Source organism: Parambassis ranga, chromosome 5 (assembly GCF_900634625.1).
Source record: "Parambassis ranga chromosome 5, fParRan2.1, whole genome shotgun sequence".
In the NCBI taxonomy this organism is placed as follows: Eukaryota; Metazoa; Chordata; class Actinopteri; family Ambassidae; genus Parambassis; species Parambassis ranga.
In genome coordinates, this window is record NC_041026.1 from 25,619,140 (window position 1) to 25,690,424 (window position 71,285).

The window sequence follows — 71,285 nt, forward strand, 5'->3', positions numbered from 1 at the left end:
TTGATTCAACTGAGAAAATCTAGTTCTTTTCATATAATAATCTTGAAAACACAGCGTTTCCTTGAAACCACGATGATTTGTGTTTAAAATAAAATATTAGGTAATTGTAGCATTTACATGAGAACTTAAGTTAGTTAGGTTTAAGCTGAAGGTGACAAAGTGCGCCTGGCGTTGGAGTAGCAGGAGGCTCAGTTGGGCCCAACAACTTTCATTTATCCAGGGCTCCACCATATTTGACCTTGTCCTGAAGTCAGGTAAGTAATAATTTGATGACTGCTGATAATAATGAACACTTCATTATTATCCACTTTGCATCAGACACACAAAACATACATTTTCCATTCTCTGCTTTTGGCAACGGCATGTGCATCTTTGACAAAGGTTGATATTTAATTTAATTTCATATTTAATGTATAGAGATACATGCCTTTGAGAATCTCTGGGTTAGTCTGTAATGTGCTGTGATAAACTTTTCCCACAAGAGGTCAGTATGGTCTTTCCTCCTTTAGAAAAAGAGTCAACCACATCAATACAGACAAAATGCATTTCAAAATGACAAAACTCTCAATTGCTGTAGCAAAGGCACAAAGGCTTTTTCCTAAAAATTGCTGAATTAACAACAAGGGGATCAGAAGATTTATTATGCAGTTGCTTTGTTAAATATATGGCTTTACTGTTTTAGGCCATAGGACAGTCATACAAGTACTCTGTAGATTTAGACAGCTGTGAAACAAATTACATTTAATTTAGCATATATTTAAATTAAGCCATAAATGTGTATTGTCACTTACACTCACAGATTTTTCTGTATTTGCTTGCATTGTGACTTATTATGTGTGAGGCATAGGAATTTAGATTTGGTTGTGTTGTGTATTTGCACCACAATCCTTGTAAAATTGATAACGTGATGATGTTTAGTTTTTGTTCTTCCTCTTTTGTCTTCAAAGATTCATAGTAGAATTTTTTTATTACTGTGAGAAATATTTAAGAAAAATAAGTTCTGTTTTTAAGATAGTAACATTGTAATTGAACATGTGAAATTATGGCTCATGGTTGAATTTTATGAGAGAAACTAAAAGTAATTGTATATTAGTCTGTAACCACATACACAACAACAACAAAGGGCCCTCAAAATAAGTCTGTATTTGTGTATATGACAAGCAGAATAGGTGTCATTTACTGCCTCCTCGTCTTATTTATACAGTCGTGCATTTGTTCCTAATGATTAGTTTACCTTGAGGGTGGGAACTCTCTTTGTAGGAATTTAGAGGCCTGTTCTTTATGCATACAGCAGCTGAACTACTCTTTCCAGCTGCAGTAACTTGTGCTCTAGCAGGTTTATGAAACAACAATAGTTATATGCAGTCTTCTTGGTAGCTATTATGTATGCAGTGTCTGGTTGTTTTCATCTGGGCCTAGCTCTTCTTGCTCTGAGCACTGTGTTTCAGCTTGCCTGTGCAAAACAAAAGACAAGCAGCCAGGAAATGCACTAGCCAATCAGCATCTGCCTTAGATTTTTTCAGCACGCTTGGCCAGTCCCAGTGTGGCTTATATCAGAACAGTGGAGTCGGACAGCTAGGAGATTCGTGGCTGTGCTCTGGGGAGGGTGAGGGCTGACAGGGCTGTCCTCCATGTTTTAATAAGCATTGACATATCACACAGTTTTTAGCCATGCATCCACACAGGTAAGGCCTATTTTTATTTTTCCACATATACTACGTGGTTGATAAGGCACCTCACTGTGTTTAATCCATGCCATGGGTGTTTGTCACCCCTCAGCCTAGAGTGGAACTGGAAAGGAGAGCATAGTTTGGTGCAGTACAACAGACAGCCTCTGCTAACTGGATGGCTCTGTGTATCTCTGTAGTAGGGTTATGGGTCAAGTGCAAGGTCATTGTGTGTTCACAGTATAATGACTGAGACAACCTGCTTTCTTTTGTGAAGTTCAAAAGAGAACTGAGTTTCTGTAGCTGTTCCTGGCCTGTGATGATCAAGATCATTGGCCCAGTGTGGGAATAAGGCAGGATGGGAGAGACGGGGAGCAGTGCAGAGGGGAATCCCCAGAGGACTTGACAGATGGTAAACTGACAGCACTGCAAGTCTAATTTAGGCCTCAAACTGAATTGAGAACAAGGCAGCAGGATACTGTCATTAATTGTTCACTTTACAATGAGGAATTGACTATAAATGGTCTAACTGCTTAATTTTTCCACATTTCATGTAAAATTACCTTTATCCCAGAATGATGCCTTCTTTCAAACCAGGCAATAAAAACATGCATTTAAAGGGCCTAATCCTGTAACCTGTACAACAGTTTTCTGTTGTACAGGTTACAATGTCAGCCATCAGTGAAATACATTTGTTTTAGCAGTTTGTTTATCACAAGGTTAGAGGAATTGCCTGAGTCTAATGGTGTGCACTGCCTCCCAGTGTTGTTCTCTGCTGCCGTGTGTCAGCCATTTTAGAGAGCTTCCCCTTTCTGTCCCTCTGCTCTAAGCACACTGGGTATTTGTATGTAAGAGAGAAGGAAAGAAGAAGGGAAGGACTTCCTCTGAAAAGGCTCTGCACAGAACCCTCATCTCATCCAGAGAGGCTTAAAAGCAGTGATTGAAGCGGAGCAGGTTAGACTGAATTCTGTTTATATAATGATGATGTGGATGGTGATTATCTGTGTGCATGAGTCAGATAAAATGTAATATTTAGTTAGTGATTATATTTTTCTATAAGTTTATTCATTCCTCTCAAACATGCGAGGTAGAATATGTTCAATGTGCTTTTTCTTATATGTGGATAGCTGTTTTAAATATAATCAGGGTAACAATGGCCTAGGTATAATGGTACACATAATGTTGCTTGATCAGGGTTCAGGAGCAGTCTGAATTGGCTGAAAGAGCAAATCCACCACACAGTGCTTTGTGAATGGTGCTTGGTAATGCGTTTAATCCCCTCATTCCACTACGGTGTGAGGATTGGTGCAGACACACTTAAATCAGCATTACACCTACACACAGCCTGTTTAGTGTAGTGTGTCTTTTCACATCCCCCTAAGGCATGCTTACATACAAAAATACCTAAAATCTCAAAATATTCATATGCTATTTTATGTTATGTTTTACTGTATGCATCTTCAGCAAAAAGGTCATTCTCATTGTGAGTTCAGTGCAAGCTTGTAGTTTGAATTAGGTAGCAATAATCATGGCTGCCGATACATGCCATCAACACAAATTTTTTTTCCACTATTTTCCACTTTCAGCAGAATATGAAAATGATCATTCAGGGTCAAACTCTGTACCATCCTGTATGTATCATTCTGCACAGTAAAAACTGAAGAACTGAACATTTCTGAATGAAAGGGAGATTCAGTGTATCGTTATGGACCATTGCAGACAGTGGAGTTGGTCCTGATATCTCGGCCTGGATGTGTTTCTGTTTTGAAAACAGTCTGTTTTACCCTGCATCTGTACCACAGTGTTTTGACTGTGTTCATTGTTTATGCTCAGGTTTCCAGGCAGATGTTGAAATGGCAGTATGTGCTGAAGAAATATTAGGGAAAACGGTGGGAGCAGGTTATATCTACCAAAGGCCTGTGAGATTTTCAGCCCCATTGTGTCCACTGTTTGTGGCCATGCTTCCATATGAGCATGCTGAGGCACATAATAAGCTGCATGTGGTCTTGTACAGCAGATTTGACTGGTGTAGTGCATACGTGCTGTGTGTGCAGTGCGCACAGTGGACAGAGAGAAGGAGAGGGAGAGAGAGAGGGAGTGAGAGAGAGAGAGCGTGTGTCTTCAAAATGGATGCCATACACATACACAGGCTGAGAGCACAGCGAGGGAGGGAATCTGATCCTCTCCCTGTCAAGCTTGTTAGGCTACAACTTACACGTCTGGCAAAAGACACAGCCAGTGTATGTTTGTAATGGGTTTTAAGAACGTGAGGGACTTGGTTTTCAAGACATTTTCAGTGAAAACAAGGACCAGTGCTCTCTGCATTGCAGCACTGTGGTTGAGGAGAGCGGGGAGAAGAGAGCCTGTGTGGCACATCGAGCCGAGCACCCAATCAGGTACCTCCGTGTGGTGCCCAAGCCAATCGGCAGCTTGCAGCCGAGGTTAAAGATTGACAATTGCAGGAGAGAGCAGCAGGGAGAGAAGGCCTTCTGGGAAACCTGGACCCATCTTTTCCCTCATCCCCCCAACGTCCTCAATAATTGATAGAGATTAAAGAATAGACTGAAGATTCTGTATGTGAGTAAAGAGAAAGGTATGCTGTTAATTTCCTACATTGAAGCATGGTTGTTATGCCAGTGGTGGGTGTGAAAATAGATGCATCAGTAGATATCAGGCTGTGTTTGAAATGATGTGGTCTTTGATTTAAAAATGTGTTTGTCAGAACGGGCAGATTTGTTTTTCATCCTGGTCATGTTTCTATCTTTCCCTTTGTGTCTTGTTGCTCTATTTCCTGGTCCGAACAGGACAGGATGTCACTTGGGTAAACTGTCTAAGTCTGCCCAGACAGGTTAGATGAGGAGGCCAGTAATGCTAATTCACTGGGCTCTTGTCAGTGTCTGCAGATGTGCTGTGGTTCTGTATTTCATCTCATCCTTCTGTTGTCATGGAGGAGGATGAAAGATTGAAAGATGTGGGGGTTGGTAAACAAGATCATTGCAATAGAAAAGAATACATCCAAATAATGCTCTCCTCAAATGTGTAACATGAAAATGGTCTAGAGTGAAGTCACAGCAAGGCCATTATTTCTCTTGTGGCGTCAGAGAAAATGGTAACAACAGGATCAATGATAGGCACCTGGTGAATCATGTTGGACTGATTCTAAGAGAAACCTGCTGGGTATAGTTTGAATGAATGGTGGCTTACATTGCAAGATTTTCTTTCATATGGCTTGGGGTTATTAGTGACTTTTACTTTTTGTATACCGTAGTCGTATATGCCTTTCACTACTTGTTAGATGTCAGAAGATTAATTACACTACATTCTGTTGACATTGCATTGTGTTTACGTGCTTTAAAAGTAGAAAATGACACTACACACCCTCTTTGCTTTGTGTAAGATGTACAAAGTTGTATTTTGTTTTGAAACAAATGCCTGAGGAAACCACCATTTAGAGTGTGTAAACTGTTGGATTTATCATTCGTATAGGGTATAGGGTATTTCAACAGTGCTGTGTTATGGTTAACATTAACCAGACATGTAATACTTCTGTTCATAATGGTGCAGCTCTAACTAATCAATTTTTATGGTGAAAGAAAGAGCCTATTAGCAAAATGGAATTTTGTTTTGTAGAAAATAACCTCACTGTAGCAGTATGGGATAATGTATCCTAAAGCTGGTTACACCATATTGGTTCAAACTTGTGATTTATATCTTAAAGTATGCACATGTGTGTCTCCTGTTTGTCTGTTTTATGGGTGTCCCATAGCAGAAATGAATATAATGTTCATATTTACGTTTTCATTAGTGTATATAAATAATTGCATTGCAACTATGAATAGATTGTGTTCCTATTTTTAGCTTAAAATAAGCACTGTATACTAGTAGGTTGTTCCTCTGGCCTGTCATGTTGTGCCACTATGTTTATAAAGTTCTAAAGTTTATCAAGGTTTGTCTATTCTGGCACAGAATAGACAATAGGAATAGGTTGCACCCTACATTTTTACTGGAAGATACCATTAAATGATTCACTTTGCTCTTTTGAATGAGACGTTGGCACCACTGATGTAGATTCATTTTTTTCCACCTTTTGTTTAAATCAGTCATTTTTTTAATGTTCTAATTTTTTCTAGCTGAAGCTAAAGTCTGCTGGACAACTGAGTTGGTTGTATGATAGAGATAATCAGTATTATGGCTATGGCTATGTCGTTGGTATGTAAAATTCTTGACATTTTAAAAAACCCTGAAACAGCATTTATTTCTTCTGTCCATGCTAGCAATGCTGAGGAACGTGTGGAGTGATAGTATAATGATATTATAATTATAATAACATAAATTAGAAATGATACAAATATTTAGGTTACATCCTGCTAGAATATTTTTAAAAATGTTTTTTGTGCAACAGTGTGGTAGAAGAAAAGAGAGAAACAGAAAAACAGACTGAAGAAGAAATGGAGATCTCAACACGATCTAAAGGTAGGAACTGGTATACTTTAAGGCTTTTAGGTTGGTAGACCAGCATTTTTTTCTGTATTCTTTATTTTTGCAGTTTCAGACACAGGATCAGCAGAGCGGACGGTCCAAAAACGGAAGATGCCCAGTCCTTCACACTCGTCCAATGGCCACTCCTCTGCTGAAACCTCCCCCTCCCCAGTGAAAAAGAAAAAAAAACCAGGCGCTGTTAGTAGCAGCAAAGACCAGGTACCAACCACTCTCCCACTTTGTAAACCCTCTCCTCATATTCCTTTGCACAGGCCAAAAGTTGCATAGGCCAAAAGCCTATGCAGCCCCCAGACACCATGCTGATGTTTGAACTTTGTAGTCTTGTGTGTGTCTGTTTGTAAAAGCAATGAGTTATTAAGAGTTGCTATTTGCTAAGTGCTATGCAATGGTTACTAGCTTCGTCATTTATGCTTGAATGCCAGAGTGCTTATTCTAAGACAAGCAGTATTGACCAATCCCTTTTAAGTAAACTTTGGTTTTATGCAGTAGACCATCTTGTCCCCTGTTGCACACATGTTATTATTGTAAAAAGTGACATTTTGTGTATATAGGTGTATGTAGTTTTCATCAAAAAATAACAAAATAAATTCTATTTCATTTCAGTAATATCGTGCTTACAGTATTTTCATGCAGCTTAAAGGTAGGGTAGAAGATTTCATTCTGATGCACTTTTTGTTAAATTAGTGTAACTTCTCTTTACAATCCGATAGCAACCGATTAGTTCGGCAGTTTCGCATTACAACAAAGAATATTAAACATCTGTGGAAGCTATAAAACTCTAAAAACATCAGCCAATCCTGCGAGGCGCCAATGCGCGGAGAGTTGGCTGGTTGTCACTCTCTTCCTGCTCTGCACGCACCAGAGAGGTACGTGCATAATGGCTGAAGTCACAGACCGCAGCTCGTCTTCAGGTAATGCGCGTCCATGTGATTGGGAGGCGTGGCTTCGGGGTGAGCTCTGACACAAAGGGGCATGTGTTTACTTTCAAAATCTGGCTGACTCTCACTGAGTTTTCAAAATCTCCTACCCTACCTTTAAATGGTTACACTTTGATAATGAGCTGTCTAATATGGTGTGGATTCTAACATAGATGAAATATTGTTATAACAGTACAGTATATCACGTTATCTTGTGACTTTTACCTTTAATCCTGCACTGAAATCTGACTGTTGAGCTGTTTGACTATTGAACTATTGGATGTTAGTGTCATTGCTATATAAGAATTGTCTGTCCTACGAATGTGCAGGCACCTTTTGTAATTGTCAAAAGTAAAAGTGGAGACTCATAATTTAGTTTGCTTTTTCCAGGTGCACATTTAGCTTGCTTTGTGCCCAAAGCAGCTCATACATCCACAGTTGTTAAAAAATGACTTGTAGCATTCACTTGCATATTATGCACACCTACTGTATTAAAATAATTACCAGAAAGGATATGGATTGGGTTTTTTTAATGCTTGGCATGTCTGCTTGGCTTCTCTAATCTTTGCCTTGATTTTGACCTACCCAAATTTTGTGTTTCTTTTGCCTGCATTCCAGTCAGAACTAAGACATGGTCCCTTTTACTATGTGAAGCAGCCAGCACTCACCACAGACCCTGTTGATGTTGTACCGCAGGACGGCAGGAATGACTTCTACTGCTGGCTGTGCCACCGCGAGGGCCAGGTGCTCTGCTGTGAGCTCTGCCCCAGGGTGTACCACGCCAAGTGTCTCAAACTACCAGCTGAGCCAGAAGGAGACTGGTTCTGTCCAGAGTGTGAGGTACTCACCCAGAAATGTAAAAAAACAGTGTTGTAAAACCTATGTAAAGCTTGTAGTCCAAAGGTAAGATATGAATAATGACGAAGGACAGTACGTAGGGCCAGGTTAAGGCTTCCAATACACTTTGAAATAATGGGACACCATTGTGATGTCTTTTTTTTCTTAGAAAATAACTGTTGCTGAGTGTATAGAGACTCAGAGCAAAGCCATGATGATGCTAACAATAGACCAGCTGTCTTACCTTCTAAAGTTTGCCCTGCAGAAGATGAAACAACCAGGTGTAAGTATTCTGTATCCTCTGTTTTTTGTGCAACTACATTGATAACCTTTTGTTGAGGCAGACAGCCATTTTAAAGATTGATTACTCTTTTTATTCTCTATTTTAACATATATCACTTGATATTGGCATGCTTTCTTTGTTGGCCAGCTTTAATTTTTATACTGCTTATCCAACCAAAATGCTACTGTATTCCCATCAGTCGTGCCAGATGTAAAGATCTGCACCCTGAAATCTGTCTGTTCACATATCAGTGCAGCATGGTATACTATTGGTTTGGTTGGTTTGCATGTGCAAATAGTTTCCAATAACATAACTAACAATCAAGGTCATTATATTTTAGTGGGCCTGTCATGGCTGGAAACCTTGAACTTAAACATACTAGCTGGTGGTGAGGATACAGCTGCCCCTCTCACTCTCTTTCAGGATCATCCCCGCTTGTCATCTCGCTCCCCCCATGCAGCTTCCACGCAGAGAAAGACTTTTAATTGGGTAATCAATTACACCACTAACAAGACCCCATCATGATTTTTTTCCTCCACTGGTTTTTCCTCCTTTTGTTTGAAGCAGCATTTAGAGTTTTTCAATAATGGCATGGTGGTAGCATGTTGATGTGCGATGAAGAGCAAGGTTGTACTGTAAGTTCACCCTTAATTTGTGCTTACCTTGACTCTCTTTTCTGTCAACTGTAATTTTATAGACTGAACCCTTCCAGAAACCTGTGTCTCTTGAACAGCATCCTGATTATGCAGAGTACATTTTTCATCCCATGGACCTTTGCACACTTGAGAAGGTATAGTATTGAGCTGTATCCAATACATTTTATAAAGAATTTTAATAGTTTGATAGTTAGGCATCTTTTGTTTTTGCACTACAGAATATTAAAAAGAAAATGTATGGCTGCACAGAGGCCTTCTTGGCAGATGCAAAGTGGATTTTGCACAACTGCATTATATACAATGGAGGTATTTTGCATTATGTGACAAATGTGTATTAATGTTAATAAAATATGGAAACTCTTAATAGGAATTATGCTTTTATTGCAGGCAATCACAAACTCACAGCTACAGCTAAAGTGATTGTAAAAATCTGTGAACACGAGGTAAGTATATAGGTTTAGATAGAGGACATTTCATCAGAGTCCCAGTATGGCTGACACTTGGCCTGAAAGTTTAAAAGTCTTATGCTTCTTTGTTTGCAGATGAATGAGATTGAAGTTTGCCCTGAGTGTTATCTGTCTGCTTGCCAAAAGAGGGACAACTGGTTCTGTGAGCCTTGTGTAAGCTAGCTGAGTTTCCTGATTGTTTACCCATACAAATATAGACTACCAGAATACAGCACCTTAGTTCCACTGTTTTACTGTATGTCTGCAGAGTAACCCGCACCCTCTAGTGTGGGCCAAATTGAAAGGATTTCCATTCTGGCCTGCTAAAGCTCTGCGGGACAAAGATGGACAGGTGGACGCTCGCTTCTTTGGTCAGCATGATAGGTATTAGCCCTTTGTTCTTCAGTTACTTAGGTGTGTAGACATCTTAGGCTTTGGAGACAGTCTGTTGGTAAATTGTTTGTATTTTTCAGGGCTTGGGTTCCTTTAAATAACTGCTACCTCATGTCCAAGGAGATCCCTTTCTCTGTGAAGAAGACAAAAAGCATCTTCAATAGTGCCATGCAAGAGATGGAGGTCTATGTGGAGAACATGAGAAAGAAGTTTGGAGTGTTTAATTATGCTCCCTTCAGGACACCTTACACCCCTGACAACAATTTTCAGATGCTGTTGGATCCTTCCAATCCATCATCCACTTCTGTCTGTCCTGACAAACAGGAAAAGATTAAGCTGAACTTTGATATGACAGCTTCACCCAAGATCCCACTGACCAGGACAATGTTGTCTGGAGTTGTGGTGGGAGGGAGCGCCGTAGGGCGGCGACTCCCTCTTAGTGACATGCCTCGCTCCCCAATGAGCACAAACTCCTCTGTCCATACAGGTTCGGATGGGGAACAGGAACCATCAGATAAGTCCCAGACTAAAACAGCAAACAGTCAATTTAGTACAGGAGAAGAGTCCACGGATTGCACAGGTATTTAATGCTTCTAATGTATAATCTGCCACTCTTTAAGTGCCCTTTGGGCCCTTTTGTATTATGCACTATAGCTGTTTCTCAGTTCAGGAGCTGCATTCTCTAAAGACTGTTTGACAACTGACTCTCTGGCAGCAGTAGTTCAAATGTGAAGAAATTCTACATAATCCAAACTATTCCTTACATGGAAGCTGTTTACCCCCAAAACAATGTCCTCAATTCAGAACTTTTAAGGAATACAATTGAAAATGTAAGAATCATCCATAATAAGACTGTCTAATTACACAACATTTCATGGTGTACGAAAAACCAGGCCTTCTTCTGGAATTGAGACCTAGCTTTTAATTCAGCTGATGGAAGTGTGAATACATTTGTCATGTACAAGTGCACTAATAGTGTAGTGCATTAAATCCCTTTTATAAATTATTTTTATACTCTATACAGCCTCACCTGCCCATCCTCCTGCTGGACATCCTCAACTTCCTCCTGCTGGAAGTTCCTTGGATAGCCCTAAACCATTCCACTCTCAAGCCCCTGGCATCTCCAAGCAAGAGAAGACGCCACAGACAGGAAGCATTCTAAATCTAAATCTTGGTGAATATTGTATGCCTTTTTAATCATTTGACATCTGCAAATGTGTTTAACAGTGTTCATAATGTCTCTGATTTAAGGAAGACCACAGCTTGATCTTTCTCTTGTGCTGATAGACAGGTTTTTTTTTTCTTGTGTCTTTTCCAGATCGGGTTAAAGCAGAGATGGACCTAAAGGAGCTAAGCGAAACTGTTCAACAGAAACAAGGAGCAGCACCTATCCTCTCGTCTCCGAAAAGACAGATAAAGAGCCGTTTCCAGCTCAATTTGGACAGAACCATTGAGAGCTGCAAGGCACAGTTGGGTTAGTACAAATAATGTGGACAGCTGTTACACCCAAGTATTTCTGGGATCATTGAAAGTATATTTAAGGGTGTTTTCTAGTCTGTCATTTAGACACATTTAAACTACTTGATGGTAGGTAAATTCTGTAAAATGTTAATTTGTGGTGTGATTTTGTTTTTGCTTTACAGGTATTGATGAGATTTCTGTTGATGTGTATAAAGGTGTGGAACACAGTGACTCTGAGGACTCTGATAAATCTGACTCCAGTGACAGTGAGTATGCCAGTGATGAGGAGCAGAAGACCAAGGATGGTCAAAACCCATCACCCATAGAGGAGTCCCAGAAGGAGCCTATCAAAAGTAAAGTAAAAGACCAACCATCCCCAAGCCAAGAAGAGGAAAGTAAAGTTGATTTACTTGTAGCATCTGAATCTGTAGCAGATGATGCTGGTGGAGTAGTTTCTGATACTCTGGCTAATGAGAAGATAAGTGCTGATTTAACAACAAAAGAGTGCCCAGAGAAGACCAAAGCACCTCTGGATCAACCTGCTTCCATAGAGAAGTGTCAAGTGAAACAAGAGACACAGCAGAGTGTGCCAGTGGAGGACTCTGACTCAGAAAAGGAGCTGATTATTGACCTAGGAGAGGAACAGGGTGGCAAGGACAGGAAGAGGACCAGAAAAGACAGCACCAAAGAGTATTTTACTGGTAAACCTGAAGGTAAGTGTTATATTCTTTGTTCTGATCCTCTGGAGACTCAATAATATTGAAAATAAAACATCTGCACCTTTTCCAAACAATATATGCACTCTTCTTGCAGGTAAAGTTGTGACCACTTCAACACTCCCATCTCAAAACAGTGCAGCCCCTTCCACTCCCTCCAGTGTTTCCACGCAGTCCCCTGTTTCCATTCCTGTCACCATAGTCTCCTTCACTGCTCCCTCTCCCCAAACCATAAGCCTTGCATCTCTGTCCAGTGCCACAGCAACACCCCCTTCTTCCTCCTCAGCCTCCACCACGCCTGCCTTGAAGAAACAGCGACCTCTGCTGCCAAGAGAGACTGTGCCAGTGGTACAGGGAGCCGTGGTTTGGAATCCCACTGCTAAAGTTCAGTCCTCCTCTCAGAAGTGGCAAGTGCAGAAGGTGCAGCGGCAGCAGCAAAATCAGCCACCTGTGGCCACCACACACATACAGGCATCGTCTCAAGTGCTGACCCAGACACAAGCAGGTGGAAATGCCTCTATAGCTGTTTGCTCATCTTCAGCACAATCTCCACAAAGCACGCGCTATCAGACTAGACAGGCTGTTAAAGGTAAATGTTTTGGTCATAGGCAAATTATTTTAAAAAATTATTCCAAATAATTTATTTTTTATTATTTTAACGCTTACTCTTAGTATTATTTTTTTATTCTAGCTGTTCAACAAAAAGACACTCCACTCAGCACATCCACATCGGCTGTCACCCTGGTATCCAGTAGCCCAGGTTCTGTTACCATGACGGCAGCAACGGGTTTAGGCACAGCTGCTACATCTTCACCAGCAGCAACAGACCTGTATATCCCCACTGCCTCGGCAGACGTGGCTGCGGACATTGCCAAGTACACAAATAAAGTTAGTATAATGTTGCACCTTTGTAATAGGTAGAATCCTGCAGTGAAACAATTACTCAGTGTTGGCACCAAATGAGTACCGGCAAAACCTTTATGGTATCTTTGCCTTTGTTGAGACTGACAGTAAACCAGATTTATTGCTCATTTGTTCCTTTAGGTCAGACTATTTGCAAACACTGTTGCCTTACAGATTTAAACTGCATATTTTTGCATTAACAGATGCTGTAAGAAAAAGTAACCAGTCTCATACATCATAATAAAATGGTCACCTCTTTTTCAGATAATGGATGCAATCAAAGGTACGATGACTGAAATCTACAATGACCTTTCCAAGAGCACTTCGGGGAATACAATAGCAGAGGTATTTGTTACTTACAGACTGAATGCTATTAAGTATGTAATATTAGCTTTATATATGAGACTTTTTCTTACCACAGTATGGGTTTTCCTACAGATAAGACGACTTAGAATTGAAATAGAAAAATTACAATGGTTGCATCAACAAGAGCTGTCAGAAATGAAGCATAACCTTGGTGAGAACCTCGTCCATCAACAACTCACCATGTAGTCTCTTTTCCACAAACCTTAAGAGTTTGGTCAGCATGTTGTCTTCTTCAAACTAGAGCTAACGATGGCAGAGATGAGACAAAGTTTGGAGCAGGAGAGAGAGAGGATGGTGACAGAGGTGAAGAAACAGATGGAGATGGAAAAGCAGCAGGCTGTGGATGAGACAAAGAAAAAACAGTGGTGTGCTAACTGCAAGAAAGAGGCCATCTTCTACTGCTGTTGGAATACTAGCTACTGTGATTACCCCTGTCAGCAAGCCCATTGGCCAGAACACATGAAGTCCTGCACTCAGTCAGGTAAAAAACGTGATCTAGCATCAGCATTTACAAAACTAAAAAACTTGTGTCCAGTACGGAGCCTCCTATTGTTTTGTCTGAATAATCATATCCATTACCCGTAACATTTTTATGTAATCTTTTTTCACTTGTGCTCTATTTGTAGCCACAGCCCCACCGCAAGAACCTGAGGCTGAGCCAACAGCAGACCTCCCAAACAAAGCTTTAGTGCAAACTAACAGTGGCCCAACCTCTCTTAAAGAAACGCCAGTCTCTGCACCATCAGACAAAGACTGTGACACAGAGAAGAGCACTGACACTGTGGCTGTCACTTTGTCGTAACCAACATTATCGTACTTGACAGTGTAAATTTGTAGATTGTTTCTTTTTCACTATGAAAATATGTCTGTGTAAACGGTTCTGTTCAAGAGTTCCAAAATTACAGTGAATAACTCAATTCATTTATTTATATTTTTGTTTGTCTTTCAGGGCACATATTCCGCCCCAGTCCACATTGGTATACACCAACACTGACAGCAGATAATAGTAACTGACTAAAGAGGGTAGGTTAAAAAAGATACTGAACTGTTTTTTTCTGATCTATAAAGAAAACTTGCTGTCAGTAAAACAATGTTAAGAGCATGCTAAGTGTCAGAAAACATACACAGTGCAAAGGACAACAGTTACATAGTTTACAAGTACAGAAATGTAACCCGTGTTAGTGGACCACCTCATTTGTACAGTAGAGGACTACTGACAGAAATGTCTGTAAATTACTTTTTTTTTCTATGTTAATTTATTTGTTATTCTGATGTTGCCTGCTGTATACGTAAAAATACACACCTTTAAACATGCTGTTTCTATGGCTAGACCTGGGTCTAATTGGTTACCAAGCAGTCCACAATTAAACTAGTCCTAATTACAGCAGAAAAAAGATAACACATTGTTGGCCGCAAACAATACTTTGTTGAGTCTTATCTTGTCAACCTTATGGTATTTGACACACATGTCTTATTAGTTTGATTGCCATTGCTACGGCAATCAAACTATTGTTATTCACCCTCTTTCTTCTTCTTCTTTTTATTCTTCCGTAAGTTTTTTGGCGCAGCGTATCTTCAGCATACATTGACCGATTTTAGCCATTCAACTATCAAAATGTTCATCTCACAGAGGACATTCCGGGTCAACCTCAAGGTTTTTTCAAAAAATTATAGTTTTTTCAAATATTAAGCAATTTCAGTGTCATCTGCCAAATGTATCTCCTCCAACAAATTTCAAGCTACAGACTCCATTTTAGTCTTGAAACGCTCATTAGATGCTGCTCTATCAAACTTGTTCTTAAATGTGATTGCTATAGGGTAAATGTTTTAATTTACTGGTAATACATCTATTAAAAGTCTTGATAAAGAGTTAGGGGCCATTGTGAGCGATTACATCTCTACATTTGGCAAATGTCACAACTCTAAAATGTCTAATACTTTACGCAAATGCTGGCTGACCCATTAAGATCAAAGTTTTGTAAAAATCCTGCCTTGATTAATATTTTAAAAATAGTACACGCCAAACAAGCCAGCACTGTTTTCTGTACTGGCTCGGTTCACCTCCTGGCCAACGGGGGCGCTGTTAGTTTATAGCGCTTTTTGTAAACCGTCAGCCATCTGCCGCAGTTAGTTAGCTCCAGCGGGAATGGAAAATGGAGGACTGACCGAAGAAAGAACGAGGTTATATCATCGTCACTTCTAGCCTGTAAGTGGGTAGAATGCAACTGTGTATATATTATCTGCGTATCGATCATTTTTTATGCTTTGCGTCCGTGTCTCAGTGTTCATAGTCATGCAAGAGTTTGCGCTGGTACGAGTATCGGAAGCAAGGTTGAACATGATGGCTGGCATTAGCTGTAACGCTTTCTTGTAACTACGCTGGTAAATTCGACTACAGTCGTTTACGGTGGCAATGGCTGTTTTTACATTTTCTAGTTTGTTTTTGATAGTGGTGTGGTTTTATGTTATTGCTGACGGTTGCTTAATACTGCTGGCTACAGGTTGGGTTTGCGTTAGCTCATCCACGCTACGTTGCTAATAGCGTTAGCTTGGTAGCTACAATGCACGTTTTGCAGTAGTTCCTCCTAAAACGAAACGGCAGACGAGAATAAACCATGTATTGTAAAAGGCTGTTTCTCCTTATTCAAAGAATTGTTGAATATATTATGATAAATGGTCAGGCATAGCTTCTGCACTTGCATTATACAGTGATTACGGTAAACACTGTTGCTGTGTGACAGATTGTTGATTTGCGGCCATCATGGGCTGTGTTGGAGTACGGGAGTTATCGTCTTCTGTTGTTGTCTGTTGCTGTCTTTTCCTATATACTTCTGCTGTGTCGAACGTGTTAACGATTTATTTCTGAACATCGTACACGTGATAAGGCGGTCTCGTTGTGATGGAGAAGTTAACATTGTACATAGCGCACCAAGGCCATTTCAAGATTCTCTCTAGTGTCCTCTCGGACAGCGTCGAGTACAACTGTCGGCATGTCGCACCGCATATGTTCTGTGCATGTTTGAATGTGGATTTATGTGAAAACATACGCCGTATCATGCTCAATTTTTCTCTTCGTCTCGGGCCCCTCCTATATTTCTTGGCAGTAGTTGTCCTCCCGTTCACGTGGCACGGTGTCGTGACCGCAGGCTTACCATTGGAGGAGTGCGGTTCAATCACTTGGATTCTTTTTTCCCTGTGTTGTCTGTGCAGTGTGCAAACCTCACTCATTAGGGATACAATAATGGATTTCAAAATTGAATCCAAACAATTTATGGATAGATGTTTCGACAAGCATAACATTTGGATATTAAAATGACGTATATTAATCTGTTAATTTAAACTGCTTATATTTAATAAGTTAATATTTAATAACTTCTTTACTCTGTGTTGAGCATATGCATTAACACTGAAAATCAAAGTAAAGTTGCAAAGGAATAGATAAATATGCTAAATATATTACATCTTCAGCAGATGCATGGATCTGTACTGTTTTTTCATCTCATAAGTGTAGTACATTAAACCTAACTTACTTTCTCCTCTTTCTGGCAGACCCTTTAACCTTGTATGGAGGCTGATGATCACTGATGTAAAGCCTTTGTTGTCTTTGAAGAAGCACTTTGTTACCCATCATAGCTGAATTGCAGGTACAGACCAATTTCTTTATGTGCTTTTACAATAAAAAAATAGCAGGGTCATGTGTGGACTATAAATCTGTAATAATGAACAAACATTAATAATCTTTGGTATTTAAGTTTACAAAAAAATATATATTGACATGTTTTAGTACAAGAAATATATTTTACTATTATCACATTGTAAAACAGAAGCGCTAGCTGGAAAATTGAGGGTATGCAATTGATGCACCCAAGACATTATTTTTGCAAAGTGGAACCTGCTTTTGCCACTATCCCCTTCAGATGGAAAATAAGGCTTAACGTATAATTTGTTGTGCATGACACACAGCTGCTCAGATTTGACACAAAAACCCTAAAAATACCTTTGTAGACATGAACAGGAGAGGATAATTGTGGCTGCATCCTGTAAGGGACCATTATACATCTCAGCTTTGTGTATTTGATGTTTAAATATTTTTGTCTACTTGTCATTAGTCAACCAGGAAATCCATTGAAAGGCTGTTTTGGGACAAAAAATATGATGAACAGATATGACATGGCAGGGCAAGGCAACAAACATGCAAAGACACCACACCACACAGGCATCCTCAAGTTCTGCCAGTATTTCCATTCAAGTATACAATCCAGCACAGCACTGACTTTTACACTGATGGCTTTCCTATGTGTTTGATATTTGTCTTCCTCTCAGGATTGCATTTATCCCTGCCTATAACAGCTGCAGAGAGGTTATTGAGCTACTGTCTATTATCTTTGGTATTGCAAAAAAAATGATGTCATTGCATACCCTCAGAGGAACTGGAATTATAAAAACAGATTTGAGAAATACTAGTGGGTGAAACTATAATAGAATATACTAATATACTATATAATAATATACTAATCAAACTAACTAATACACTCATAATGCCCAGAGAAAAGAAAATCCTGGCATCCCTCACTTATTTTTATATTATGAACTGAAAAGAGTGACTCATAGTCTGTGTCTTGTGCTTTTCTTTTAACTGTAGACATTCATTTTGAAAGTAGTGACTCCATCATCTATGGAGGGGAATGTGAGCCCTGAGCTCTCTCTAGCTCCTGAGCCAGAGCAGAGCCAGGATCGTATGGATAGCTGCTCTCAAGGTACCTTGAATGAGCTTCTTTTCCCACATACTCTTGTAATAGTACTGGACACAGGTGGTGGCATTAGGTTCTGTAATCTTTATACTGTGATTTTTAAATCTGGGTAAAATGACTGGTAAGTAGGGGTCAAATCCAATTATGATTCCTATAAATCCCTCATGACACATGTTTAATGTAATATTATGCTGCTCTCTAGTTAATTGCATGCCATAATTTCTGTGCCTTTAATCTGTTTCTTCGTAGGGCTTGGAGAAGAGGATAGCAGGCAGAAGGAGCATTTTCAAACAGAATGTGAGAATGTGGCCAAGGAGTTGCTAGAGGAGCTTGATAAATCTCCGAGGGTCAATACTGAAGTAAAGAAGACTTGGGGTTTCCGTCGGTCCACTGTTGCAAAGAGAGAGATGCCTGTGGAGGCAGCTACCGACAGTCCTGAAAGCCGCTGCCCTGTGCGACGTAGTGGCAGACAGCCCAAGCGCACTGACAAACTAGAAGAATTCCTCTTGACTGCCAAAAGAGCAACAAGAAAGGGTGCCCCTCCCAGCCTGGACAGTGGAGATCCTCCTTCCCAAACCCCAACTGATGCAGAGACTGCTTCAGAGGCCAGCTTTGATGGTAATGCAGACTCCAAGACCCCAGAAGACAAGGTAGAGTCACCTGACAGGAAGACAAGAAGTAGCACACGGCGGCAAACTCAAAGGAGAATTCGAGGTGGTGGTAGACAGACTAGGTCAAGTGGCGGAGTATCTGTCAAAGATGAGGGAAGCTCTGAAAATGAGGAGGATAGTAGAGATGCTCTTACAAAGGAGCAGCTGCAGGCTAGCAATGAAGAGGACAATAAAGATGAGAAGACTGAGCCCACTTCAGGAGATGTAGGGGGCAGCGAGCAAGCACATACTCAGCCAGAGCAGGACTCTGAGAAGGAGGTTGCTGAACTGAAGAACAAGGATGAAAAAAATGACACAGGTGAAACACAGGAGGATGATGAAGACAGTGCAGACACGCCTGTAGCAATGTCACTAAAGCGTGGGCCAGTAAGAACATACGTCAACAAAAAAAGAGTAGCTAATAAAAACACTACACCTGCCACTGCTCCTGCCAACAAGAGCACACCTGCTGTGGTCACAAAAGACACAAGGCCGAAAACTTTCCAAACAACTGGAAAAGCACAAAAGCTCCAGGCACAGGAGGAGGAGGATGAGGAAGATGATGAGAGTGACTCTTCGTCATCTTCATCATCAATTGAATCCGATGATGGAGGCTACGATCCTAATGCGCTTTACTGCATCTGTCGCCAAAAACACAACAAAAGGTTTGATTCATTCAGTTTTTATATATATATATAGTGTGTGTGTGTGTGAATATATATATATATACACTCTCCAAATAATACATGGTGTATATAAGCTTTACATTAGTTTATATGAATACCTACATTTTCTTTATTATATATGCATTCATGAATTTGAAAAGCAGAATTTTCTGAGCATTATATGCTTTAATCTCTTTTGCACTGAAGGTTTATGATCTGCTGTGACCGCTGTGAGGAGTGGTTCCATGGTGACTGTGTAGGCATCACTGAGGCTCGTGGACGCCTAATGGAAAGAAACGGTGAGGACTACGTTTGCCCCAACTGCACAGCTAAGAAAAACCAGGTGGTCAGGCCAGCCACATCCAACCTCTCTACAAGTGCAGACACTGGGAAACCCAAAACTGATGCTTCTTCACTGAATGCTATTGCAATTGTTTTGAACTCATCTGCACCTCCTGAGAAAGCTAACGCTAGCCTGTCAGCTGTTCATGCTGCAACAGCAACTCCATGTTTCTTGTCTATTGGTACTGATGAGAGGGGAATGGAGGACCTGGGCATCAAAGGCAGGATAGAGAAAGCTACAAATCCAACTGGAAAAAAGAAGATAAAGATCTTTCAGCCGGTACGTCATCACGATTGGAAACTTAAACCGGTATGAATTGTTGTTTGAAGTCACATAGATATCGTTCTGTTATCCAGTACTGGTTTCATGCTAGAAACTATTGCATTTTGAATAAACGGCATACAATTGGATATTCTAAAATTTTCAAGAATGTGAATCAGTCCCTATCAATAACTGAAATGCATACAAATGCATCATATGAACCCCTTTGTGGACAAAAACTGTTGAAGGCATGGCTAAAGGCAGCAAACCTAATACATGTTTGATAGTGTCCACTCTGGCATCGTTGCACTGCTAAAGCAAAGTTGCAGCAGGTTTGTGATAAAATTGATTTGAATAACAATGATAAGCTTTAGACAATTTACTCTACCAGATAGTAGAAACATTAACAATACCTGGATTTATATATATATATATATATATATATATATATATATATATATATATATATATATATATATATATATATATATATATATATGTATGCATATATATACACACACCAGACAGAGAGAGATGGACAGACGCTGATATGAAAAAGTTATTTTACTAATACTGCCCACTTCTACTGTTGATTTTGTACTGATTTGCAGCAGGCAGCACAGCAGCCCCCTCAACCAAAAGCTGACCAGAAGGCCACACAAATAGGGGATAAGAATGCAGCATCAACAACAGAGCAGAAAGCAGTTGTTGCTGAACAGAAGATTGCAACAGATGTGGAGGTGAAAACGACACCAAGCGAAGTGATGGGGAATAAGACCGGGCCGGAGGCTGAGGATGAGTCTGCTCTTCCCAAATGTATTGGGCCTGGCTGTGACAACAATGCCCAGCCAGACTCTGTGTACTGTGGAAATGACTGCATCCTGAAACATGCTGCTGCGACCATGAAGTCCATCACAGATGTCAAAGAGCCCAAACAGAAGGACAAGGCTCCAAAAAACAAGTCCACACAAAAGGTAACTCAGACTGCCTGAAATGATGACCTCTTTTCTGTCCTTCATGCCTTTCACCTCATGACACAAGTTTTACGTTGGAGTCAACAGCTGTCTGGACATCACAAAGAGTATTTTATTTAGATTTGTGTCTCTGTCAGAGTTGTAGATTCTTGTCTTGTTGCATTTCATATAAGGTTTTAAAAAGTATTTGTTTGTGCCAAATATGTTTTCGTTCCAGGTTTTGCTTAGCACAGTTCACAAGGAATATCCTGAATAGTTGTGTTTTCTGTGACTATTGCAAGCACATACTCCACTACTCCTCTTCCATTGTGGGGAACATCTATTGCATTTTAATGCCACTTTTGCCATTTTTACCTACTGTAATTGAAAGTATTTTGAAGCAGTCTCTGCTAATTGGTAGGGGAATTTCTTCACAAATGGTAAATGTTAGCTGCTGTACTCCTATTTCAGAATATCAAGTGATCATCTGAATAACCAAATCCAGCAATTGAAGTTTTGTGGGCAGTTCCACACCTTCACATAGCTGACCAGGGAGGATGTCAGATTATCAATTTTGGAAACGGGTCAACAGAGACACCTCCTGTCCAATGTCAGAAATGAGCAGTGGGAGAGGGTTCCATGTGCTATATGACCCTTTGAAATGAAGTTTGGTGGGAGCATATATTCTGCTGAAACATCCTTGCAGGATCATGACACAAACATACACAACATTGATTAAACTGGCAAGTGTTTATGACCTTTACAAGACCACTGTTGTTTCCGTATGTGATGACCTAAAGCATGAAAGATGAATGAGAAAGACGGCTGCTGATGCTTGAATATGACTTCCGTTACAGTCAAAATGCATTTGTGCAATGATTTGTAATGTTTGGCATCATATCTATTTCTGTCATTGGAGACAGCAGTACAGGCAAAATTATGAAAGACATTTAATAGATGAATATGATTGCAGTTTTGCCTTGGTGAAAACATTTCTGGTAAGGGGTGTGGTGATGTTACAAACTGTAAAGTTATCTGATAATACTGGACAGGCCCCTGAAGGTAGTGTCTGTAATTAGCTTTTTTGGCTCACAAGCCCAAACCACTGAAATGTACCTGCCAAGAATAGTTTAGAAGAGTGTATGTTTTTTCATAGAAATGTGTCCAGGTTTACAGAAGGCTTGATGCACACAGATGTGAAAAGGCATCGAGTAAGCACAAATGTTTTGAAATATTAACTGCACACAGCTTCAGGCTTAAAAAGGCTGTAAAAGTCACCAAATGTACTTGAGGCAGAGTTTCCTGACATTATGTTTTTATGATTTATGACAGCTTCTTGAATTGCGTAGTTGCCTGACTGTGTTTTTCATCTCATCCACCCAGAGCAGTGATGCTGGTGGAAGGAAAACGCAAAGAAAGGCCCAGGATGATTTGGACAGCGATGAAGACTACACTCCTGATCCAGATGAGGACGATGAAGATGAGCATGCTGAGGAACATCCTCCCCCGCCAACTGCTGCATCCTGGTCCAGCGACCATAATTACATTGCAGTAACACCAGAAAAGACTACACCCATATCACCAACAGTGTTAAACAAAAAGTGTATGTATCTCTTTGAAGATTTTGGGCTGTTTTTAAAACCACATTGTTTTTCTTTCATTATAAATGTGGTTCATGTCCTGCTAACATCATTTAGAAGTGATCTGCGCATTTTGGGAAAGAACATGAACTCCTCTGTACTCTAGACTTTTCTAGTGATTTGCAAGGTATTGTGACGTTGATCATGCTCAAATTTTGTTACTCAATGAATTGCTGGCAGCTGTGATTCCGGTAAGTACCATTCACGGGTTAGGTAAGTATTCAGTGATCCAAATATACTCATTGTTGAAAGGGGCTCTCCACAGGTTGCACGCTTGAGATCATTGCATTAAGTTGCTTAATGTGTTGTGCAGCTCAGGAGGAGTTTTACAAAGCCTGACACATGAGGTCACTGTGCCTCTCAGGATTGAATTGGAGTTGAACTTACTGCTTTTTTGCAGCTTTGGTAATGGGCTGTTTTTATTGTTGGAGTGCCCCTTATTTACATTGCAGCACTCTAAATGAAAACGTTTAAATGAACGTGTACAGGCAAAAAGAAGGGCAGTGCTCTTAAATGCAAGCAGCAAGTCCAAGCAGCTGTGTGTGTGTGTGTGTGTGCTTGTGTGAGCGCGTCCTGTGTTTGAGATTTGAAATGACCTGCTTGTTTTGCCTGTACAAGTCTCCCTCCGCTCCCTGGGTTCATCACCTCAGCTGTTGGCCCCTTAAAGGTCCTTCCTTCCTTTCACCAGCAGGTAGGTCCCTGTGATATTGTGAATCTATGATGAAGGGCCACATTGATATTATCAGCTGTTGAACACAACCCAGTGTTACTCCTGACCTTCAGTTTGTGGGTACGTGGCTGTTTTTGATTCATAATGAATTTCATGCATCTCTTCTCCTGGGAAAGTGGCTTTAAAATAAAAGGTGATAAACAGATTTTTGGATGCCTCGATTGATTATGTGAGCAGTGTTGGCTTGCTGTGGGATATCCTGACAACTTCAGCTCAAAACAAGTATATGCAACTGTTTAATCTGCACACACTTGACGTGATGGTTGAGAGCCTTTCACGGGTGAGCAGCAGGCCAAGACAGGATCTGGACTGTGATGACCAGACCACATAAGGAGAGAAGCAGCGAAGTTCAGGAAGGCCACAGCAGAAGATGAAGGCTGAAGACCTGGGGCTGAGCATGCAGATTTTGAAGAGGGAGACCCATCTTCAGAGTTTTTCGCCATACATTTTGCATCTGATGAAATTTTATACATATTAAGGGGAAGATCAAATGTGGACCTCTTCCATTTTGTCCCAGTTCACCTTTACATAATGCTCCATTACGGAACTCCGAGGAAAATATCTGATAGGACAGCAAGCAATAATGTATATTCTAAAGAAGTTATGGTTGTTGATGGTTGTCAGCAGGAAATGTAGTTCACTGATTTGCTTATTGAAGTCTTTTTGCTGTGACGTTTTGATTGGTGTGATAACCTCTTTAGAAATGGTGGTTTTATAGTTCTGCTGGGTGTTATTGTGGGTCTTGTAGTGTTCAGTATGGTGAATTTCTATGCAGTTCTAACAAAAGAAAGCTCTAACATGCAGAGGACAGCTTTAAAGAGAAATTTGCTAGTTTTGGATTGCTCATCGGATTGAGATTAACTTTGTGACTAATGATCGATGCTTGCATGATTTAGTTAAATGACAGAACCATGAATAAGACTTGAGAGTAGTTGCTTTTGGGGTCAGTTTATCACCCTTTGGGACATTAGAACTATTTTGGAGAATCATTAGTTTGTCAATATTGTTTCAGGTGATAAAACAGTCAATAGCTATGGCTCCCTGCTCCTCTTGTTCAACCAAGTGAAACTGACAGTTTAATTTTTTTTACTAACTGCTGGTAGTAAGTTTGCAGTTGGGGTTTGTGTGTGTGTGGTTGGCTGAAATCAAGTCCTTTTATGGATATATGAATCTGGATTAAGTGTTGGAATGTCCAATACAGGTCCTCTTAAGGATGAGTGTTGCCCCAAATTAAATATTTTAATTCTTTCAATCAAAGGGCCCTTACAGCACTGTATGCTGCTACGAATAAAAAGGGACCATTTATCTGCTGTCCTCCATATTGTGTTCATGTCACTGTGTATACACTCTTAACTGTATAGCTCATATAACAAATGAATAGTTTTATTTTGTCACCTGCGTGTTCTTATTTCTTGGTTTAATATAATCCCCAAAGGTGTTTTTCCTCTACTCTGCATTGTATGAATGAGTTGTCGTTCATTTGTAATGGTTATCAAGTAGGGGATTCTGGTTAAATCTTTGATTCAGTAAAGTATTACCACACTGTATGGCATGCTGTTAGGTATCGGAAAAAGATTTTAAAATATTGGTTATTTTTCTTAATTTCCAGCTCCTCCCAAAGAAGAGAAGCAGAGTGAGAAGGAGAAGGAACCAAAGGAAAAGGAACCAGCTTCTACTCCTGAGAAATCTTCCTCAGCATCGGCCACAGCAGGAAAAGGAAACAAGAAGTCTCCAACAACTAAAGCAGTCAAGGTTTCTCCAAAGGGCAAGAAGCCTTCCCCTCAGGCGTCAAGCTCAAAGTCTTCTAAGAAACCTGCAAAAGCCCAGGCTAAAACTGCAGCAAAGTCCAAAAAGCCAGGCCAGCCGCCCGTCCATGCCCATTCTCCCTTCCCTCCAGGTCCTATTCACATCACAGGAGCACTGAGAGTCACCAAGTCCAGCTTCACCATTCCTAAGAAGCAGCCTCAACACAAGGACACTAGTTCCCACAGCCACTCTTCCTCTAGAGTCCCATCATCCCCAGTTTCTTCATCTCGCTCCGGCCGCTCTTCATCTTCTAGACCTCCACATCCCGCCACATCTGCACCCCCGGTTTCCCCATTGCCACCACCACCAAACAACCAGATGAGACAGAACATCCGTCGCTCCCTGACAGACATCCTTTATAAGCGGTACGTTTTCTCACAAAGTCAAGTTGAAGATAATACGTGTTGCTTTCTCTTGTAAATTGTGAACTAAACAAATATTTGTTCCTTTCCGCCAGGGTGAGTGACAGTGATGACCTGAAAATGACCGAGAGTGAAGTGGGGAGGCTTGCGTTTGCCATTGAGAAGGAGATGTTTAACATTTGCCTTAGCACTGACAGCAAGTATAAGAACAAATATAGGACCCTCATGTTCAACTTGAAAGATCCGAAAAACAAAGTGAGTCAATATAATATTCATATGCTGACCTTTATTTGCAGAATTGTGAATGTATTGAATACACACACAACTTCAAACTTAGTTTTCTGATGTTAACTGGTGTCTTGTGTGTTTGCCTCAGGGTTTGTTCTACAGGGTGGTGGGTGGTGAGGTCAGTCCCTTCAGACTGGTGAGACTAAGTGCTGAAGAGATGGCTTCCAAAGAGATATCTGAATGGAGGAAGTCTGATGCTTCTGAGGTAAGCCTTACTTCCTTTTAACTTAACCAATTGCCAAGTCCACTGTAATTAGTTTGTTAAAAACTGCAACTTTCATTTGTAGGCTCAGTCTCCCAGTGCAAGGCATTCAGGGCAGTCCAAACTGGGCAACAGACATGACTCTCACAGCATGGACATGGAGGATGCTCCACCAACATCTGATGCAGATGTATGTATCTCTGTCACCACTTCATCTTCTCGCATGGCTTCTGCTACAGTAAGTGGTGGCAAACTATTCTTCTACAACTTTCACACTTTCCTTTCACCTTGCATGTCTCACGTTAATGTACCCTCAAAATGAAGCCTTGTCCCTTTGAAATCTCTTTCTTTCTTATCTTTTTCTGCTTTCTAAAATATACACTGTTGCACAGCATAATAATGGAGAATATGTTTCAATATTACAATATTAATATTTTTCCAGTTCAGCTAAGGTTTGAATGATCTCTTGTCTGTCATTAGGACCAGGATGAGCCTGGATCTACTCCATTAGCCCAGTCCTCTGCTGCTGATGGGAACAGTGGCGGCAGCATGCCGGACATTTTCAGTAACATGCTGAAAGACACCACGTCTGAGCACAGGACTCATCTATTTGACCTCAACTGCAAGATTTGCACAGGTAAATACCAATCTGATGGAATAACCATCAGGAGCACCAGTTTTCTGTATTCATGTTTTGTATTCTCGCCTCCAGGACAAAAGACAGAAGATGAGCCTGCAGCTAAAAAATCCAGACTATCCAAGAAGCTTGAAGCTAAGCCCTCCAAGTCAGGGGACATCTCTCCTGTCAGCCAACCACAAATCGCTGCAGCCTACCAGCACCAAGATTCTCTACCGTACCAACAGCCGTCCTATACATCCAACATGGAGCCAACCGTTCTAGAATCACAGCCCCAGCTCTTTCAGGATGATGTCAGCATGGTGGTCCCTCCAGTCCAGGCCCCTGTCCCTGTCGTTCCCACTGTCTCGTCTGTCAGCATCACCCGCAGAGACCCTCGCATGGCAAGACACAGCTCAGGGGTCACCATCACTTACACTGCTCCAGAAAAACCTACCAACAATTCATCAGAGCCACTCCCAGCTCCTCTTACTGCTCCAGTGGAAGTTGCACCTAAAATCCCTCTGCCGATGCCCCCAGGTCCTCCATCTTCAGTCGCTGTGCCCAAATCATCAAAAACAAGGTTCACAATCTCTTAAATCCTCCTTAAAGTAACCAGTAGTGAGAGTCACTGTAAAAGTCTTCAGTACTAGCATTAGCATACTTTCATTTTTTTTTCCTTAGCATACCTTTTTCATTTTTTCCTGTTTTGGAACAGGATTGGATGCCAAGTAGAATGAGATGGCTGTAATTCTCTTCCTTAATTAGACTAATCACTGTTTTTATACTTATATATTGTCATACTAGGAATTCTTGTGCAAACCATCTAAATAGAAGATTGTTGTGTTTTTTACAGTACATCAGAGCCTCCTGCAGAGGGGGAAACGGCAATCTTCCTCCATGGCCAGGAGAAGATTTGGAAAGGATTTATCAACATGCAGTCAGTCGCTAAGTTTGTTACCAAGGCGTACCTGGTCTCAGGGTCCTTCGAACACCTGAAAGAGGTTATTATTTCAGTTTCATACTTACTATTAGACTTGTGGATTTTTAAGTGAAAGCACAAACATTTCAAAGAAGCATTATTCATAGTCTTGTCAATGTTGTGCAGGATTTACCGGACACCATTCATGTCGGAGGCCGCATATCTCCAAACACAGTGTGGGACTACGTTGGGAAGCTGAAAACTTCTCTCTCCAAGGTTTGAAAGCACAAAATTGAAAAGTACAAAATGTAATTTAAAAATAAATTGTATCTTAAGTTGCATGCTTTTCCCTTTCTTTTTAAATTTTTTGATCACAGGAGCTGTGTCTGATCCGTTTCCACCCAGCCACAGAGGAAGAGGAGGTGGCATATGTCTCTCTGTTCTCTTACTTTAGCAGCAGAAAGCGATTTGGCGTGGTAGCTAACAACAACCGTCGCATCAAAGATCTCTATCTCATCCCATTGGGCTCAAAGGATCCATTACCCTCCAAACTATTGCCTTTTGATGGGCCAGGTAAGCTTTTACAAGGGTTCAAAAAAACCTCAGTCGTTTCCTCACATTTTAGATGTTTTCTTTGTCCTGTTTTTTCTTTGGCCATGGTGGTAAGTATTTTTAGTGCCATTTTGTTCAAGTTGGAATTAAAATTAGTTTAATTTATTGGTTTGTACTGCAGGGGGCGCTCACACTCCTTGTTGTGCATGTAACAGCCTCTGTTCTTCTCTGTGTATCTGACTTTGTCACATTTCTAATAAAAGAAGTTTGTATCACAGGTTGGTGCTCAGTGCCTCAATATGATAATTATCATGTGTAATTTACATATTTCTGTCAGTCATTCAATACTAAATCACCAACCCCTAAAATAAACATCAATTTTTTTCAAGCATGTGATTGACATTTCCACATCTAAGAACTGTCAAGAATAAAGCTTCCAGTTTAAATTAATTTGTTTAAAATAAATTATTTAATTAAAATTAACAAACATATCTTGTCAGGTATTTGGAAAACAGATGAACCAAGTAAAGGCTGAATAGGAAATTTGCATTCTTGGTTTTAGAGTTACAAAAATGTGATGTTTTTGTTGTTTTCATTTGCCAGTTTTGAACTAATTTCTTTCACTACGCCTACAAATATCTTTAATCACCGCTACAAACCTATACCTGTCAGCAGGTTTAAGAACTACTGACAAGTTACTAAAGTGTAGACTGCATGTAAACTGTTTTATGTACTAATGTTGTTCTATTGCTGATAAAGCCTTAAAGATTTTCTGCCTGCATTTTGTTAGAGCTTTTGTTTCACCTGTTTTCTTTTCCTTTTTATCCACAAGTGGAAAATACTTATACCATTATCAAATTATTTGTTGTGGCAACCTTGTATTGTAAAATTACCTTGCTAATGTTGTTGTTTTGTTCATCTCACAGGCCTTGAACCAGCACGGCCCAACCTCCTCTTGGGGCTCCTGATCTGCCAGAAGGACAGAAAACGTGCTGGTGCTCAGTTAGAAACTGAGGAGAAACGACTTAAGATTCAAAACAAAGATGCAGATGATAGTGGCCTTCCAAAGTCTTCATTAAGAGCAGAAAGAAGCACACGGCAGACTCTTGAAATCCCCTTCAGCACAACTCCTCCAGGATCACCCCCATCTAGCTCTTCTGAAACCTCCAGCAGCAGTGTGACCACTCCATCAGTGCTTTCCCTATTATCTTCCACCAAGGCTTCAGCCTCTACCACTGGTAGGGACTCTCCCTCCTCAGCTGGCTCTCTTGTGTCCTCTGCAGTATCTGCCACTCCTCTTCAGACCATTCTCAAAACTCTTTTTGGAAAGAAAAAGCACGACTCTGAAGCTTCCAACTCCCCATCTGATCAAGGCAGCGAACCCACTGCTTCAAGTGCCACAATGCTGGACCCCATTGTGCGTCAGTTTGCCCAAATTTCTAAAGACAAACCAGTAGAAGAGGATGAAGATGACCGACCATATGACCCAGAGGAAGAGTATGACCCCAGTATGGGCTATACCATGCCTGTGAAGGCTGTTGAGGTGGTAAGCAAACCTGAGCTCTCTAAGCAGCCTGAGGTGTTGGCAAGTGAAGCTGATGATGTGGAGTATGACCCAGAGGATGATTCTATTTTTGAAGATGTCAAAACTTTATTACCAAGTCAGTCTATGGCTGAATGTATAACTGATCCACAACAGATCCTGGATGGCCTTAAACAGATCGGAGATCAGACATTGCAGAAACAGGGAGAACAGATGCCAGATGTTGCCTCATTGACACTGCCAAACACCCTCCTAACTCAATCTACCAAGTCCCTTTTGGCTAATAGTCAGCTGCTACAACTTGGCAAAAAGGTTGAAGAACTAGTCAAGTCTTCATCATCCCCTTTGATCAACCAGAAGAGAGACCCCAGACAGAGCAGAGATCCTCGCCAAGCTTCAGGCGGCAGGCAACTGTCTAATGAACTTGAGGAGAAAGAAGAAACATTTGATCTGTTGACTGATACTTTTTCTACATCAGAGCCTGTGGTGCCCGAGTCTCAGCCGTCCAACACAGATGAAGCTGCAGACTCATCAAAAGACCCAGAGACATTATTGCCTCAAGAGCGTGTGAAAAGTGAGACTCTACTCTTTATGGAGTCGGACAAGGCAGAGGTGTCAATTCCTTTATTGGGTGAGGAAGTGGAACCCGATATGGAGATCAACTACATGGATGAGAAAGAAGTGAAAACTGAGGAAGCTGAGCCGATCAAGGCTGAAACGGAGATGGACAAGTACAGTATTTGGCCAAATGCTGCCAGCATTTTAAAAGCTGGTGAGGACTTGGAGTATGAGAATAGTCAAGACACACCTGCTACCAGCTATTACAATGAGCCTGAAAACACATCTGCAATAATGTCCACTATTCCAGTACTCACACAGGGCACAGGAATAGCTGATGCTCAGTCACATCATATGCCACATCACATGTCATCACCAGGTTTCGATAGCGAGTATAGACCTCCTCCTGATATTCCCCCACCGTCCAACTTTCCCCCACCCCATTCCATGCAGGGACAAAACCTGATAATGAGGCCTCCGCCAGTATCTATGCCACCACCCATGCATGGTCTTCCTCCAATGTCCGGCCCCCTGCCTGTACAGGGGCCACCTCCGCCCATCCACGTTCCTCCCCCTGTACATGGACATCCGCCCATGCAAGGTGACAGCAGTCAGCAGTATGGCACTACTTCTTCATACACTCCTTATCAAAGCCAGTGGCCAGGGAGTCAGCCACCGCCGCAGCAGCCACCTCCTGGGCCACCACCTCAAAATATTATGCCACCCAGAGGACCACCACCACCATTCCCTCCACTTGCTCAAAGAGCCCCTCCTCCTCAAATGTTTGATCCCTCCATTCCCCATCAGCACATTGGACAGCAAGGCCCCCCTCCTGGTCTTCCTCCACCCCTTGGACAAAACAACTTACCTCCACCAAGATTCTCTGGTCCTCCACCACCTTTTAATTTCCCAGCAAACAGAGGTCCCCCTCCCCCTTTCACAGCACCACCACCTGGTCACTTTGACAATAGACTCCCTCCAACCCTCTTTCAAGGATCCAGGGCTCCACCTCCATCTCAGTATGGTGACCATGGATCTCAATCCCCGATGATAGACCAGCCTCGAGGAAAAGTTGAACAGAATCCAAACACTCTCCATATGTTTAAGGACAATCAGGGTCTTCCACCAGGTCCTACCTATCGGGGACCTCCACCTAACCAGTATGAGGACAGAAGAGGTCCACTTTCCAGTGTGGATATGAGTGGACAGCTTTTCAAAGCACATAACCAGTTTGGGAGCTCCAGGCCACCCTCCTCGCCACCACATCGGATAGGATCTTTTGATGAGCACCGAGGTCCTCAACCTCAGGAGAATCGACCCCACTCTTCTCAGCCTTTTGGAGGTTCAGAAAGGTACCGCTTCGATAGGCACTCTGATGAACCAAGGCCTATTCGCCACAGCGGGCCACTGCTGCCAACTCCTACAGAAGCCCCTCTGGGTCTTCCAGTTCGTGTGGGAGCCCACAGCCCAGACCAACACAGGGATGACCACTGGCGCCGCCTTTCTCCTGAAATGAGGAGGCGGAGCAGCACCACACATGAAGACTCAGAACCTCGCGGTGGAGATCGTTTTAGCCGCTTTGAAGGAGGGCACAGAGATTTGCTTTCTGGTTCCTTACAACCTTCTGAAGAGCGACAGAGAGACCTGTCAGAGGACCGGCGCAGGGAGAGGGAACGAGAAAGAGAGAGAGAAATCCCTGCCAGGCCTTTATGGGATAGGGTGCAAGCAAAACGGTGGAGCCGAGAGCGAGAGTGGGACAGAGGCAGGGAAAGGGAAAGGGAGCGGGATCAGGAGCGTAGCAGAGAAAGAGATCGCAGCAGAGGGAGGGATGGGGAGAGGCACAGGGAAACAGAAATGGAGCGCCACAGAGATCAAGACACAGACAAGAGGAGAGACAGAGACAGAGACCGGGAGAGGGAGAGGGAGAAGGAGAAGGAGAAGGAGAAGGAGAAGGAGAAGGAGAGAGCGAGGGACTCTGACCGGAGGGACCATGACCGGGACAGGGGGAGGAACCGTGACAGAGAGCGAGAACGTGAGCGAGACAGGAGACGGGACAGATCAAGAAGTAGAGATCGAGACCGTGAGCGAGATCGTGGGAAAGACCGCGGTAGGGACAGAGACAAAGAACGGGACCGTGACAAAGACCGTGACAAAGACCGTGACAGGGACCGGGACCGGGACCGTGACAGGGAGAGGGACAGAGACAGAGACAGGGACCGGGACCGGGAGAAGGAAAGAGACCGAGACAAAGACAGAAATCGCCGGGAGAAGAGCAGAAGCAGAGAAAAAAGAGAGGAGAAAAAGGACAGTAAACATGAAACAACTAAGGAGAGTGATAAAACAGCAGAAAAGGACAAGAATGCTTCCTAGTCTGGACAGTTTTGAACCTTCAGTGTTTCACCTGTTGAAAACATCACTGTAAATGTAGTTGAGCAGTATTTTGTTAAGTTTCACAGTTGTGTTCCTCCCAGAAAAAAAAACATTTAACAATGTTTGTATTCTTTGTCATTTAAAGTTTCTAAGTTTGTTTTATTACATTTGAAACGCAGACAAACTAAAGGCCATCTAAGTTGCTTGTATTCAACGTATTGAGTAGGAGAGTCCTATTACGTTTCTTCTTGTTAAGGCATTTTTTTAAGAAAACAATAATGCCACTGATTAACACACTATTCAGAGATGTAAATATGGATGTATTTGTGTATATACCAATGTTTTTAATCATACTTTTCTAAGTAGAGAAAAATAAAGCCATATATCTGAGATGGATAATGTGAAGGTTAAGGCGACACTGTTGTCTGAGACACAAATGTGTGTTTGAATGTTCAGCAGCTTTGAACTAAAAGGCTTCAACTATCTACAGTATACACCCCGTAAATGGCTGTTAATTAAATGTCCTGATTTTGTTTCAACTCAACCAATTAAACCTGTTTGATGAAATTTGTCGCAGCAGTTACTGAAGTGGCAGCAGCTTTTCATTTCTTGGCTAATAGCCAATAGCATCCATGTTGTAAAAGTACACGAGGTCTTATCACAAACTGCATTACTATATGACATTTTGTGAGGACGGTCTGATGTGTGTAGCTTTGCTGGTGTTGCAGTTTGTTTTAAAGGGGTCTGGTTGGAGCGTTCACATATGTGCAAAAAATGCTGAGTCATCGATCTGAGTTCGTTTAGAGGGCTGAAAGGAACCAAGTGTGAAAACACCCTTCCATTATAATCATATTTTGAGACTGCACAGCCATGGCACTACACAATCATGCTTTCTTGATTGTTGGTGGTTTCCCACCCTGTTGGGAGGAGGTGAAATTGGTGATTTTCACACTTAACAACCTAGTGGCTGTATTAACGCTTTACCTGCAGGCCTGTGCTTATGAAGTGTAGTTTCTGGCTTTTATATGGAGTTATATAAAGTATTTTAGCACATAATTGTGTGTCTACACACTGTGTGTATGTTAGAGAGAAAGAGCCATTTGTGCTCTGACCTTGTAGTCTGAGTACACACAACTACAGAGTCTTCATAGAGTAAACAAAAACTAAGTAGAGCTGCAACAAATAGTCAACAACTTCAATGGTGTGACATATTATTTAGGCAACCTGAAAGAGTTCAAATCTGACACATCATCAAGGCCCAAAGATGTCACTCTTTGGGGATTGACAGCCAGCAACTTAACAACATATACTTTCTGTTTACAGCTACTGCAAGAGCGCAGGGTGCATAACAACACGATGTGAATATACTGAACAAAACACAACAAAGGATTCAGACGTGATATAAGGTGACTGCTTGTTTAAGGTTTATTAATAAGTCATTTTTACAGTTCTTCATATGTTCTGCATCTCTGCAACATAGACACTCAGAACAGTTAAGTGCAAGTTACTCTTACTGTGAAGAGTAAGAATAGATCAAGAATTAAATGTGAATATTTGCTTTATAACTTTAACTGTGATCTTTATTCTAAAAAACATGTGCATTAACATTTGTTATTAGGATTAGTAAGTAAACACAGTGAAACACTGTAATCTTTGTGTCAGCATTTAAAACTACAAAAGCCCTTAACTGCTGCTGACATCAATCAATTGTGCTTCTGGCTGTAGGCACATCAGGTGTTCAGTAGATACAGTAAGACACATTGCTTTGGCAGCATCCTTTATGTCATCTTTGGCTTCACTATTAAGACTCACATCCACAAACATCATTTACTCGTGCTCGTTGTCTCGACTACCCTGACGTGGCCACAGCATCTGTATTTTCTTTGGGCACCACACAAACTCATCCTTATGGTCATAGTAGCAGTAGGCAAACTTGATGAGTTTTTTTCGCTCTACCTTATTGAGGACAGCAAAGACAAAGTAGTTGAGGACGCTGTCTCTCACATTTGGAAGCTGTCTCCTGACGAGCGTCTCCTTCAGGAAGAAGTGGACCAGAGGGGCCTGGTAGTGAGGGTATCCAAGGGTTCCCAGGCACTTTAGGATGCGGGTGATGCGCAGGTTGTTATGTGTGTGACTGTCGATTTCCAAAAAATGAGACCACTATGAACTGATGATGTTACTCAGGAAGCAGTGTGCTGTTAAAATTCAGACAGTTTACCTGTTGAGGTTGTCAAATCTGCTTATCCAGTTTGAAGCCCTCTTGACTTCTCCTGTTTTATCATCACACAGTTCAATACCATAAAAGTCCAACATGAGCTTGTATGAAATCAGCAGATTTCTCTTTGCTTTTGTGCTTTCATGAAACTCCTGAAGAAAAATCAGAGGCTCTGTCAGAACATGTAGCATTCGAAGATTCAAGACTCAAAGATGTTAAGTGTCATATGTGCAGTCATGCTTGTAACATGGCAGGCAGGGAACTCCACGTAAGCATAAATGCTTAACAAAGTAAGCATTAACACTACTTCTTGTGACACTTTGCCAGTTTACCTTGATTTCTTCCTTAGTAAGTGGAGAGGCGTGATAGTTCATCCCTGACTCTTGCAGTGGGAACAACCTTTGACAAAAAATACTATTACAGATCACCTCACATAACATTTTAACTGGGATTACATACATTGTATATGACATACCACTGAATGTAGGTGTGCACAGACTCCAGTAAGTCATACTGTCCATACCACATTTCATGAAAAGTAGTTATGTCCACACCTGATGAATGCATACAAACATGATTATCTCAGTTACTGGATAGCTGAGCCCAGTGAGCTGCTATAAGACCTTACCATTTGGTAAAAAGGGTTTCAATCCCAGATAGAACTCTAAATTCGGCATGTCATGCTGAGGAAAAGAAAAGAATATTACTCAGGCGTTAATCCTACTAATCAGTCACACTGAAAAACATAGTAAAGGTTTGTATCCGTACAGATGAGTATTGGTGCTGGTGCTGTGGTCTGATCTGTTGGGAAACAAATAAACATATGGTTAAATAATGGGTTAAACGATCTTCTTGCTTTTTCATGCTACTTGCATGTGCTCTTCACTGTAACAAGGGTCTTTAATACTTTAATACTACATAATATCTTAATATCACAATAATACCACAGTCATGGTAAAAACCTCTCATAGCCCATTTTGGTACACTGGAGTGTTGCATTGTGTGTGTGTGTGTGTGTGAGACTCACAGGGTAGTCGTGCCTGTAGTTTTGCATGTCTCTGGCAGCACTTTCAAACCTTCTGAACTTGTAGTAGAAAGCAGAAAGAAAACAGAAAGTGGAGTTATTCATCTAAACTGCAGCCAGAGACTGGCAGCAGTGCAGGCCTGAAGTGAGACCGTGTTTGACGGCCCCACGCTGGAAATGACCTTTGGTTTACTTACTTTCCAGGAGGCTGCTGACTTCCTGGCCCTCCTGAACGTCCACTCCTGGCTCTGCTCGCTCTCCCAGGTTGAATCATACTCACAGTAAAACTCATCTTCCTCATCCTCTTGATCCACAGCGTCAGACTCGGCACTCTGTTTGGAGGCCTTCGTCACTTCCTCATGTCGACCCTCACGGAGATTCGCCTCCACATTTTCAGGGGACGCTCCTCTGACAGGACGGGGGTTTTCCTCGTTTATTTCAGGCCCACTTTCTTCATTTCCTCGCCAGACTATTGATAGTCTCTGGCTGAATCGAATCGCCTGTATGAACAGTCTTCTGATGCATCGCCAAAAGGCGCCCAGTTTGCGCCATAACCAGTCAAAAAAGGAGCCATATATGCCCATAATGCGCCTACCGAGGTGATACAAGCCGGACACAACCCGCATCTGTCAGAGAGAGAGAGAGGCGCTACACGCAGATATTCTGTTTCACTTTCACTTGCTCGGAAAACAAACTTTGTCTATGACCCACCCCATAGATCACCTGGTTCCTGTCACATGCTGACACAAACTGGAATGTCCCCTCAGACCTCATCATCATTTGTGGGATTCAGCTGCTATAAAGAAGAAACAGAAACATTTAATTGAATTCAATGACACCTGAGAAAGCAGTCTTTATCTGTCAAAATCCATTCCACTCTGTTTTTGCTTTATATAATCAATGTACTTAATTATCAGATTAAGAAAATGCACAGATAATGCACTAAAAATATATTATAATACAATTAAACATTATGTAGAAAGTTTGATTTGAATAATTTTCAAATGTTTTTTTTTCTTTCAGTCTGACTGTATTTTGTACATTTTATCAACAGGCAGTCAGGACAAAACAGTCTGACTTTTGATTTACCTGTGAGCAGAAAATGACACAATGACTATAATTTAAAAAAACACAAAGACTGCAGTCAGCTGCAATTTACTGTCATCTGAACAATGACTGATCGTATGACAAAAGAAGCGGCTCTCTTTGTAGCCGTCCTCACATCAGGTGTCTGAACCAGAGCCTCTCTGACTTAAAAAGCACGTCCCTGCCCTTTTGGCTAATAAGGCTCAAAGGACCATTCACATTAGCTGCAAAGTTCAGACATGTTTCCCTCTGTGACACCGATAACTTGTCAACAAAGAGACATTCGCCTGCAAGTGTGTGAATATATTCATTTATATTAGCACCATAGCTCTCATTTTCATGAAAAAAACACAAAGTGTGTCTGCTCTACATGATCATCATAACCACTGTCCTTATCTGCAGTGCTGCCACCGGCTGCTATCAGTGCAAAGATAGCATCATGTCTGCAGTATATTTTGTACGGGGATGGCACTTGGACAGATGAGTGTCAGTGGACATCCTGTTCCTAATGTCTTCCTGTGGAAGATAAAAGGCTGTATGAACCTTCCTGTGGTGCAGGCAATATGAGATGAGTACAGCTGATAATGCAGCATCATCACATCATGGATGAAGTTGTTAAACCACAGGATGCTTTATGTAAAATGTGTCATTTGCACTGATTGCACATCAGCTGATTTGTCTATTTATGGTATACAGTTCTTGTTGTAAAATAAGGAACTGATTGTGTGTGTTTGTTTAGTGTTCTTTAGCAGGGTTATTATCTCACAGGGACTCCTTTCAAAAGTAGATAATTGCTCTTACTACCAGTAGAACCAGGACTTGTCTGAATGCTTCACATCTGCTCAGCAGCATTTGTGCTTTCTAAAGGCAGGTTATGGTCCTGGGCTGTCTGTGAAGGGTAAAACAAACACAGCATGAACATAGCCATATGTTCCGAAAGGAATAGAAGCAATAATGTGGATTTTAAGGACAGATCTCAGGCTGTTTATGGCTAGCTTATTGCATGAATACCGTAGTTTCCACAAATTGGAATACCGTCTGAAATAGATGGGAACATCAGCCCGAATATGAAACTGAAATAACTTAGCATGGTGCTACAGCAGTCAGCCTACTTTCTGGTTGCACTGCATGTGAAACCAATTAGCCTGGACACTGATCAAAAACCCAGCAGATGCCCCCGGAAAGTGTGGTGAGGCTCCATGAACAAGGGGTCCCTGCACTGATACACACACACAAATCACTTCTGCCGTCTCTGTCGTGAATTGGTTAATGACGACGGCTCTGTGGTGGATCACCCAGCGACTAAGTGCGCATGATAAAGGTCATTGCTGCCACCGGCTAATGCTTCATCGCTCAGAGTAATACTTTAGCCGAGCGTAGTGAGGATACTCCGCACATGAATGCTTCACAGGGAAAAACAATTAGGAGAGTAGAGTCTGGAAAGGCCAGCTGTTTCTTCTGTGCTTCTGTGAGGCAGTCACAACACATACAGACACTTGCATCCCAGACTACTCCAAACACAGGAGTCAGTAAATATGTTTGAGGCTAATGTGTATGCCCACCCCTTCTTTTGCATTCTGTGGTGAAGGTCTATGGCTAGCATGGAAGTTAGTATTCTAAACAAAATAGTGGATGGCTTAATAGGGAGGAAACTTAAGTAATTTTAAGTACTTAAGTAATTTTTTATGTATTTATACTTCACTTAATTAAATATAAAAGTGCATACATTATACTTTTACTCCACTACATTTTGCAGCTATTATCTGTACTTTCTAGTCCACTACAAATTTTTACAATGTCTGTAGTTACAAGTACTTTTATGAATACATTTGTGTTCATACAGCTGTGCTGGACTGTACTGCTTGACTGATGTGAGGTCAGACTGCACAAAGATGGTGTCATGCTGCAAGCTGTGTTTTTATAATGTGCCTTAATCATGATGCCGGTGCTCTGGGTCAGTTATAACTAGTTAGCTACTGTCTGCTAACACAAATCCATCCATTAATCATAACATTAATCTAAAGCAGGAATACTTACACAGTAAAAAAGGTGAATACCTATTTTTTTATTACCAGCCTCTGTTCACTTGATGCCCACAGCCTGCCTCATGACACACAGACCTGTCCATATAGCTGTCATTACCTGGTGTTTATTTATGGTTTTGTTTTCCTTGTTTTGGGTTTTTAGTTTAATCTGTGTTTAGTTCTTGTCTAGTCTTGTCTTGTGTTTCCTGTTTTATTTTGATAGTCATGCCCTCCTTGTGCATTGTCTTGTGTTTTACTTCCTGTGTTTTCCCTCCTTGTGTGATCACCTGCCCTGCCCTAATGTGTGCCACCTGTGCCTCATTGTCTTCCCTGGTCCCACACTTCCCCTCTGTCTTTGCTAGTTCGTCTCATCCAGTGTAGGGTTTGTTTCTGTCCATGTCTCGTCCATGCCATGCCATGCCATGCATCTCTGCCTGACCTCGGGGTGCTACAGGTAGTAGCCTTGTTCATGCCATGTTTTTTGTTCTTGCCTTTTTACACCATGTGCCTGTTGCTAATCTAGTTTTGCCACTCAAAGTGTGATTTTTGGTTTTTGTATGGTTTTGCCTTCCTGGCTTTGAATAAAGGAGCCTTTTGTTAACCTTAACCGCTCCATACCTCTGCATTTGTGTCCTCCTCCTGACAAATCCTGACAATAGCTGGTTCTGGGTACCGGTACATTTCAAAGATTTCTGTACTGAAAATGTAAATTAACCACACTGTCCATTGTAATTTTAAGATGATTTCTTTGATTATTTTAACCCATTCAGATATCCTTTGCAATGGAAATCAATATCGGTGCATGAGTACTTTTACTTTTAATACTTTTAAGTACATTTAAAAGTAAGTACTTACTTTTACTTTTAAGTAGGCTTGTTGATGTAGCACTGCTACTTTTACTTGAGTATATATTTTGCTGGGTAATTGTACTTTTACTTAAGTACCAAGCTTCAGTACTTCCTCCACCACTTTCAGCACCAGATGATGCTGACTGCAGACTCCAACGTCACCACTACAGATGCCACTTAACCCTACACTCTGGTCCTTTATGAAGTATCCAGTGTAGACAGAATGAGAGCTGGTATCTGTTGGCATCAGGTTCACTAGGACCATGTGAGCGTTTCATAAGCTAGACAAACATCCTGTGGAAAGTCAAGACGCTGCCAGGTGCTGAGCTCAGGTGACTTTGTGGTACCATTCCATCCCATCACACGCAAACACAATAGGCTACAGTTTCAGCACCATGGTGCTGTAATCCTAGTAGGGTACAGAGGCCTCAAAGCATAACCTGTGAAGATGAATGGATGGTCCCGTGGCCGCTCTGCCCCTCCTGAGCAGCAGCAGCACCTCCCTCCCTGCGCTGCGCGCGAACACTTCAGAGTTGAGGATGAAGACGCAGAACATCCGCACCCTCTGCCTCATCCTCTCCATTGTTTTCTACTTGCTCATAGGAGCTGCCGTCTTCGACGCACTAGAGTCCGAAAGTGAGAGTTCAAGGAAGAAAGCGCTGGAGCAGAAGTTGAATGAGCTGAAGAAAAAGTACGGCTTCATCCAGGATGATTTCAGAGAGATTGAGAAAGTGGTCCTCCAGTCGGAGCCGCACCGCGCAGGGAGGCAGTGGAAGTTCGCCGGCTCCTTTTATTTTGCCATCACTGTTATCACCACCATTGGCAAGTATAACCTGTTACAACAGCTTGTCTGTAGTTAATGGAGGTGTGTGTGTGCGCTAAGCTTGTGGTTGTCATTTTGTTTGTGTTGCCGCTGACCATCAACTTTAAAGGGACAAGCCACCATATTTTAAATTAAGGGGGTTTGTGTAAACTTTGCACTTTGTACATGTCGTATAATTATTGTTACAATAGAAACTATTGGCTTATATAAACCGATTTTATAAAACATCACTTGATCTATGGATCAGAATCGTATATTACAATATGGTTTTTGGTGCAAAATATGCACGTATTCAATTAAGCAAAAAAAGTGTGTTATTGCAGGTCTGCTGAAGTTTTCAGAAGTTTACTAACTTCGCTATATTTTATTCGATGTTAAATAAAAATCCTATAAAATATTTTACATAACTAGGCTATTTTATAGCCTGGGTTGAGTTACAGGGGCCAATGGCATGAAGTCACTCTGACTGCTGTTTAACTGCACATATATGCAGGTTTTGCATGGTTCAGGTGACTTGACACACACACAAACAGTAACAGTTAAAATAGCACAATTAACAACAGCACGTCTTAAGTCAAGGGCTGTAACATGACCATGCCTTATAGGGGTCGACAAATGTGACACCTTTCATTAATTCTTTTGCTTGATGATGTCACTCCCAGCATTCCTGTCCGCCCTCCAAATGTATGTAATTTTCATTCAAGTGAGGCTTCAGGACTTATAGCCTAGACACTTTAAGTGAAAAAGACACCTGGGTACAGGAGCTTATAGCTGTCTCTATATAAGTCGCTTATATAGCTATAAAACGCAGCACTTGACATGATATGACCTGTGATATACTGTGACTTTGCAGGTTATGGTCATTCTGCTCCACGTACTGATGCTGGAAAGGCCTTCTGTATGTTTTATGCATTGTTGGGCATCCCTCTGACACTGGTCATGTTCCAGAGCCTGGGCGAGAGGATCAACGCTCTAGTACGATGCCTCCTGCACAGAGCTAAGCAGAGCCTGGGGCTGAAGCAGACAGACGTGTCCATGGGGAACATGGTCCTGGTGGGTTTGCTGTCCTGCATAAGCACCCTGTGTATAGGAGCTGCAGCTTTCTCCCATTTTGAGGACTGGACCTTCTTCAATTCGTGCTACTTCTGCTTCATTACACTCACAACCATTGGCTTTGGGGATTTTGTAGCCCTGCAGACGGAAGATGCCCTCCAGAACCGACCCCCATATGTGGCCTTCAGCTTTATGTACATTTTGGTGGGTCTTACAGTCATTGGAGCTTTTCTTAACCTGGTGGTGTTGAGGTTTCTCACTGTAAGCTCAGACAAGCCTGTTTTGAGGACTGTAGCAGCAGGAGAGGAGCAGGGATTGCAGCCTAAGGACGCACAGAAAGACAGAGAAGCGTCAGACTCTGGAGCAGAAACCGCAAAGGCTAGATATAAAGGTGGTGAAGATGGACACAGCAGCCGGTGCAACCTCACTCTTCCCATGGAGGGGGGCACCAGCTGTATGAGCCTCCTCCCTTCTCCTGCAGAGGAACGCAGACTTCCTACCCCAGAGCACTCCAGCCTCCCTGACCCCAGCCGACTGAAGACCTTGTTCTGCTTCATGTGCTGTGGTCTGGAGATTTACAGAAGAACCTCTCAGTCTCATCATGACCAGACAGTTGGCTACAGCAACCCCGTCTTTTACAACTCCATCTCCTACAGGGTAGACCAGGTGTCCTGCAGCTCCTGCGCGGTGTCCTCACAGGCCTCCCCTAACAGTGTCGCTCACTGCTTGGGTAAGAGCAATTCTCACGCTCGGCGGTGGTCACTCTGACACAGAAGGTTTTGATATAGTGGCCTTTTTGAACCGTTTATACAAACCAGAGAAGCCTCTGTTTTTCTATCTGGAGCATTAGATTGCTCCATGTTCTCCGTGAATGAATGTAGCACTACATATTATTACAGAAAATGTTGCATATACTTAAACTCAAGTTGTTTGTAATGTATTTTTCTACACTGAAGTTTACTAAAAACAAATTCTAGTATCTTTAAACGAATGTTTATCCACCTTTACTATCTCACTGTAAGACTACAGAAAGATAACCTTTACCTGAGAAAGATGTGGCATCAGCATAAATATTTTAGCTGCCTGACTTTCCACACCGTTGTCACCTGTGACCTCTATTTATTTCCAGTCAGTAATCATTGCTGTTTTCTATTAGCAACATTCACTCCGTCACTATGGTTGGTTTCCTAGGTAACGTTTCCCTCCACCATTGTTCAGTGTTGCGGAAACTGGAGAAAGGCATCTACAGTAAAGCAAGTGGAGACTGTTGTGACAGCAGCATCTGAATCAAAACTGTGATTCACAGACCATGTCCTCTGTGATAAATGAGTGTGTCAACAAAGAACAGAAAATGAGCAGTGGCTACAAATGAGAAATTTCTCCAAATGAGTGTTTAATTGCCTTCTTATATGTGTGGTTGAGTCACGTGTGTGCTCTCTCCAGACAAACAATATTGTGTTTCTATTGGTACATTTGTTTGGTGTCAGATCTGTAAAAAAAACATCCCCTCATCTCCCTCTTCAGCTTCATGTTGATCCTGTGTTTATAGTTTCACCCAGGGGAGTGACTGAACTAATCTTATTTTTATCCCTGCAAATCACTGGCTAAACTACAGCTCACATTTGATGGTGCACTTGTAAAACTGGAAGTGGCTTATTAACCACAGGTGCCATATCCATGATGGCAAACATCTGCCATGTTAAATACTGCTGATAAAAAAAATACTGAAGTTCCAGGTGTGCTGCTCTGCAGCTGATTTTGGAATTCAAGTATCTGCATTTTCCTTTATGATTCTACACTCAGTCCTTTTAATATTTCATAACTCTATGAGTAACCTGCACTCTGACCTCCCTGTGGAAGGTTAAGGAAAGCTCAGGTTTGGCATAACATTATATCATTAACAGGAGCCCCTATTGTTTCCAGCACTGACATGCTTTGTGTTTCATTTCACTTTGTTCTTATTTCTCACACTAGGGGGCAGCATTGGTCTGCATAAAGCACAGGCTTAGTTCTGTGCGCTCCAGAAAACAGACATCTGTGTTTGCTGAAATCTTTGCAGGGTAAAAAAAAAACTGAATATATGGACCCAAGCATGCCACTAATGCAAACAGATCTGACTTAATAATGTAAATGTAGCTTATATATTCATATTCTATGTGTGGGACTGTGTGTGAGCTTCCTTTCACAGGAGACATCACTCCTGCATGCCGTCAGAGTTGTATATAGAATTAAAGCGTGACAGCAAAAAAATTAGTTTTCATCTGACAGCATGAACTATGACACTGATTACTTCTTCTGTGGGAATAGATGTTGGGGTACTTGATAAGGGAGCGTAAGCCTTCAGCATTATCAGCTCAGATTTAGAAGGATATTTGTGAACAGTGGAAAGGAGAGGTCTGAACAATGAGCTTTGTGACATAAAGATCAGTGTTTTGTGAGTGATGAAAGCCGGTTATCTGATTTGCATAATTACTCCATTAATATTGCAGATGGTGTCTCACTTTATTCTGATACAAGGCCTCAGTTCCCATATCTGTGGCTGTCACTGCTCAGGGCCTAAAAGTCCACTGAAAACCATCTACACAGGCCACCACAACACAGAGGAGGCAGATATGAAATGAATTGGACATGCAGAGTGTCTAAAACAACCTGTGCGCGAAGATTTTCTGCCACTGTGTTACCTAAAGCATAACTGTGAAGAAGAGTGACAAATGTAATGGACTTTTTCCTTCTTCGTGTAAGTGGCAGTTTATAGAGCAGTGTTTATGACAGGCCTAAAAACGATGATGTATTTTATGTGCATATGATGGATTTTACTGAAAGTGAGCTGAAGGTGGTGGTAGTGATCTTTTTATTTTATTTTTCCACTTCCACTGAGTTTCCATGTGTGTCCACCCCCCACATTCACTTCTGTTCACATTACTGTTAATGCATATCTGTGGGAAGTCCATTCATTTTGGTATTGTTGGTGTTGTTGTTTTTGTGATGTTTCTTCACACAGGTCCCTTAATATGTTCTGCCCAGCTCCGTGGGAGAGAAAACAACTGCACATCTACAAACATGTACTTTAAACAGCAGTGTTTAAGTTTATTAATAAAGTCTTGATAAAATTAAAACAATGACAGCTTTCTATTAACTTCATCCTGACCGCCCACCAGTCAACTACAGTGTTGAATCCCATCATCAAAGCGGCTACATTTCTGTGCTGTTGTAGCTTCTCAGGCCCGAGAGAAGGTGGGTGAATAATTTATTATATTGTTAGATATTTCTCTTTGTGAACACACCCTGTTAGGTCATTACTGTTGCATGCTGAAGGGTCTTTCATGTGCAGTCGTATGGTCGGGGACACAAGATTAAATTGGAAACAAGCTGTTGGTTCAAGCCGAGTGTAGTTCGCCTTATTTGAAAGGGTAAATAGCTTTAATACAACAGCAATATGGACAGCAGGTTCATAATAGAAGCTGTATGCAAATAAAGTATTTATGAATGTAGAAATAAACTGAGCCAATAGTGGCGGCCATGTTTTGCTTATGGAGGAATATATTTGAGTGTGCTGCTTTCATTCTCTTTCTGAGAGAGCAGCGGTTTTTCTTGGATGCACATCAGAATGCTGAATGTGTTCACTGCAGCATACAGTGAACACAATGAACGATTAAGGAAGTAAAAACAATGTCATATTTATTGAGATTAATTAAATAAATACAAACTGGGATTCATTGGGAGAGAGCATTGGGAAAACAGACATTAATAGAAGTTCATTGGTGGGGTAATTGCTCATTAGTTTTAATTTAAAGGCAATTTGCAGCTTCTGTAGAACGGAGTGAAAAGGCTGTTTATATAAACAGATTCAGACTGTGTTTGACACACTGAGTCTCTTAAAAATTTTATGTCAAAGAGATCATGCTGCATGATCAATCAATCAATTTCAATTAAGCCATACAGCAGAGTTTGTATCACCGGTTCATTAAAAAGGAAACAAATCTGCAATAATGACATTCAATTTTAAAGACATCACAAACTAGAAAACAAGTAATGATGCTTAAAACTGTTCTCTGTGATCAAAGTAGAGATGGAAATAGAGAGGATTTGAGCAGGGACATATGGTTGATCTGGAGTGTTTGATTAAGATGCTGTTGAACGTACAGCATGTTACATTTTCAAATTGCATTTGATGACATGTTTTAACAGATGTGTTGATGTGTTGAACAGATTGTAAAACTAGTAGTCTGGCTTTAGTGATCGCAATGTCTATCATGATGCCCTAAAGGCCCCATATTATACCAGGTATATGTACATATCTCATGTTCCTAAAATGTGCATTTGTAGTTTACCACCTCATGACATCATAAAGGACTGCACACCTGAATGTTTTATTGAGTAATTACTAAACTGAGATAATGTCATTATGGTAAAAAATAAGAAAACATAAGCATGCACTGTGAAACCTGTGTACATAAGAGATGCCAGCACCGAAAACCAGCATGAAACGGAAGTCTTGTTCTCAGTAATTCAGTCTGTTGTTTGATGCACAGAATTATCAAGGTTGGCATTTTATCCTTGGTTGTACCAATTAACAGCACAAGAGAAACTGTGAGCATGTGACTTCCTGTCCAAACAGCAGCTCGGAAAACAAGCAACAGATGAAAATTGTCAGGGTGAAAATCCCCTTGTTTCCTTCTGATCACCCCCTGAATTAGTTTGTAAGGAAGGAGCGGATAAATTCTGGTCTCAAAATTATAATTTATTAAACAATGAGGCAAATTCTGAGTCGCAGAGCTCTGGGTTGTTGCACACACAGAACCAAACAAGAACAACACAAGAACAGAACAACCAACAAGAACAAACAACCACACTGCAACAACGAACAACGCAACAACAACTGGACATGGAATTCACACATTGATATACCCCATGGGCGTTCCTGCCTGCCGGCCCACAGGGGCATCTACCGCCCCCCTGCAGACCCTGGTTCATACAGCAACTAGACCATTAGTGTTTACTGCCAAATAAGGTAAAACTTCAATTCCTCAAATCTCATAGGTTGTGAGTCCAATCTGGGGGTGACCATAAAACTGGGTACTCAGGAGAAAAACACATTCCTTTAGAATCTGGCTTTTATCAGGTCAAAGGTGCTGCTGTCCTTAGTCTGAATTTATGACCATCTCGTACCAACCGGAGCTCTCTCCAGAGAACAGAAAAACAACTGATCTCATCTGCCACAGCCTGAACTGCAGAAAACAACGTTGTATGACATACTATGAAATTACTTATTAATACATTCAGTATCCGCAAATTACTTTGATTTTCTATAAAATTTCCTAACACATAAACACTTATGAAAATCACATTATTAAGCGATAAACACATATAAACATGAATACTTATATATCTGAACACACTGCATGTTAACACCATGCAGAATAAATTCTTTCACCCAACAATTGACAGGAGGAGGAGGAAGGAGGGAATAAGTGAAGCTTTTATTCTTCTCGGACAATATATCTGTGGCCATGAAGCAAGGCTGTGGCCAGTGGCAGATTAATGTCTGTGTGAAAGCATCTTCATTGGGTCTGAGTGCTGCTCTGTTAGAGGACAAGTCATAAAAAGTGAAGATGTAAGAAGCGAAGTCAAAGCTTATCACCGACGCGATGGCATACAGGAGTCCCAGCAATGAGGAACAACACAGGTTTTATGAGATGAGGACATTAGTCTGTTCTGCAAAATCTATGGCTGTCAGTGATGTCACGCAGGTCACGCTGATTTCTTGGCCACATTTTTCTCACTATATGCAGCTCCACACAAAACTCAAGGCACAAATGTATTTCCTCCTGTAAGTAAGACTGATTCAGAAGTTGCTGTCGGAGCAGAATTTGAATGAGTGAGATAAGGCAACAGAGAAAAATGCAACACAATGGCCCTCAGTGCTGTTAGATAACAAATGTATCCTTTTTTATTTTTAGATGTACTGTGGAGAGAAGAAAGGGAAAAAAGGCCTTCATAGAAGAATAGTTCCCATTGCAGATATAAAACCCAATTTATTCACAGTTCTTTAGCTCCGCTGAGTAAAAGACTGACAACAGAGTGATTTGCCACATGTGTTAATCTTCCTAAATGAGCAAGTATTCAGATCTTTGCTATGGCCCATGCACTAAATTATTTACAATACTGCACTTCACTTTTATTCCATTCTTGTCTTTTTTCTCTTGCTGTCAACTCTAAGAAGTCGTTCCCGGCGCTGCTACTGTATCACGAGGCACTTGCTCTATTTCACTTCGTATAGCAGCCGACCCTTTTGGGAATGTGTGAAAAAACAAGAAAAGAAACATTTATTTAACCATTATTGCTATCATCATGTCTAAAATATGCATTTGACTGTGAGAACTCTTTAATCTGCAGATGGTCCTCTATACAGATTCTGACAGGGTGCTTAGACGCTGAACAAAACTTCCAAATGTTCAGAGACTAAAAAAAGGTAAGACTGACAAATCAGGTCAAAATGTTCGAGAGCTGTTTGTGTCTTTGCAGCACACACACACAGGTTATCTAGTAATCAGTGTTAGGGTTGTCATGGTGTGCTACATAGGGCTAATGTGAGTCCTGGCATTTTCTTTGTTGTTGTGAGAGTATAATACAATTCTGACCATTTCTCTGAGCTAAATAAAACAGGAAATATGTATAATATCTGCACAAAAAATCAGCAAAACACATATTAGTTTTAAAATAAATGCAAGGCTCTACTCCTGAGAGCTTATTCTTCTGTTATAGTTAAAGGTAGGGTAGGAGATTTCATTCTGATGCACTTTTTGTTAAATTAGTGTAACGATAGCAACCAATTAGTTAGGGAGTTTTGCTTTAAAACGAAGAATATGAATCATCTGTGGAAGCTATAAAACATCAGCCAATCCTCCAGGACGACCCTGCGCGGAGTATTGGCTGGTTGTCACTCTCTTCCTGCTCTGCACGCACCAAAGAAGTACGTGCATGATGGCCGAGGTCACAGACCGCAGCTCATCTTCAGGTAATGAAGCCCATGTGATTGGGAGGCGTGGCTTCCGGGTGAGCTCCGAGAGAAAGGGGCGTGTGTTTACTTTCGAAACATTTAACCACCTGGGGAAACAATCAATAAAGTCACTAATGGAAAACTGTTGAGACTCACAATAAATCATATACATAAAGTAATATTTTATTTTGGGAAGAACTTCATTCTTCACCTTAAACAGATATTTCACTGCACCGAGTGATATCAGCGATGACCACAGCAGCATCTGAGACAAATTCCAGTCTGGAGAAATGGTTCCTTTTGAACAATCAATCACTGCTGTTTATCGCAACACCATTTCTGCCTCCAACGCTCCCATTTTTTCCATTCGCAGATATAATGATTTTAATATTCCATTGACTGTGTCTTTGCTGGTCTGCTGAGCAGGAAGCAGACGTTTCCATCAGCAGAGCTGCGCCAGGCATTCATCATCAAAGGTCTGCCCAGGAAACAGACAGCTTTATACTCATCTGCATCTGCTTGGTATGCCAACTGGGTGAACATCCACATCATCCTACCCACACTGTTATTTCTGATTAGCATATAATGCATCAATTACTTCACTTTCACTAAACAGAAAAGCTACCACAAGTTTTGTTTCCAAGGCAACTATGAAGAGTGCTGGCGGCATGAGTAAATTAGTTTGGCAGTGGAAGTTGTATTGTGATGGCAAGAGCCAAATATGGAGCAACAGTAGTTGTCCATCACAGCTGATCCGAACATATGGAATGTGATAAGGTAGTGCACAGAGGACCAAGCGATTTAACTACAGAAATACACACACAAAAGCGGTTTCAGTCCTCATTTCCAAATCTGAAAATGTCAGCGAGTTCAGTACATTACATCACCACACTTTAATGGTGTAACAACAGATGTGCCTTGCAGGTTGTTTATACCTCACAGCTGTCAATACATAAGGGGATGCCTCATACAGTATAACTGCTTTATGTATGGTATCTGTGATTCATTTAATTATCACCTTACACGTGGTAAGCAGAAGAAAAAATAGTTTTAATAAACTTTTCCTCTTCCTGGTTACATGACGATAAGTTTATCTATCTTCATGTTTATAATATTTAAATGTATATATTTATCTTCAGGTTTTATAATCCACTCAGTATCCACTATATACACTTATAACCATACAAAACAAAGCAAAACAAAGAATTACGGTATGCATAATACTATTGGTTCGTTAGTGCTTTTATTACTGGATGTCTGGCACATTTTGTCAGATTTACAGTCTGATGCTAGCAGCAATGTTTTTTCTAGCTTCCTCTTGCTGTGTTTCCTGTGTGCTTCCTCTGGCTTTGATTCTCTAAGGTTTACTGTCTCTGTGGGAACACAGGAACTGCTGTATGATTAATAGAAGCCTGTCATCTTCGACTATGGTTTTACTGGTGATGTTTTGTTTTACCCTGTCCACAAAAGCCGATTCTTGGTTGGTTTAGTGAACTTTGTTCCAGTATTAGTTTGAAATAATTGCAACAATAGGTATTTTCATCTCCTTCCAGCTGTATGTTAACATTTTGTGTTCCACCAAGCACAGAAGGTAGCAGGAGTAATTTGGGAAAAGTTATTATCCATCTAAAATGTCATATTGACAAGAATGTCACTCACTTAAATATATTATTATTTAAGTACTTTACTTACATAAATTATATACCATAGTCTACAACCAAGCTGCACAAACTGCTCACATTCTGTAGAAAGTGTCTGTTAAAGTCCACTTCTGGCCCTACTTTTGCTCTGTGTCACTGTGCAGAAGGAGGGACTAGTTTGTTACTGCCGTAAATGATTTTAACAAGCTGTTGTTACTGGCAGCGGAGGGATACTTTTGGCCTTCTCGTTGGGTGCGCTTCTTCTTTCACCAGGGCTGCCCAGGTGTAGAAAGACCTGTGACCCGGAAGATATGTACGTGGTACCTGAACCGGCTTTCAGTAGGGCTGTGGAGAAATTCTGCCAACCTATGTGGTCACACAAATAAAATTTTCTGTATTCATATTTAGGTTTTGCAGTCTATGTTTTAGCATCAGGATAATTACAAATAGTAAACATACTTAATATGTTTGAAATTCTCACATTTTTAACTTTGACCCTTGATTATATTTTTGTCCAGCTACCACATTAGAATTAGTTTGAGCAGTTTTGGACAGCTTTGGCTAATTGATGTTTGCACATGTGTAGCCTGAGGCAGTGTAAAATGAAGGGTGACATTTGACAGGCCAGCGGCCATTAGACTAAAAGAGGCACTGGGATGTGGTGGGTGCAGTTTTGTTTTGATCTTGGATCGAGATATGTGTGTTTAACTTTGATTTTCTTTAAACATAGTGTATAATCAAAATGTCAGAAATGTAATTATGATATTTCAGTGCCACAGACTACACATTTAGCAGCTCAGTGTCATAAATCACACAGACAGTCAGTGTAATTTGTAAAGTTGGCAGTGTTTTGGTTGCATTGTGAAGTGTAATAGACACTGCAGTCTCCCGAGAATAATCTGAAGTTGAGTTGCACAGTTTGTTTTGCATTACTGCCCTCTGTGGGATTAAAATGCCTTTTGTTGTGTAATAGTCTCTTTACACAACAAACTGCACAGCAGGCTGATATTGCAGCAAGAAGTCAGTCGAACAAAACACATGAGAAGATGATTCTGATTTATGACTAAAACTACAAAATCAGACAGTCTAATCAATAGATATGGCATGACATATGACCTGCAAATCCACTGCTTACTTTGTTGCCTGATGCCTCAGCTGTGAGCTCTTGAGCATCAATCTTGTATCTTAAGTCTCTTGTTTTCTCTCCACTGGAGAAGCATGAAGCATCTGAATTAAAGATGGGCTTAAGACACACCATCGCTCATTGTCCCTAAACAGCTTTGCCACCTGCAGAGATTCTCCAACTTGTTCACTCTCTTTAACAAGAATGCAAACGAGAAAAGAGGGCTGGCATTTTATTACAGGATGCTGACTGTGTGATTTTAAATTTGTGGAGTGCCTCAAATTTAATACTTAAACATGCAGCCTAGTGGAAAGGGTCAGCACTAAAGAGTAAGAATTTGGTCTTTAGCACAATGGTCAGCAGTAAACAATAAACAGACCTCTAATAGGAAACTCATTTCATTTGACACTTTACAGAATTGTTATTCCAAACCATTGCATTGAAGTTAAAGCCAAAAACTGATAAAAAAGTTTGAAACAAAAAGGAGTTAATTTTGTGCGAGAGTAACAGTAGTTGACTTGCAGATATTTCCACATAGGTGTGCTTTGACATTGCCTGTCTCCAGCATCTGTCGCTTTACAGTTTATCTAGTCAGTTTTATAAACAGTTAAGTCCATTAAAACTGTATGTTTGAGGAGGAACCGCAAATGAGAAGCAGAGCATCCCGAGTCATTAAGCTAATTGTAACCAAGGAAGGGCTTTATAATTTCTTAAAGAAACTCTGCTTTTATCCATAAGTTGCTTTGATCATCATTAAAGGTGTTGATGATCATTTTTGAGGTGTTAAAAACAACACATCTGCACACATTAGTGGCACATTTCGCCAGTTTTCACATACTACTTTTATCTACAACAGATGTTCACATTTACTGTGATGGTAGGATTGCACATCTGGTCATGTAGCCGACCAAATCTGGCTAAGGGACTGTTTTGAACACCAACAAAAGTCCATAAAAGAAGGTGGAGGGCTGAAATGGTGCTAAAACTTCACCCAGAATCAGGGGTTTGTGTCCATTGTGCAACTTTTACTTTGTTTAATTTAAGTTTTTTTTCATTACATTACACACAATCAAGCAATTCACAATCAGCACTGCTTGTTTCTTGCCTCAAATGTTTACAGAAATACATTTAGCTTAACTATTCTAAAGAAAAATTATTTTAAACTTTATCTATTCTAAGAGAAAGTGCTAAGAAAAAGTTGTAAAATAATTCTCCATGTTGCTGCAGTTTGACCTCCAAGAGCAGACAGCCTGCAGTGACAGCGTTCATCCAATCAGAAGTCCCTCTTTTAATGGCACTCTCCTGAAGCTCCTCCTGAGAAGCTGTGCCCCTCTGGGCTAATACAGTGAATTGTTTCTGAAAAGCAGTCACATCATAAAAATACAGACATTGTAAAAAAAAATGGAAAAATTGAAAAAGGAATGACATAAAGAAAAAAAATCTGAAGATCGAAAAAGACATTATAATGGCATTATTGTTTCAATGCCCCATATAAAACAAGGTTGTTGTTTACTTTGAAATAAACCAATCTACAACATTAAGCATATTTACACTTTTTTTGGCTACTGCGTGATGAGATTAGTGCCAGATATGTATACACTGATCATTGTAATGGCTGTCTTGTCTGACAGCCTGTATGTCTCCGCTGGAGACACACATGTCATATGATGATTCCTATACATGACACAATATGGATTAGTTATAACAGAACAGTTGTAAATGTTTTAGGGAGCAATATATATGGTACAGCATGGTGAAGTTATCATTCATATTGCTCATATATTAAGTTTGTTCTTACGCTCAGAGACTGTTGAACACTAATTAATTTCACCATTACACAAAAACATGTCCGTATGGAAAACAAGAAACAGGTATGCAACGTGTGTGAAAATGGTTATGTGTGAGTGAGATTCAGAAGTTGCTCATGTTGTGGGGACCTAAAGCTGTTTGTCACATGATGATGACAAATAAGGAAAACATTTTAGATATGTTTAATGTTTAGGGTTAATGATGACACAAGAACTAGTTAGGGGAAAGATTAGTCGACAGAAAATGGATTAATGTCATTGTCCTCCATAGATTCATGACTGTGTCTGTGTGTGTGTAGGAGTGTGTGAGACTGTCCTGCCTGCAGCTAACCTGGCTCAGAGCTGTGTATCCCTCGGAGAGGCGATTAAACAAAGAGGTGAGAGCCAGAGGTCCCTCTCTGCTGGAATCCAGCATGTCACATTTCTGATTAATAACAGCCACACGTGTATGCTGCTTCACTAACATATTCTGTTTATTAACAACAACACTGTGAAATTACACAACATTTGCTTCACTAAATTCCTCCACTTGAGAAGAAGATGACTTGTGGTTGCATTTTATCCTGCTTAAACTATTGCAGCTCTGTTTACCTGGTCATCTCTCATCTCATTTCTGCTTTATTTATGGTTCAATTGTTATTGTGCTTTATAAATAATGGACATATAATATAAATAAAATAAAAAATAAATTCTTTAATTTAAAGAAGTGATTAAAGTAGAGCCACACAGCCAGTTTTTATTTAGATTGGTGGTTTTGAGAGGGACAGCCCTGTGTAATTTAAGTAGATGCAGAGAGCCTGTATTTTCTTTGGTTTTTTTTTTTTAGAACAGCTGTCAGATGCTGATCCTTATAAGTAATTGAACTTCTGGCTTGATGTAATCAGATTTGAAGCTGCAGTGAAATTAAATTCTATATAAAATAAAATAGTATTAAAACTTTATCAGCAGCTCTGCAGTAAACTTTGTCATTGACATCAGCCATGATTGGCTCTGCTAGATTTCTATTTCTATAATCTTCTAGATTTCTATAATCAAAGGTAATGACCTTTGATTATAGAAATCTAGCAGTTGTGTGGGGCTTTTAGCCAAAATCTACACCATGTCTGAGATTGCACGTACAAATGCAGAGGACATATTTTAATATTCGGGATGCATTTAAGTATTCTACACTTAAAAGAGCTAATCAAATTCTGAAAATGAGACAGATGATATAAATTTGGTTTTGGCAGTAAAACTGTTTTTAAAGGCAGTTTCTGATGGCATTGCTCCGTTTGGGCTGTTTTTCATCAGGGAGATATAGTTTTTACTGCACATCTGATAAAAGGAGACTGTTTAATTGAAAGAGACGCAAAAAACCACTTATACACTCTGATCAAATGCTTCCTACTCACCAGTGCCAGCTGAGCCCCGGGCCCCGAGCTGAACCCTTTAGAGAAATTCTTGTTGGCTTTTATCTTACAGATTTACACTTGGTGAATTCATGCACATAATTATGCAAGCTATTAAAAACAACGTGCAGAGTGTTACTTGAGATGATTAGGCGAGCCACTGTCTGCACATCAAATTTGGTTCATAAGTTATTTTCTAATGCTATGTATGACATTACAGAGTAATCATGGTGGTTCGAAAAAGCCTTAGCATTTGTATATGTATGTGTTTACAAATTGCATTATCAAAGGAGACGATTGTGCCAACAATGTGCCTTTTTTGCAACTATAACCACGAGGCCTCCAGGGTCTATGCTATAAGTTAAAACCATGCCAGAGTTTCCTGTTAATCCTGATTTCCAAAGTTTGCTTGCCAAGACATTGGGGTATTGTTGTGCTTCCTGTGTCATATTATTGACTTCTTGTCTGTCAGCATGATTGACAAGAGGGTAAATCTGTAGACTGTATGAAAGAAAAGTAGTTCCCTGACTGATGGGACTTCGGACAGCAGGCTAGCTGTTACCTTATCCCACCTTTGTTTGCAAAGTGGCATTGTGTTATAATAATTAATAATGTAAAAAATTTTTTAACCAATTTGAAACACAATGCACAATTTCAAACTACATTCAAAAGGAAGAATCACTTTTATGCGGTATCCATATTGGCTAGCAACTGCTCTCTATTTTCTATTTTTTTATAGAGAAGCTATACACAGCTCTGTGTCCACAGCAGGTAGAAACTCGCCACGCAGTAGCCGCACTTTGGAAGCACTTTGAGTTGAGTACATTAAATTTAGAGACAATAACGCTGTGGTGAAAATGTTTTTGGAGGTTCAGATGTGCCTTAGAAATGCTGAGGTCAGCTTCACCCTTTACACTCTGGGAAATGCATCCCAGTGGCAGCAGATCCAAAGTCAGCCTTAAATTGACTGCTAACAATAGTTTGCTCCCTGTGCCAACAGCTACCTCTGCAGCACATAAAAAAACACACAGTTGCTGCCTGAAGAGAGACAGGTGTGGATTTGAGATGTGCTGCAGAAAAGTAAACACAGCCTGAAACTGGAGCAAAAACAAATAAATTAAAACTTTTAACAGCAGGTGTTCATAATGGAGAATTCTTATTTTGCCAATATAAGGTAACAGGCCATTATATGGACATATTAGAGATATTCAACTGTGAAATTCACACAGTGAAAGAGCAGCATGTTGTTTTTGTGTGTTTAATACATTATTGTTGTACTGTACTCTACCCTCACGAGGTGTTAATATAGGATAGATGCAGGGTGGAAGTGCTTCTAAAATTGCTGCTACACAGTGCTTCAGTTGTTTCAGACCTACATTATGTGATATGTGAAGGTACTGCTATCTCAGTTGCCCAGTGCAAAGCGCAGCATTGTGAGGTTGCAGACAACGATTCTCCCTGTAACCCCATTGTGACTGGCAAACATGGGGACGTCATTACTCCCTGCTGGCAGTGCCACATGTGATGAATGATGCTATGCTGAACTAGTTTAAGAGGAGCATCACACAATTGTTCATTTCAAAAGGCGCTGCTTCACACAGCGGCCCGGGGTGCAGCATGGAAAATAATATCCATCAACAGCCACCCAAGCAGGAGCGCTATCAGCAAACACAATTTAGAGCTCAGAAACATTATTGTTTTCCTCCTTCCTTCCCTGTTCACCTCACTACAATGATGAACTGGCTGAGTGATGCTCATTTGATAAATATGATACTGCTGTCATGATAATATGAACTTGGTCATTATTGGTAGAAATTGAGTTTGGATGAAAAGATGTTTTGTCAAGACAGAAAAGTTCCTGCTTCATATTAGTGTAAGCCTTCTGGAGAATTATTCTTCTGGCTTGAATGTTGGATGAAAGTTGTTCCCATGTTATTAAGGAGAGCTCTGTACTTAAAAGAAGAAATTCAAATAGTAACTCAAAAATGACATTGTAAAACGGATAATTTTTAACTTATTACATGGAAAGCTGCAAAACAAACTATCCAATCACAAAACATATGACCAGCATTAATAAGAAGATTACAATGATTAAATTTACATTTACATGCACATCATGGCAATGAAATGATCTTCTATGGCATTAGATAATATTTTAGCTGCCTTCTTTGCTGTCCACCTGTTGCAGATTGACCAGTGCAAAAAGTGAAAAACTTATCTGCTGTCCAATTTTGCATGGTCAGAAAATGCTGGAAATGCAAGCCTTCACTGGTGTGATGCCTGTTGTTTCACCTGTTCTCATTAGCACTTTTAGCCAGAAAAATAGTGGGCTGCTACACTTGGTAATGACACTTGATAGCAGGGCACGGACAGATGCCATGTTCAGAATTTTTTTTTTTTAAAACCAAGTGAAGCGTGCCACAATCACTGTAGAGACCAGCTGGTACCCCTAAAAGACAGGGACAATGAACTTCCAATACAGAGCATGGAAATGATATGATGCCCAGTTTCCATATTTAATAAAGACCCCTTTTACATATAAATTAATTTGATGTTTTTTTAAACATAAGGCTTAAGGATTAAAAAAAAGTCAACATTTTAAACAATACGCTTACTCTCCTACCTAATGGTAAATATTAGGGGTGGGACGGTTCAGGGAAAAAATCATTGACAGTAAAAACTATGGACAGAGCCTCCGTGACGTCACCCGTTTGTTTCTGAAGAGCCGTTTTGAGTCTCAGTGGGAGGTTCCGGGACGTGATGACCGCCGCCATGTTGGCAGCGTCACGTCAACTAAAACTCCGAATATGGACAAAGAGCTTCACGCTGCAGTTTCAGCTGCAGTCAGAGCAGAGAGACCCACACCACTCTGCGTCCAATTGTGCGCAATGCTGCAGAAGGTCCTGTCGATGCTTAAAGAACGGGATGTAAATAGTAAATTTCAAAAGTAAAAAGAGAAACACGGACATCAGTACCGTTAGCATTGCTTAGCTTAGCGTAGTCATAGAGTTCGATTCAGTCGAGCATGTCATGAGCAACGGCAATGGCAAAAAAACAGTGGAAGTATGTGTGTACGTGTGTGTTTGTCTGTGCATGTGTCTGTGTGTGTACGCACATCGTGCCTCTGTGCGCAGACAGCAGCGCTGAATTGTAAACACACAACCATGCAGAGACAGAAATGACTGCCGTGCAAATAAGATAAATAATAGGGCTGTAATCTCCAGTCACTGGTCGATTTATTGGTCGACACGTTCTGGCTCGACCAAAATTCTGATTGGTCGACTTTTCGTAGCGTAATTTTATCAGGAGGAATGTACCAAGTGCCAATGGGGGTGTTTTCGGCGCATCTTTGAACACCCCCCTTGTTTTCACTACTTTGGACCCACTAGAGACGGATAGATTAAAGCATCCTGAATTTCCCCTCGCAGATCAATAAAGTGTCTGTCACAGCTCGACTACAAACAGGTCGCCCCAATGAATCAATGCTGTCAGAGCCGACAGACTCGAGTGTGTGATTAATTTCAGCGCAAAATAATCAGGTCAAAACTATCATAGACTTTCTTCGGTTGATTACAGCCCTAATAAATAACATTAGCTGTTTAGTTTGTTTAATAAAAGAACAAGGTGTAGACCTGTTCTATAGTAAAGGTTATCTTAAATGGCTTCTGTTATGATCTGGTGCTATATAGAAATGAAAAAATATGAAATTGACTTAACCTGATATAATAATAGGGAAAACACTGAACTGATTCTTAAATGTGTTGAATGTTGGATAAATAGGCTATGTATTTTATGCTCATCTGGTATTTCCAGAGTGTTTAAAGTAGAAAAAACCTCAACAATGTGAACCGAACCGAACTGAACCGTAAACCGTGACCTCAGAACTGTGAAACGACCTGAACCGTGGATTTAGTAAACCGTCCCACCCCTAGTAAATATAGTGAGTTAGCCTAGCTTTACACAACTGAGAGGATGACCGTCTATGAGGAAAAGCTTCACCTGACAACCTTTTAAGCCACAATGTGTCATCTTTTTGCTTGGACAAACTGGTGAGAAGCTTGTAGGCAGCAGAGCTTTGAGACGGAACAAGATTAACTGTTTTAACACCCCGGTCTGTCTAAGATGTCTGCTAGCTAAAGCCTTATATTTAGTACAAAGAGTGTAGAGAGGTACTATAACTGTGGCTCAGGCTGTAGAGTGGCATTAAGCTTGGAAGGAAATGATAAAGATGTCCAATACTTCTTGTGTATTGGGATAATAAGGCACTCTGTTCTATTTTGCACTGAGATTCTCTTCTAATGGGGCTCCTTAAAGTTCACTTATCTCTTTATATCCACTGAAAATTTGTATCTTTATGCTAAGTTTAATCAGGTTGAGCCAGTTTTGCTCTCAGGACTGAGTTTTTTCTTTTTTCATAATATCTTTTGGTAATAACTGTGTGATGGACAAAGAGACTCCTCTGCCAAATCTGTGTATATCACAGTTTAAACTTCTCACAAACACTTTGCATTAGACAGCTAAAGTGTTTTATCAAAAGATCAAACCAACGCTGAAGTTTCAGGAAAACCATACTTTCATAGTCTTGCTCAGTTTTTCTCAGACAAGGACCAGGCGAGGTTATACAAATATGTGCGTATCACAGTGTGAGCTTCCTGCTTTCGTGAAGGCCTGCCCACTCCACCTTTGCATTTTCTGTATTTGGAGTTTAGACAGACTGTGGGGCTGCCAACATGGTCTTGGTTGGAAGCCTCTAACAGGGACCCAAATGGCTCCAAAGAGGTCCAAAGTAGGTGGACCTCTTTTTCTCAGCGTGTGTTGCCATGGTGAATCAAGGTATCCAGCTCCATTGATGATGGCTTTTTTTTAAATAATTATGGTGCATGAGCTTATCTTAAAGTGAACCTAGTTTGAGTTAATTGAGCTGTAAAACATGTAAGTTTTTAATGAATTTGGTTTGTAGCTAGCTGGTTTTGGTTTGTAGCTGATCTTAAAAGGAAAGCAGTAGTACTCTGCAGTAGATATTTTAAGTTGCAGTCAAACAGCCAAACATTTGTTCTTTATGTATAAACTTTACAATGTACTTCCCTCATTAAGGCCTTTGTTTAGGTCTAGTGAAACCATGCTTACTACATCCCAACATTGCCACTTCTTAACACCCTATCTATTTGACTCTGCCTTGTGTCTCTCTGGGTCTTTTCCCACTTTTTCCACACAGTTTGATTATGCTCAGGTTTCCACCTCTAATGGCTCCTACAGGGTGGATTCAAATGACTCCATCCCCCATCGGACCAAATCAGTAAACGGGTTGCTACTCACAGAAGCTTCATATCCTGATAACTGGCACTCTGATAGGCAGAAAGGGCTTTTTGGGGTTTGTTCATTAGCTGCATACATTACTTATAGCAGTAGTTTAAACAATGCTATTCTTGACATAATTAAGTGTAGCTTAATTAACGCTACTCTCCCTTTGCGTGAAAGGTGCTGAAACATTGTTCACTTGGTTTTATAATGGCTTATTTATCTAATGGTATGTAAATGTTCAGGGTGATGTAGCTATGTTTCAAAAGTAAATGATCTAATGACAAAACAAGCAGCTGTGCTAATTTTATTGTTAGCTGTCTGACAGAAACATTGTTAATTTCAGCTGCACATTAACCAGAGGTGTCCTGCAGTGAAGACAGCACTATGTAGGTAAGAGCAGGATGAGTACAGACCAGAAGCTGTGTACAAGCCGAATGATGCACAACTGAGAACTCCGGTTTTTAGTGCTTGTCAATGAGTCATTGAAACAACAATGAAAACGGTGACCTTCCTTCTTCCTGTCCTCTCTCACTCTATGGGATTGATCACAGATTTCTCCCACTCCCAGCACCCTCAGCACCTGAAGAGCTGTTTTAAATATCATTTCCTGTTTTTCAGTACTCGTTGCGTTGGTGAGTTTTTTCACACTGCAGGCAGGAAACAGTGTGTCATTAATTTTCAGATCTATTTTTGTTCTCAGGTAATTTACATATTTTGTTATATTTCTTGTAAAAGCCCCAGTATGTTTTACTACCTGACTGATTAAATTGTTGTTACGTCACTTTCTAAGAATTCAGTACTCACAGAACTGTCAGATTGCTTCACGTTTGGCCTCAACATTTTCAGATTAAACCTTCAGATTCAGTTCAGTGATCCAATGATTTACAGGTCTTAATAAGGTGATATTGACTCCACTTAAAGGGACAGTTCACCCAAAAATAAAATGTCTCGTGTTCAGTCGGCCTGCAGTTTATGAAGAATTGGCCTTTCCATTCCAGTATAATGGCACTAGTAGATTGTGACGCTCACAAAATACGAGTGCGCAAAATACACTTGAAACATTCAGTAGCAATTTCTCATTCCAGAAGTCATGATCCAGTTACTCAAGAAAATCCACAGACATTGTGGAGCCATTTCAAGAAGAACTATTTTCAGCTGTACTACATCAGAGGCAGCATCTATAAGCTTGTGTTTGTGGAAGTGTGATGAGATGTAAACATTAATAGTGTCCTTATAGCTTGAGCTGCTGCATTTGCATGTGTAGTTTGGTAGACAACAGTTCCAACATAAAATTGATCACAACATTTAACATCCATGATTCATGGTAAGAGGCACTATTATTGGGATTATTTGTATTGAAAAGGTACATTATATAAACTTTAGACAAGGCAGAAATCAAATCTAGATAGATCCATAACAAAGCACTAGGCCAGAGGAAAATATGGAATAGGGATGCACTGCACCTAAAATCCACATGAAATCCTCTAACCATGCCTCAGCTCAGTGCAAAGCTTTAATACAGAGTTGTACACATATTGTTGCAGCTTGCTCAGAAACAGTTTTCTTGATCTGTCTCATTTAGATGGTGCAGATGTCTGAAAACATAATTTCACAGCTCAGGGGGTTTTATTTGAGTTCTACACTTGTATTATCTCGTTTGTTAGGGTTCTCACTGATTTCATTTTTCAAAAAATGACATCAAAGCAAACGTTTCATACTAGTAATCAGATCTCAAGTTGTTTGTATTGCTTTATAGTAAAATAAGCACGTGGTGATTGTATGTGATGAGTGTGTGTGTAAGCAGGTTGTTCATCATTAGATCGGGAAAAAGTTAGTTCTCTGTGATGATTTCAAACATTCCCTTAAAATTGAATGCTTGTGTTTTAAAAATATAGTGATATGAGATGAATAGAGATAGATGGTGCGAAAGCCTGAAAGGCTGGGAGACAGAGCGACACGAGAAGGAGAGACTGAATGCTTGCGCTGTAATCCTTGTCGTCTTGGTAGGGAAGTTCTGTGTTTGAACAGAGTGACGAGGCAGGGCACAAACCTCCAGGATGGATCTCTGAGATTAAAGTACCCCGATCGCTGCTCTCACATCACATCCCCTACCATCAGGGGGGAATTCATTTACTCACACAGAAAGACGGGGCAACCGAGTGCGTGGAGGAGAACTGACAGAAAATGGAAAGCAAAGCCTGTCTGGAGGCTTTGTAGGAATTGAAAGCAGTTGAACTCTCTGAGGGCCTGTGGTTTGGCTTAGAGACGACATACCACAGGGAGACACACAGCAGTGAATGTACTCCAAGTAGCTTGACTTCATGAGTCTGTTTTCTTACCTCTTCAGACAAAAAGTCACTATAACCCAAATAGTATTAGAGAAAGTTAAAAGAACATGTTCAAAATACAGTGTTGCGTTTATGTCTTTTAAAAGAGGAATTTACAATGAAACTGTATTTTATCTAGTAAATATGTCATAATTATGTTATTATGTAATGCATACTGACCTAAAGGGTAATGAAATTGGTGTGGATACAGTTTGAGGACTGTCATGTATTAGCCAACCTATTTTATATTAATCAGCTAGAGCAGGAAGATACCCTGATCTAGTACTCCATCACTGATGAGAAATACAAAAACAAAAAGAAAAAGTTCAGACCGGCATAGATTTCTACACTAGATGAAACACTGGTAATTCTAAAAATTAAGTCTTTGGTTGGACTGAAGGCAGACTAGATACTGCAGTGGCTTACTAACCCCTCAAGTTGTTTAAAATGCTATTATGATAATGTATGGTCACTGCTGAGGCATAAGCTGCTTTTTTTAGGTCTTGTGAAAGTTTTTTTAGTACTTTAATATTAAGGAAATTTCTTCTTAAACCAATATTCAAGAGAGAAGGTTAGTATAAATAATGTCAACCTTTGACCCGTAACTGAGAAGGACACATGATATCAGCAGTGTCTGACAGCGCAATATTTCCCACTAGCTGAAAAGAACTGCAGACATATCAGCAAATTCTAGGCAGAATGTCTGCATCTGCTGTACAGGTGGCACATTCATCATAATAGAATCCAATATAAACAAAAATACAATTATTTCAGCTCATTTTATACACACATTGGTGTCTGTAAGAAACTGGGGGAAATAGATAACACATCAACAACAGGTAATTTAGGCTGTTTGTAATAATTCCAGTCTGAAAAATTAGCACTTTTCCTGGTCTTCCCACTTCACTGACATTGCAGAAGAGGTTTGTAGAGGACATCTAATCTACCGTAATCAGCCGAAAAAAGTAAAAACAAAACTCTATGTTGTTGTGGGTAAAGATGGAATTCAACTACTGAATTAGTCATGGCAGGGTCAAACATGAACGGATGCCCGATTGCTCGGGGCAAGTAAAAACAGCCGGCAGGCAAGTAGAACCTGCACACATGCCCGGTTGGGCAAGCACCAACTTAGATTTTTTTTGTATCGTGTATTTCCTGTCACTCGGAGAGGCCAGGTGCAGTGTTTATTCATGTGCTGCTGCCTCCGATTGGCAGTGTCTCTGTTGACGTGCTGACATCAGATGGTTTGGTCACGTGTGGCTACCAACCATGGTGGAGAACTCAAGAGGTAGGGCGAGAAAAGAAACAGAAAAAAGAAAGCAAACTTTGTGGAAGAATATTTATTTGTGAGTGGACTATGATGAAAAAGTAGCAGGAATGTTTTGCACATTTTTTTTTCCATGGGAACGACAGCTACAAAAGGCAGAACTTGGAGAGCCATGCTAAATCCATTCCACACTTGGCTTGCGTTGAGGACCAATAGACCATTGTGTCCAAAGACTGTATGTTGAGAGCAACAACCAGATAAAAAAATGTCTCACTACTGCTTGGCATATCGCTAAAATGGAGCAGGCGTTCACGCAGTACGCATCTCTTCTAAATCTCCAGGCAACAAATGGCATTGACCTCTTGGCTAATGCTGCTGCTGCTGCAGGCGTATGAGGGACCTGGAGGGGGTTTACATAAGACTAATAATTATTAATAATAATGGGCAAGTAGATTTGAGAAACCTTATTGTTGGACCCTGCATTGTGTGACAAGCAGATATGTTCATTTATTAGACCTGATCAGACCTTTGCTCAGGTAGAAGATTAGGAGACTGAATACACCAATGATAATGTTAAAGATTATAATGTCATAAAGAAGGTTAAAAGAGGCTGATGTTAATTGGCCTTTCTTACAGCGAACGTAGAAGTACAGTTGTTAGTAGTAGCACTTAATAATCTCACTTGTTCTGGCTAATGTAGATCTATACCCTAACTTCGACCTCTTTACCTATGTTGGACAAATTTCACAAAAGGAATGCTATGTCTTAAATCACACAGTACCACTCCATTAGTACATGTAGTACTTGCATGTAGTATACTGTGTACACTATCGACCTTTATGCGTAGTGTGTGAATTTCTACAACGATAATTGTTATATAATAACTAACAACTGAGCTAATCTTAGAAACATCCTACATTTTGCATTAGTGAGGCCATAGTGAGCGAAAGTAGATTACATTTGTGTCTGTTGATGAGCAAATATGTAGCAGTATTATCAGCCATACTTACCTGGTAGAATGTGACGGTGTAAAATCCATTATGGCTCCCTGTTATTAGGTAATTAAAACTAATAGCCTCAAACACTAAAAATAAGGATACAAGCTTTTTTTTTAAAATACACGCTGTTGGAGATTCTTCGACATTCTTAATTCCTATACATGTGCTCTGTATTTGTTCTCAGTGAAACCCTTTGCAGCATACTTCCTCGTGTACTTATGTATAATGTACAATCTTTTGACCTTAAAGGCATGACTCTTGTGACTATGCCTCTGCCCCTTTCATTAACTGTGTATGACTCTGTTATGACTTACTCGTGACTGTCCAATAACAAAGGGTATAAGAAGCGAGCTGCTCAGAGAAGACCTTGAGCACTTCTTCAGAGACTTTGTCTGTGTTTGTGGCTGCTCCTTCTTGCAAGAATAAAAGCACTTGACTGATTAACAGTTGGTTTTGCTGGTTTATTCTTAACACACACACTATTGTGGCTAACAAAAGAAGGTGTCCCAGTGCTCTGCTCTCTAATGTAAAGTGCTTATAAGTTTATTGCAGGTGCTTCAGTTGGCCTGAATTATCTTGAGCGCTTCCTTTTATGCTGCAATGTCTTGCAATTTGCTGACCCTCTCATCTCAAACCGTCTAGTTTTGGCACTACAAATCCCAGAGTGAGCCTCCCTTGGGCCAGTTGTGAAGCAGGAACGGAGAGGAGAAGACACATGCTGCCTCAGCCATGGTTTGAGCTGATTTGAGGGTACATGCTCCAATATACAAAAATCAAACCAGTGTGTCATTTCATGCCATCAAAAACTGAATTAAATGGAAAAGTAGTTATATTTTTAGAGAGTGTGTGACAAATTATAATTACATCAAATCAAGTGAAGCACAAGCCACTGACTGATACTGAATTCTCTCAGCATGGCAGCCAGTATAAACCATAAGGCATCACCCACTCTGCATCATTTCCTCTAAGCAGAGATAAGAGAGTGAATCATTCTGAGGTGCCTGCATCAGCCCTTATGTCAACTTTTATATGCCCTTTGTTATATTTCCTGTTTGAGGTTAATAATGTCTGTGATTACATAGTATATAATAAGGAAACTCAACATTTTCTGATTCAACACCCTTGAAGTAGCATACATTTAACTGTTATTGGAATGCAGTATACAGCCATGCTACATGGTCAAGGCCAAAGAAGGCAAGACTAATCACATGTACAACTTGTACATTCCAGCTGGACATGAGTCATACGTCTGTTTTCTAGACTTCATAGACATTCTAGACTTTCCTAAGGGGAAAAAAACATACAGGCAGGTTATTACAAACTCTGTATTCTATTATGACATTGCCCTCTTTCCTTTATGCCTATAGGGTTCTCAACGTTTTTATCATTACTAGGCTGCCGTTACAATGGTATTTAATTGCAGTAGCACCAGACTTCTAATGTGAGCTTGCAGGCATTATCATTATTATTATTATTATTATTTTGAGTAGTGGTATGCCTATTACCATAGCTTATCTTAGCACAGTCAACGGAGTTCAGTCAATCCAACTAGCATACGGTGAGCAAAACAACACGCTCTGTCTATCTGCTTGTGGGAGTGTGCTCCCCTGTATGTGCGCATATGTGACGGCGTGTGTGTTTGTGTGCTCACCTGTCTGCGTGTGTTTGTGTGCATGTGTGTGTCTGTGTATGCGCATTGGGCTGCTGTGCGCAGGCAGCAGCAGTGAATTTAAAAAAAAAAAAGACATAAAACATAGAGACAGAAACCATATGTGGTGTGTGGTAAGGTGCAGCATTGCCCCCTGTGGGCCACCACACGCCACTATCGTGCTGTGTCTCCTTCTTTCTCCTCAGGTGCTCTGGGATGGCAGTGACTGCAAGGTGGAGCCGGGGCTGGGCAGACGCACCTCTCATCAATCACTTCTTCAGCACCGCTTCTTAAGGGCCTCACTCACACTCACACTCACTTCACCAGTCATCTGTTCTTCAGCTAACCACGCGCCGCTCCTTCCCGGCGTCCTCTGCAGTCCTGCCGTGCCGAGTGCCTGTCCAGTTGGCCTTTTTCCTCCCTAGTGGATGTTTTTAGTTAAACTTTGTTTTTTGAATAAAGACTTTGCTTGTGAACCCTGCATGTGGGTTCCTCCTCCTTTGCGCCAACATGTTCACCCTCAAATTTGCAGCCTTCGCCACGGATCGGGCGAAAAACCTGTACATCGTGGGTCTCCTCCGTGGTCGGGTGCTGGAATGGGCTGAGATCGAGGATGCCGCGGCACCCCTGGCACACCTTCCGCATCCTGTCTTCCTGGGGCGCTTCAGAACGGTGTTCGAGGTCCCCGACAGTTCAGGTGATGCTACCCAGTGCCTGCTCCAGCTTACCCAGGGCACCAACACCGTCGCAATTCTCCGTGCGCTTCCGCACCCTGGCACGAGAGGCCGGGTGGAACGAGGTCGCTCAGAGAGGTGCGTTCCTGAAAGCACTCAATGAGAAAATTAATGATGAATTAGCCACCCGTGAACCACCCACCTCCTTTGATGAACTCATCTCCATGACGATCAAGCTCAACAACCACCTTCGGAAGCGGTGTCTGGAGCGGTCCCGTCGCTCCCGATCTCCGGACGTCCCCACCCGCCAGCCCGCAGCAGCCCCTGGTTTCCGACCCCATGTCCTGCCTCCTACCGCCGACAGTCAGCCGCCCCCCACTTCAGAACCTATGCAGCTGGGCAGGGGCCGCCTCACCCCAGAGGAAAGAGACCGCAGGCTTAGAGAGGGTAGGTGCCTCTACTGTGGGGATAAGGGTCATCTTATTTCAGTTTGTTCCATTCGGCCAAAAGAGGGAGCTCATCCGCAGGCCTAGGGGTGCGGGTGAGTCAAGCACATATTAGTTCAGACCCTAGATGCTCCCTTTCTGTCCAAATAATCTCTCGTTCTGTTTACACGCTACACGCTACGGCCATCTAAGGCATAACCCGGGTCACCGAGCAAACACTTCCGCACAAGGTGGTTACTTCAAGTAACCACCACGAACGGATTACTTTCTTAGTTATCAGTTTTCCCAGTTCCCCTCTAGTGTTCAGCAGCCCTTGGCTCAAAATCCACAACCTGGTTAATCACAAGATTCTTAGTTGGAGCCCCTTTTATCATTCGACTTACCTGCTTACCCGCTACTCCCCCCCGTCCCAGCACCGACACTAAACCCTCTGAACCACCTAATCTGGCTTCCGTCCCTACCGACTATCACAATCTTGCAGAGGTGTTCAGTAAATCTAAGGCACTAGCTCTACCTCCTCACCGCCCTTACGATTGCGCCATCGATCTCCTCCCGGGGGCACCGCTGCCTACAAGCCGTCTTTACAGCTTGTCACCCGTGGAGAGGGGATCGATGGAAAAATACATCAGCGAGTCGTTGGCGTCTGGCATCATCCGCCCCTCCTCTGCTCCTTTAGGGGCTGGCATCTTCTTCGTAAAGAAGAAGGACGGCACCCTCCGGCCGTGTATAGACTATCGCAAGCTAAACAAAATAACCATCTGCAACAAGTACCCTGAATTCGGCCTTCGAGCTCCTCCAGGGGGCTCGCGTGTTCGCCAAACTCGACCTGCGGAACGCCTACCACCTGGTCCGCATTCGGGAGGGGGATAAGTGGAAAACCGCTTTCAACTCATCCCTCGGCCACTATGAATATCTAGTCATGCCCTTTGGGTTAACCAACGCCCCAGCCGTCTTTCAAACCCTCGTTAACGATGTCCTCCGGGACTTCCTTAACCGTTTTGTTTTTGTTTTTCTGGATGACATTTTGATTTTCTCTCCCAACGCTCGGGAACACGTCTCCCATGTCCGAGCTGTCCTTCAATGCTCCTGCAAAACAAACTCTATGTTAAAGCGGAGAAGTGTGTATTTCATTCCCCGTCAGTTAGCTTCCTGGGGTTTGTAGTTGAAGCAGGGAAAATCCGAGCTGACCCCTCTAAAATAAAAGCTGTAGTCGAATGGCCCCGACCCTCTTCCAGACATGACCTGCAGCGTTTCCTAGGGTTCGCTAATTTCTACCGGCGGTTTATCGGCAATTATAGCCAGTTAGCTGCCCCTCTAACCCAGCTCACCTCCACAGCCAAACCATTCTCCTGGTCGCCTCAGGCTGAGCAGGCATTCACCGCCCTTAAGGCTCGCTTCACAGCCCGCCCCCATTTTAGAACAGCCAGACCCTACAAGACAGTTTGTGGTGGAGGTTGACGCCTCAAACTCTGGGGTGGGGGGGTCCCAGCGTGAACCATGCATGTGGATCTCCTACCTGAAAACCCACACAACACCATGTGTCACCGTGCAAATAAGGTAAATAACATAAGTTAGAGGGGCAGGCTGCCCCCTTAATATAAAGGGAAGGGTAAACACTGCTTTGTGTGTGTGTTAGTAATGTCATGGTTGTGTTGCAATATAGTGAAAAAGGCAGAGCAGTTAACAGCAGCCTAGCAGTTAAAAAATCTGCAGAATCTCCTTTGTACTAGACTACAAATTATACTACCACTACCACCAGGAAAACAGTGGTAGTGGTTGAATTTTGAAGGTGATTGCAATGTGTGTTGTAATTTTCTGTTTGAATAAGTGCATGTTAAATCTGATGGTCACCATAGAAGCCAGGAAAGAAGAGCAGAAGCTTGTTGCAGATGGGTGAAGTTTGGCTTGGTGTGTTTCACTTCATCAAGTAGTATTGATGCATAAATATAGCCACGCAAAGGCGAAAAGACACTTTTTTAGAATCACAAGCAAATGTGGTTGTGTAAATGGTTGTTTATGTGTTTTTGTGCTGTACCTAACCAACAGAGGCAAACATGTTGGTACTATATTTTGCAGTCATGCGAGTCTATGAGTTAGTTAATCATGTTTTTGTGTAAAATCTGAAAATTCCCATGTACCACTGTGCCTCCCACTGGTCTATACCATATAGATTTCAATGATGTTTAACATTTTTAGCATTTTTGCTTGCTAACATTTACTAATTAGCACTAAACATTCACTCGATGACTGCAATAGCTTACAACAATGAAGTCATTAATTTATTTATCATGACATTCAACAGTGACTGACCTACTGATATTGAAATCCTTTTAGTCAGGCTGCTTCTGTAGCCAGAAACAGCACATACATAATTAAGTGTTGATATTTACCATATTTTGTTTCTTCCTTTCATCATCTTGCTCTGCAGCTGCTTGAGTTCAGTCAGCTTTCCTTGGCATATGCCTCTGTTCGTCTAAGGCGGTTACTGCCAAAGAGGCTGCCTGTTAATGATACAGTCTCTTAATTAGATAAAGCCACAACTACCAATTTGTTGTCTGCCTAAGCAGCGGAAGAAGCACACACTCAAGACAGGCAAAGCAAAGTTGGACATGACAGTGTCAGTGCCCAGGCGACACTGCAGGATCTTCCTCTGCTCCACTGTAGACCAACAGGCTATCAGCATCCTGTTCCAGTGCCTGAGCAGAAACAAATGAAACAAGGCTGGCAGCTCTGTTTTCTAATTTTCATGTTTTTGCATCACCTAAGATGCAGCGTTTTGTTTTGACTTGGGAAGCAGCAGTTGTTGGGACAAAAATGCAATAATGAGCAGTAGTTGCATCTAAAACTGAGACTATTTTTAGTTGAGATTTTGTGTAGATGCTGTAGCATATTACACAAAAGGCACATCTCCATTGTAGTCTAGTGCCCCAGAACCACAAATAATTGCCTCTGCTTATTTTTTAAGTTTATTAAACTCAACTATGGGTGAAAGCATGCATGTCTGTAAGGGATAGAAACAGATTAAGGAATGAGCCCGGGATCTTCATATTATAACCTGTAACCTACTGCTGTGTGTTCAATAGACAAACGAGCTGGCAAGCAGTTCTTTATACCAGTTGTCACATTATAGAGTCTCAAAGAAGTCAAATAAACGAGTGTACCACACCAAAAACAGATCATGAACCAGAGGACTACTCATAGTCCTCATAGAGGACTACTCAGAGGACTACTCATAGTCCTCTGGTACTACTACTCATAGATCATAATGTCACTGAGGCTCCTCTATCTGAAACAGTCAGCATGGTGGAATTACCCTGCAGCTTTTCACTTAACAACCAGTCAATTTGCATTTGTGACCACAGGCATATTTTGTTAGTAGCCTGCTGTTTGTTCCACTGTCTTGCCCTTGAAGATTTAGTGTGGTGGTGGCCGTACTCTGCCACAATGACACCAGTGTTTGGAATGGGGCCATGCCATAGTGGTGAAAGGCCAATTTCTGTCTGCTTAATCAATCTCTTGTACATTTATTTTTTAATTTAATTGACTGATTTTGCCTAGACAGCCAATTCTGGGAGGGAGAAGTGGGTACAGTTTCACACTGCTGTTCGTGGGTCCTCATGAATTGTGCTCTATTGATCGTGCTGCTGCCATATGCGGGGCAGCTGCTTGGTCAGCAGTCTCCCCATTGGCTCTTAGAGGTAAATGTGGGAATACAACCAAGAAACATTCAGAGAAGCCTTACCTGGGACTTAGGGGTGGGCGATATGGCAAAAATTTTATATCACGATTCTTTAATGATAAAATCACGATCTCGATTTTATCACGATTTGTTTTTACAATGACACTAATTTGCATGTTTCTGTGTAAATGCGTCTGCGCGAACATAGAACTGCAATTAATAGAACGTGCTCTATGGACGATAAAACGATCTGTCCGTTCTGGTAGATCGCCGATACGTTCAAATCCTTCACGATCATTTATCGTCAAATCGCACAGCCCTACTGGGACTGTATTTTAAATAGGGATGTCCCGATCAGGTTTTTTTGCCCTCGAGTCCGAGTCTGAGTCATTTGATTTTGAGTATCTGCCGATACCGAGTCCCGATCCGATACTTTCTATAAAGGCACTCATTGCGGCAAAACCTGTGTGTGTGTGTGTGTGTGTGTGTGTGTGTGTGTGTGTGTAGGCCTGTCACGATAATGATTGGCGATTAATTGCCAAGAGAAATTATTGCG

At 41.2% G+C, this 71,285-nt stretch overlaps 4 protein-coding genes across 14 annotated transcripts; 3 read left to right on the forward strand and 1 right to left on the reverse strand.

Annotated features, from left to right (window-relative positions):
• The first annotated feature begins 1,563 nt into the window (after nt 1-1,563).
• On the forward strand, nt 1,564-14,466 carry zmynd8 (zinc finger, MYND-type containing 8). Of its 6 annotated transcripts, XM_028406285.1 has the most exons (22): nt 1,564-1,685; nt 6,070-6,140; nt 6,214-6,365; nt 7,703-7,924; nt 8,091-8,204; nt 8,628-8,693; nt 8,902-8,994; nt 9,079-9,166; nt 9,248-9,303; nt 9,403-9,480; nt 9,575-9,690; nt 9,780-10,279; nt 10,724-10,873; nt 11,018-11,173; nt 11,343-11,873; nt 11,974-12,465; nt 12,568-12,764; nt 13,044-13,124; nt 13,218-13,296; nt 13,387-13,626; nt 13,772-13,970; nt 14,095-14,466. In XM_028406285.1, the coding sequence occupies exons 1-21, from the start codon at nt 1,672-1,674 to the stop codon at nt 13,945-13,947; spliced, it is 3,672 nt and encodes a 1,223-aa protein (XP_028262086.1). In that variant the 5' UTR covers nt 1,564-1,671; the 3' UTR covers nt 13,948-13,970; nt 14,095-14,466. The 6 variants fall into 6 exon arrangements, with proteins under 6 accessions (XP_028262086.1, XP_028262085.1, XP_028262090.1 ...); XM_028406284.1 differs by having other exon boundaries at nt 13,772-14,466; XM_028406288.1 differs by lacking the exon at nt 1,564-1,685 and adding an exon at nt 2,067-2,079 and having other exon boundaries at nt 13,772-14,466.
• Nucleotides 14,467-15,247: 781 nt separating this feature from the next.
• On the forward strand, nt 15,248-32,924 carry dido1 (death inducer-obliterator 1). Of its 6 annotated transcripts, none has more exons than XM_028405218.1 (17): nt 15,248-15,351; nt 16,695-16,789; nt 17,788-17,902; nt 18,146-19,211; nt 19,419-19,863; nt 20,427-20,789; nt 22,152-22,371; nt 24,748-25,309; nt 25,402-25,561; nt 25,683-25,799; nt 25,882-26,034; nt 26,277-26,433; nt 26,509-26,995; nt 27,269-27,416; nt 27,521-27,610; nt 27,712-27,907; nt 28,813-32,924. In XM_028405218.1, the coding sequence occupies exons 3-17, from the start codon at nt 17,821-17,823 to the stop codon at nt 32,355-32,357; spliced, it is 7,791 nt and encodes a 2,596-aa protein (XP_028261019.1). In that variant the 5' UTR covers nt 15,248-15,351; nt 16,695-16,789; nt 17,788-17,820; the 3' UTR covers nt 32,358-32,924. The 6 variants fall into 6 exon arrangements, with proteins under 6 accessions (XP_028261019.1, XP_028261023.1, XP_028261020.1 ...); XM_028405222.1 differs by having other exon boundaries at nt 25,882-25,986; XM_028405219.1 differs by having other exon boundaries at nt 20,430-20,789.
• Nucleotides 32,925-33,759: 835 nt separating this feature from the next.
• On the reverse strand, nt 33,760-36,281 carry LOC114436131 (opioid growth factor receptor-like). The gene is made up of 8 exons (XM_028406237.1): nt 35,794-36,281; nt 35,600-35,656; nt 35,341-35,373; nt 35,201-35,255; nt 35,048-35,126; nt 34,905-34,971; nt 34,576-34,724; nt 33,760-34,491 (listed from the first exon to the last, which is right to left on the reverse strand). Exons 1-8 carry the CDS (start codon nt 36,220-36,222, stop codon nt 34,185-34,187), a joined length of 1,176 nt encoding a protein of 391 aa, XP_028262038.1. The 5' UTR covers nt 36,223-36,281; the 3' UTR covers nt 33,760-34,184.
• A 3,812-nt stretch (nt 36,282-40,093) lies between these two features.
• Nucleotides 40,094-42,198, forward strand: LOC114436456 (potassium channel subfamily K member 15-like). The gene is made up of 2 exons (XM_028406728.1): nt 40,094-40,376; nt 41,231-42,198. The coding sequence occupies exons 1-2, from the start codon at nt 40,094-40,096 to the stop codon at nt 42,196-42,198; spliced, it is 1,251 nt and encodes a 416-aa protein (XP_028262529.1).
• Nucleotides 42,199-71,285: the final 29,087 nt, after the last annotated feature.

Coding starts and splice junctions, on each gene's coding strand:
- dido1 (XM_028405218.1), top strand. CDS start 17,821: ATGGAGGGGAATGTGAGCCCTGAGCTCTCTCTAGCTCCTGAGCCAGAG. Junction 22,372..24,747: donor AACAGTGTTAAACAAAAAGT/GTATGTATCTCT, acceptor CTTAATTTCCAG/CTCCTCCCAAAGAAGAGAAG. Junction 26,996..27,268: donor CCCAAATCATCAAAAACAAG/GTTCACAATCTC, acceptor TGTTTTTTACAG/TACATCAGAGCCTCCTGCAG.
- zmynd8 (XM_028406284.1), top strand. Junction 6,366..7,702: donor TTAGTAGCAGCAAAGACCAG/GTACCAACCACT, acceptor CCTGCATTCCAG/TCAGAACTAAGACATGGTCC. Junction 10,280..10,723: donor AGAGTCCACGGATTGCACAG/GTATTTAATGCT, acceptor TACTCTATACAG/CCTCACCTGCCCATCCTCCT.
- LOC114436456 (XM_028406728.1), top strand. CDS start 40,094: ATGAAGACGCAGAACATCCGCACCCTCTGCCTCATCCTCTCCATTGTT. Junction 40,377..41,230: donor CACTGTTATCACCACCATTG/GCAAGTATAACC, acceptor GTGACTTTGCAG/GTTATGGTCATTCTGCTCCA.
- LOC114436131 (XM_028406237.1), bottom strand. CDS start 36,222: ATGCGGGTTGTGTCCGGCTTGTATCACCTCGGTAGGCGCATTATGGGC. Junction 35,256..35,340: donor ACCAGCACCAATACTCATCT/GTACGGATACAA, acceptor TCTTTTCCTCAG/CATGACATGCCGAATTTAGA. Junction 35,127..35,200: donor GAAACCCTTTTTACCAAATG/GTAAGGTCTTAT, acceptor TGCATTCATCAG/GTGTGGACATAACTACTTTT.